The following is a 72,089-nucleotide window of genomic DNA, read 5'->3' as shown; positions in this document are numbered from 1 at the left end:
ATGATCATGAGTGATTGATGTATATGGGTAAGTGGAGGTGTATGGACGTTATATGTTTGATATGAGTGATTGATGTATCTGGGTAAGCGGAGGTGTATGGGCGTTATATGTTTGATATGAGTGATTGATGTATCTGGGTAAGCGGAGGTGTATGGGCGTTGTATGTTTGATATGAGTGATCGATGTATCTGGGTAAGTGGAGGTGTATGGACGTTGTGTCTTTGATATGAGTGATTGATGTATCTGGGTAAGCGGAGGTGTATGGGCGTTATATGTTTGATATGAGTGATTGATGTATCTGGGTAAGCGGAGGTGTATGGGCGTTGTATGTTTGATATGAGTGATCGATGTATCTGGGTAAGCGGAGGTGTATGGACGTTATATGTTTGATATGATCGTGAGTGATCGATGTATCTGGGTAAGTGGAGGTGTATGGACGTTGTGTCTTTGATATGAGTGATTGATGTATCTGGGTAAGCGGAGGTGTATGGGCGTTATATGTTTGATATGAGTGATTGATGTATCTGGGTAAGCGGAGGTGTATGGGCGTTGTATGTTTGATATGAGTGATCGATGTATCTGGGTAAGCGGAGGTGTATGGACGTTATATGTTTGATATGATCGTGAGTGATTGATGTATCTGGGTAAGTGGAGGTGTATGGACGTTATATGTTTGATATGAGTGATTGATGTATCTGGGTAAGCGGAGGTGTATGGGCGTTATATGTTTGATATGAGTGATTGATGTATCTGGGTAAGCGGAGGTGTATGGGCGTTGTATGTTTGATATGAGTGATTGATGTATCTGGGTAAGCGGAGGTGTATGGACGTTATATGTTTGATATGAGTGATTGATGTATCTAGGTAAGTGGAGGTGTATGGACGTTGTATGTTTGATATGAGTGATCGATGTATCTGGGTAAGTGGAGGTGTATGGACGTTGTATGTTTGATATGACTGATTGATGTATCTAGGTAAGTGGAGGTGTATGGACGTTGTATGTTTGATATGAGTGATTGATGTATCTAGGTAAGTGGAGGTGTTTGGACGTTGTATGTTTGATATGAGTGATCGATGTATCTGGGTAAGTGGAGGTGTATGGACGTTGTATGTTTGATATGACTGATTGATGTATCTAGGTAAGTGGAGGTGTATGGACGTTGTATGTTTGATATGAGTGATTGATGTATCTGGGTAAGCGGAGGTGTATGGACGTTATATGTTTGATATGAGTGATTGATGTATCTAGGTAAGTGGAGGTGTTTGGACGTTGTATGTTTGATATGAGTGATCGATGTATCTGGGTAAGTGGAGGTGTATGGAAGTTGTGTCTTTGATATGAGTGATTGATGTATCTGGGTAAGCGGAGGTGTATGGGCGTTATATGTTTGATATGAGTGATTGATGTATCTGGGTAAGCGGAGGTGTATGGACGTTGTATGTTTGATATGAGTGATCGATGTATCTGGGTAAGCGGAGGTGTATGGACGTTATATGTTTGATATGATCATGAGTGATTGATGGATATGGGTAAGTGGAGGTGTATGGACGTTATATGTTTGATATGAGTGATTGATGTATCTGGGTAAGCGGAGGTGTATGGGCGTTATATGTTTGATATGAGTGATTGATGTATCTGGGTAAGCGGAGGTGTATGGGCGTTGTATGTTTGATATGAGTGATCGATGTATCTGGGTAAGTGGAGGTGTATGGACGTTGTGTCTTTGATATGAGTGATTGATGTATCTGGGTAAGCGGAGGTGTATGGGCGTTATATGTTTGATATGAGTGATTGATGTATCTGGGTAAGCGGAGGTGTATGGGCGTTGTATGTTTGATATGAGTGATCGATGTATCTGGGTAAGCGGAGGTGTATGGACGTTATATGTTTGATATGATCGTGAGTGATCGATGTATCTGGGTAAGTGGAGGTGTATGGACGTTGTGTCTTTGATATGAGTGATTGATGTATCTGGGTAAGCGGAGGTGTATGGGCGTTGTATGTTTGATATGAGTGATCGATGTATCTGGGTAAGCGGAGGTGTATGGACGTTATATGTTTGATATGATCGTGAGTGATTGATGTATCTGGGTAAGTGGAGGTGTAAGGACGTTATATGTTTGATATGAGTGATTGATGTATCTGGGTAAGCGGAGGTGTATGGGCGTTATATGTTTGATATGAGTGATTGATGTATCTGGGTAAGCGGAGGTGTATGGGCGTTGTATGTTTGATATGAGTGATTGATGTATCTGGGTAAGCGGAGGTGTATGGACGTTATATGTTTGATATGAGTGATTGATGTATCTAGGTAAGTGGAGGTGTATGGACGTTGTATGTTTGATATGAGTGATCGATGTATCTGGGTAAGTGGAGGTGTATGGACGGTGTATGTTTGATATGACTGATTGATGTATCTAGGTAAGTGGAGGTGTATGGACGTTGTATGTTTGATATGAGTGATTGATGTATCTAGGTAAGTGGAGGTGTTTGGACGTTGTATGTTTGATATGAGTGATCGATGTATCTGGGTAAGTGGAGTTGTATGGACGTTGTATGTTTGATATGACTGATTGATGTATCTAGGTAAGTGGAGGTGTATGGACGTTGTATGTTTGATATGAGTGATTGATGTATCTGGGTAAGCGGAGGTGTATGGACGTTATATGTTTGATATGAGTGATTGATGTATCTAGGTAAGTGGAGGTGTTTGGACGTTGTATGTTTGATATGAGTGATCGATGTATCTGGGTAAGTGGAGGTGTATGGAAGTTGTGTCTTTGATATGAGTGATTGATGTATCTGGGTAAGCGGAGGTGTATGGGCGTTATATGTTTGATATGAGTGATTGATGTATCTGGGTAAGCGGAGGTGTATGGGCGTTGTATGTTTGATATGAGTGATCGATGTATCTGGGTAAGCGGAGGTGTATGGACGTTATATGTTTGATATGATCATGAGTGATTGATGTATATGGGTAAGTGGAGGTGTATGGACGTTATATGTTTGATATGAGTGATTGATGTATCTGGGTAAGCGGAGGTGTATGGGCGTTATATGTTTGATATGAGTGATTGATGTATCTGGGTAAGCGGAGGTGTATGGGCGTTGTATGTTTGATATGAGTGATCGATGTATCTGGGTAAGTGGAGGTGTATGGACGTTGTGTCTTTGATATGAGTGATTGATGTATCTGGGTAAGCGGAGGTGTATGGGCGTTATATGTTTGATATGAGTGATTGATGTATCTGGGTAAGCGGAGGTGTATGGGCGTTGTATGTTTGATATGAGTGATCGATGTATCTGGGTAAGCGGAGGTGTATGGACGTTATATGTTTGATATGATCGTGAGTGATCGATGTATCTGGGTAAGTGGAGGTGTATGGACGTTGTGTCTTTGATATGAGTGATTGATGTATCTGGGTAAGCGGAGGTGTATGGGCGTTATATGTTTGATATGAGTGATTGATGTATCTGGGTAAGCGGAGGTGTATGGGCGTTGTATGTTTGATATGAGTGATCGATGTATCTGGGTAAGTGGAGGTGTATGGACGTTATATGTTTGATATGATCGTGAGTGATTGATGTATCTGGGTAAGTGGAGGTGTATGGACGTTATATGTTTGATATGAGTGATTGATGTATCTGGGTAAGCGGAGGTGTATGGGCGTTATATGTTTGATATGAGTGATTGATGTATCTGCGTAAGCGGAGGTGTATGGGCGTTGTATGTTTGATATGAGTGATTGATGTATCTGGGTAAGCGGAGGTGTATGGACGTTATATGTTTGATATGAGTGATTGATGTATCTAGGTAAGTGGAGGTGTATGGACGTTGTATGTTTGATATGAGTGATCGATGTATCTGGGTAAGTGGAGGTGTATGGACGTTGTATGTTTGATATGACTGATTGATGTATCTAGGTAAGTGGAGGTGTATGGACGTTGTATGTTTGATATGAGTGATTGATGTATCTGGGTAAGCGGAGGTGTATGGACGTTATATGTTTGATATGAGTGATTGATGTATCTGGGTAAGTGGAGGTGTTTGGACGTTGTATGTTTGATATGAGTGATCGATGTATCTGGGTAAGCGGAGGTGTATGGGCGTTGTATGTTTGATATGAGTGATCGATGTATCTGGGTAAGCGGAGGTGTATGGACGTTATATGTTTGATATGATCGTGAGTGATCGATGTATCTGGGTAAGTGGAGGTGTATGGACGTTGTGTCTTTGATATGAGTGATTGATGTATCTGGGTAAGCGGAGGTGTATGGGCGTTATATGTTTGATATGAGTGATTGATGTATCTGGGTAAGCGGAGGTGTATGGGCGTTGTATGTTTGATATGAGTGATCGATGTATCTGGGTAAGCGGAGGTGTATGGACGTTATATGTTTGATATGATCGTGAGTGATTGATGTATCTGGGTAAGTGGAGGTGTATGGACGTTATATGTTTGATATGAGTGATTGATGTATCTGGGTAAGCGGAGGTGTATGGGCGTTATATGTTTGATATGAGTGATTGATGTATCTGCGTAAGCGGAGGTGTATGGGCGTTGTATGTTTGATATGAGTGATTGATGTATCTGGGTAAGCGGAGGTGTATGGACGTTATATGTTTGATATGAGTGATTGATGTATCTAGGTAAGTGGAGGTGTATGGACGTTGTATGTTTGATATGAGTGATCGATGTATCTGGGTAAGTGGAGGTGTATGGACGTTGTATGTTTGATATGACTGATTGATGTATCTAGGTAAGTGGAGGTGTATGGACGTTGTATGTTTGATATGAGTGATTGATGTATCTGGGTAAGCGGAGGTGTATGGACGTTATATGTTTGATATGAGTGATTGATGTATCTGGGTAAGTGGAGGTGTTTGGACGTTGTATGTTTGATATGAGTGATCGATGTATCTGGGTAAGTGGAGGTGTATGGACGTTGTGTCTTTGATATGAGTGATTGATGTATCTGGGTAAGCGGAGGTGTATGGGCGTTATATGTTTGATATGAGTGATTGATGTATGTGGGTAAGCGGAGGTGTATGGGCGTTGTATGTTTGATATGAGTGATCGATGTATCTGGGTAAGCGGAGGTGTATGGGCGTTATATGTTTGATATGAGTGATTGATGTATGTGGGTAAGCGGAGGTGTATGGGCGTTGTATGTTTGATATGAGTGATCGATGTATCTGGGTAAGCGGAGGTGTATGGACGTTATATGTTTGATATGATCGTGAGTGATTGATGTATCTGGGTAAGTGGAGGTGTATGGGCGTTATATGTTTGATATGAGTGATTGATGTATCTGGGTAAGCGGAGGTGTATGGGCGTTATATGTTTGATATGAGTGATTGATGTATCTGGGTAAGCGGAGGTGTATGGGCGTTGTATGTTTGATATGAGTGATCGATGTATCTGGGTAAGCGGAGGTGTATGGACGTTATATGTTTGATATGAGTGATCGATGTATGTTGGTAAGTGGAGGTGTATGGACGTTATATGTTTGATATGAGTGATTGATGTATCTGGGTAAGCGGAGGTGTATGGACGTTATATGTTTGATATGAGTGATCGATGTATCTTGGTAAGCGGAGGTGTATGGACGTTATATGTTTGATATGAGTGATCGATGTATCTGGGTAAGTGGAGGTGTATGGACGTTATATGTTTGATATGAGTGATTGATGTATCTGGGTAAGCGGAGGTGTATGGGCGTTGTATGTTTGATATGATCATGAGTGATTGATGTATCTGGGTAAGTGGAGGTGTATGGACGTTATATGTTTGATATGAGTGATTGATGTATCTGGGTAAGCGGAGGTGTATGGGCGTTATATGTTTGATATGAGTGATTGATGTATCTGGGTAAGCGGAGGTGTATGGGCGTTGTATGTTTGATATGAGTGATCGATGTATCTGGGTAAGCGGAGGTGTATGGACGTTTTATGTTTGTTATGAGTGATCGATGTATGATGGTAAGTGGAGGTGTATGGACGTTATATGTTTGATATGAGTGATTGATGTATCTGGGTAAGCGGAGGTGTATGGACGTTATATGTTTGATATGAGTGATCGATGTATCTTGGTAAGCGGAGGTGTATGGACGTTATATGTTTGATATGAGTGATCGATGTATCTGGGTAAGCGGAGGTGTATGGACGTTATATGTTTGATATGAGTGATTGATGTATCTGGGTAAGTGGAGGTGTATGGACGTTATATGTTTGATATGAGTGATCGATGTATCTGGGTAAGTGGAGGTGTATGGACGTTGTATGTTTGATATGAGTGATCGATGTATCTGGGTAAGTGGAGGTGTATGGACGTTATATGTTTGATATGAGTGATTGATGTATCTGGGTAAGCGGAGGTGTATGGGCGTTGTATGTTTGATATGATCATGAGTGATTGATGTATCTGGGTAAGTGGAGGTGTATGGACGTTATATGTTTGATATGAGTGATTGATGTATCTGGGTAAGCGGAGGTGTATGGACGTTGTATGTTTCATATGAGTGATTGATGTATCTGGGTAAGCGGAGGTGTATGGACGTTATATGTTTGATATGAGTGATTGATGTATCTAGGTAAGCGGAGGTGTATGGACGTTGTATGTTTGATATGAGTGATCGATGGATCTGGGTAAGTGGAGGTGTATGGACGTTAAATGTTTGATATGAGTGATCGATGTATCTTGGTAAGTGGAGGTGTATGGACGTTATATGTTTGATATGAGTGATTGATGTATCTGGGTAAGCGGAGGTGTATGGGCGTTGTATGTTTGATATGATCATGAGTGATTGATGTATCTGGGTAAGTGGAGGTGTATGGACGTTATATGTTTGATATGAGTGAGTGATGTATCTGGGTAAGCGGTGGTGTATGGGCGTTATATGTTTGATATGAGTGATTGATGTATCTGGGTAAGCGGAGGTGTATGGGCGTTGTATGTTTGATATGAGTGATCGATGTATCTGGGTAAGCGGAGGTGTATGGACGTTATATGTTTGATATGAGTGATCGATGTATCTTGGTAAGTGGAGGTGTATGGACGTTATATGTTTGATATGAGTGATTGATGTATCTGGGTAAGCGGAGGTGTATGGGCGTTGTATGTTTGATATGATCGTGAGTGATTGATGTATCTGGGTAAGTGGATGTGTATGGACGTTATATGTTTGATATGAGTGATTCATGTATCTTGGTAAGTGGAGGTGTATGGACGTTATATGTTTGATATGAGTGATCGATGTATCTGGGTAAGTGGAGGTGTATGGACGTTATATGTTTGATATGAGTGATTGATGTATCTTGGTAAGCTGAGGTGTATGGACGTTATATGTTTGATATGAGTGATTGATGTATCTGGGTAAGCGGAGGTGTATGGTCGTTATATGTTTGATATGAGTGATCGATGTATCTTGGTAAGCGGAGGTGTATGGACGTTATATGTTTGATATGAGTGATTGATGTGTCTGGGTAAGTGGAGGTGTATGGACGTTATATGTTTGATATGAGTGATTGATGTATCTGGGTAAGTGGAGGTGTATGGACGTTGTATGTTTGATATGAGTGATTGATGTATCTGGGTAAGCGGAGGTGTATGGGCGTTATATGTTTGATATGAGTGATTGATGTATCTGGGTAAGTGGAGGTGTATGGGCGTTGTATGTTTGATATGAGTGATCGATGTATCTGGGTAAGCGGAGGTGTATGGACGTTATATGTTTGATATGAGTGATCGATGTATGTTGGTAAGTGGAGGTGTATGGACGTTATATGTTTGATATGAGTGATTGATGTATCTGGGTAAGCGGAGGTGTATGGACGTTATATGTTTGATATGAGTGATCGATGTATCTTGGTAAGCGGAGGTGTATGGACGTTATATGTTTGATATGAGTGATCGATGTATCTGGGTAAGTGGAGGTGTATGGACGTTATATGTTTGATATGAGTGATTGATGTATCTGGGTAAGCGGAGGTGTATGGGCGTTGTATGTTTGATATGATCATGAGTGATTGATGTATCTGGGTAAGTGGAGGTGTATGGACGTTATATGTTTGATATGAGTGATTGATGTATCTGGGTAAGCGGAGGTGTATGGGCGTTATATGTTTGATATGAGTGATTGATGTATCTGGGTAAGCGGAGGTGTATGGGCGTTGTATGTTTGATATGAGTGATCGATGTATCTGGGTAAGCGGAGGTGTATGGACGTTTTATGTTTGATATGAGTGATCGATGTATGATGGTAAGTGGAGGTGTATGGACGTTATATGTTTGATATGAGTGATTGATGTATCTGGGTAAGCGGAGGTGTATGGACGTTATATGTTTGATATGAGTGATCGATGTATCTTGGTAAGCGGAGGTGTATGGACGTTATATGTTTGATATGAGTGATTGATGTATCTGGGTAAGCGGAGGTGTATGGACGTTATATGTTTGATATGAGTGATTGATGTATCTGGGTAAGTGGAGGTGTATGGACGTTATATGTTTGATATGAGTGATCGATGTATCTGGGTAAGTGGAGGTGTATGGACGTTGTATGTTTGATATGAGTGATCGATGTATCTGGGTAAGTGGAGGTGTATGGACGTTATATGTTTGATATGAGTGATTGATGTATCTGGGTAAGCGGAGGTGTATGGGCGTTGTATGTTTGATATGATCATGAGTGATTGATGTATCTGGGTAAGTGGAGGTGTATGGACGTTATATGTTTGATATGAGTGATTGATGTATCTGGGTAAGCGGAGGTGTATGGACGTTGTATGTTTCATATGAGTGATTGATGTATCTGGGTAAGCGGAGGTGTATGGACGTTATATGTTTGATATGAGTGATTGATGTATCTAGGTAAGCGGAGGTGTATGGACGTTGTATGTTTGATATGAGTGATCGATGGATCTGGGTAAGTGGAGGTGTATGGACGTTAAATGTTTGATATGAGTGATCGATGTATCTTGGTAAGTGGAGGTGTATGGACGTTATATGTTTGATATGAGTGATTGATGTATCTGGGTAAGCGGAGGTGTATGGGCGTTGTATGTTTGATATGATCATGAGTGATTGATGTATCTGGGTAAGTGGAGGTGTATGGACGTTATATGTTTGATATGAGTGAGTGATGTATCTGGGTAAGCGGTGGTGTATGGGCGTTATATGTTTGATATGAGTGATTGATGTATCTGGGTAAGCGGAGGTGTATGGGCGTTGTATGTTTGATATGAGTGATCGATGTATCTGGGTAAGCGGAGGTGTATGGACGTTATATGTTTGATATGAGTGATCGATGTATCTTGGTAAGTGGAGGTGTATGGACGTTATATGTTTGATATGAGTGATTGATGTATCTGGGTAAGCGGAGGTGTATGGGCGTTGTATGTTTGATATGATCGTGAGTGATTGATGTATCTGGGTAAGTGGATGTGTATGGACGTTATATGTTTGATATGAGTGATTCATGTATCTTGGTAAGTGGAGGTGTATGGACGTTATATGTTTGATATGAGTGATTGATGTATCTTGGTAAGCTGAGGTGTATGGACGTTATATGTTTGATATGAGTGATCGATGTATCTTGGTAAGCGGAGGTGTATGGACGTTATATGTTTGATATGAGTGATTGATGTGTCTGGGTAAGTGGAGGTGTATGGACGTTATATGTTTGATATGAGTGATTGATGTATCTGGGTAAGTGGAGGTGTATGGACGTTGTATGTTTGATATGAGTGATTGATGTATCTGGGTAAGCGGAGTTGTATGGACGTTATATGTTTGACATGAGTGATCGATGTATCTGGGTAAGCGGAGGTGTATGGGCGTTGTATGTTTGATATGATCATGAGTGATTGATGTATCTGGGTAAGCGGAGGTGTATGGACGTTATATGTTTGATATGAGTGATTGATGTATCTGGGTAAGCGGAGGTGTATGGGCGTTGTATGTTTGATATGATCATGAGTGATTGATGTATCTGGGTAAGCGGAGGTGTATGGGCGTTGTATGTTTGATATGAGTGATCGATGTATCTGGGTAAGCGGAGGTGTATGGACGTTATATGTTTGATATGAGTGATCGATGTATCTTGGTAAGTGGAGGTGTATGGACGTTATATGTTTGATATGAGTGATTGATGTATCTGGGTAAGCGGAGGTGTATGGGCGTTGTATGTTTGATATGAGTGATCGATGTATCTGGGTAAGCGGAGGTGTATGGACGTTATATGTTTGATATGATCGTGAGTGATTGATGTATCTGGGTAAGTGGAGGTGTATGGACGTTATATGTTTGATATGAGTGATTGATGTATCTGGGTAAGCGGAGGTGTATGGGCGTTATATGTTTGATATGAGTGATTGATGTATCTGGGTAAGCGGAGGTGTATGGGCGTTGTATGTTTGATATGAGTGATTGATGTATCTGGGTAAGCGGAGGTGTATGGACGTTATATGTTTGATATGAGTGATTGATGTATCTAGGTAAGTGGAGGTGTATGGACGTTGTATGTTTGATATGAGTGATCGATGTATCTGGGTAAGTGGAGGTGTATGGACGTTGTATGTTTGATATGACTGATTGATGTATCTAGGTAAGTGGAGGTGTATGGACGTTGTATGTTTGATATGAGTGATTGATGTATCTGGGTAAGCGGAGGTGTATGGACGTTATATGTTTGATATGAGTGATTGATGTATCTAGGTAAGTGGAGGTGTTTGGACGTTGTATGTTTGATATGAGTGATCGATGTATCTGGGTAAGTGGAGGTGTATGGACGTTGTGTCTTTGATATGAGTGATTGATGTATCTGGGTAAGCGGAGGTGTATGGGCGTTATATGTTTGATATGAGTGATTGATGTATCTGGGTAAGCGGAGGTGTATGGGCGTTGTATGTTTGATATGAGTGATCGATGTATCTGGGTAAGCGGAGGTGTATGGACGTTATATGTTTGATATGATCGTGAGTGATTGATGTATCTGGGTAAGTGGAGGTGTATGGACGTTATATGTTTGATATGAGTGATTGATGTATCTGGGTAAGCGGAGGTGTAAGGACGTTAGATGTTTGATATGAGTGATTGATGTATCTGGGTAAGTGGAGGTGTATGGACGTTGTATGTTTGATATGAGTGATTGATGTATCTGGGTAAGCGGAGGTGTATGGACGTTATATGTTTGATATGAGTGATCGATGTATCTTGGTAAGCGGAGGTGTATGGACGTTATATGTTTGATATGAGTGATTGATGTATCTGGGTAAGCGGAGGTGTATGGACGTTATATGTTTGATATGAGTGATTGATGTATCTGGGTAAGTGGAGGTGTATGGACGTTATATGTTTGATATGAGTGATCGATGTATCTTGGTAAGCGGAGGTGTATGGACGTTATATGTTTGATATGAGTGATTGATGTGTCTGGGTAAGTGGAGGTGTATGGACGTTATATGTTTGATATGAGTGATTGATGTATCTGGGTAAGTGGAGGTGTATGGACGTTGTATGTTTGATATGAGTGATTGATGTATCTGGGTAAGCGGAGTTGTATGGACGTTATATGTTTGACATGAGTGATCGATGTATCTGGGTAAGCGGAGGTGTATGGGCGTTGTATGTTTGATATGATCATGAGTGATTGATGTATCTGGGTAAGCGGAGGTGTATGGACGTTATATGTTTGATATGAGTGATTGATGTATCTGGGTAAGCGGAGGTGTATGGGCGTTGTATGTTTGATATGATCATGAGTGATTGATGTATCTGGGTAAGCGGAGGTGTATGGGCGTTGTATGTTTGATATGAGTGATCGATGTATCTGGGTAAGCGGAGGTGTATGGACGTTATATGTTTGATATGAGTGATCGATGTATCTTGGTAAGTGGAGGTGTATGGACGTTATATGTTTGATATGAGTGATTGATGTATCTGGGTAAGCGGAGGTGTATGGGCGTTGTATGTTTGATATGAGTGATCGATGTATCTGGGTAAGCGGAGGTGTATGGACGTTATATGTTTGATATGATCGTGAGTGATTGATGTATCTGGGTAAGTGGAGGTGTATGGACGTTATATGTTTGATATGAGTGATTGATGTATCTGGGTAAGCGGAGGTGTATGGGCGTTATATGTTTGATATGAGTGATTGATGTATCTGGGTAAGCGGAGGTGTATGGGCGTTGTATGTTTGATATGAGTGATTGATGTATCTGGGTAAGCGGAGGTGTATGGACGTTATATGTTTGATATGAGTGATTGATGTATCTAGGTAAGTGGAGGTGTATGGACGTTGTATGTTTGATATGAGTGATCGATGTATCTGGGTAAGTGGAGGTGTATGGACGTTGTATGTTTGATATGACTGATTGATGTATCTAGGTAAGTGGAGGTGTATGGACGTTGTATGTTTGATATGAGTGATTGATGTATCTGGGTAAGCGGAGGTGTATGGACGTTATATGTTTGATATGAGTGATTGATGTATCTAGGTAAGTGGAGGTGTTTGGACGTTGTATGTTTGATATGAGTGATCGATGTATCTGGGTAAGTGGAGGTGTATGGACGTTGTGTCTTTGATATGAGTGATTGATGTATCTGGGTAAGCGGAGGTGTATGGGCGTTATATGTTTGATATGAGTGATTGATGTATCTGGGTAAGCGGAGGTGTATGGGCGTTGTATGTTTGATATGAGTGATCGATGTATCTGGGTAAGCGGAGGTGTATGGACGTTATATGTTTGATATGATCGTGAGTGATTGATGTATCTGGGTAAGTGGAGGTGTATGGACGTTATATGTTTGATATGAGTGATTGATGTATCTGGGTAAGCGGAGGTGTAAGGACGTTAGATGTTTGATATGAGTGATTGATGTATCTGGGTAAGTGGAGGTGTATGGACGTTGTATGTTTGATATGAGTGATTGATGTATCTGGGTAAGCGGAGGTGTATGGACGTTATATGTTTGATATGAGTGATCGATGTATCTTGGTAAGCGGAGGTGTATGGACGTTATATGTTTGATATGAGTGATTGATGTATCTGGGTAAGCGGAGGTGTATGGACGTTATATGTTTGATATGAGTGATTGATGTATCTGGGTAAGTGGAGGTGTATGGACGTTATATGTTTGATATGAGTGATCGATGTATCTGGGTAAGTGGAGGTGTATGGACGTTGTATGTTTGATATGAGTGATCGATGTATCTGGGTAAGTGGAGGTGTATGGACGTTATATGTTTGATATGAGTGATTGATGTATCTGGGTAAGCGGAGGTTTATTGGCGTTGTATGTTTGATATGATCATGAGTGATTGATGTATCTGGGTAAGTGGAGGTGTATGGACGTTATATGTTTGATATGAGTGATTGATGTATCTGGGTAAGCGGAGGTGTATGGACGTTGTATGTTTGATATGAGTTATTGATGTATCTAGGTAAGCGGAGGTGTATGGACGTTGTATGTTTGATATGAGTGATCGATGGATCTGGGTAAGTGGAGGTGTATGGACGTTAAATGTTTGATATGAGTGATGGATGTATCTTGGTAAGTGGAGGTGTATGGACGTTATATGTTTGATATGAGTGATTGATGTATCTGGGTAAGCGGAGGTGTATGGGCGTTGTATGTTTGATATGATCATGAGTGATTGATGTATCTGGGTAAGTGGAGGTGTATGGACGTTATATGTTTGATATGAGTGAGTGATGTATCTGGGTAAGCGGAGGTGTATGGGCGTTATATGTTTGATATGAGTGATTGATGTATCTGGGTAAGCGGAGGTGTATGGGCGTTGTATGTTTGATATGAGTGATCGATGTATCTGGGTAAGCGGAGGTGTATGGACGTTATATGTTTGATATGAGTGATCGATGTATCTTGGTAAGTGGAGGTGTATGGACGTTATATGTTTGATATGAGTGATTGATGTATCTGGGTAAGCGGAGGTGTATGGGCGTTGTATGTTTGATATGATCGTGAGTGATTGATGTATCTGGGTAAGTGGAGGTGTATGGACGTTATATGTTTGATATGAGTGATTGATGTATCTTGGTAAGTGGAGGTGTATGGACGTTATATGTTTGATATGAGTGATCGATGTATCTGGGTAAGTGGAGGTGTATGGACGTTATATGTTTGATATGAGTGATTGATGTATCTAGGTAAGTGGAGGTGTATGGACGTTGTATGTTTGATATGAGTGATCGATGTATCTGGGTAAGTGGAGGTGTATGGACGTTGTATGTTTGATATGACTGATTGATGTATCTAGGTAAGTGGAGGTGTATGGACGTTGTATGTTTGATATGAGTGATTGATGTATCTGGGTAAGCGGAGGTGTATGGACGTTATATGTTTGATATGAGTGATTGATGTATCTGGGTAAGTGGAGGTGTTTGGACGTTGTATGTTTGATATGAGTGATCGATGTATCTGGGTAAGTGGAGGTGTATGGACGTTGTGTCTTTGATATGAGTGATTGATGTATCTGGGTAAGCGGAGGTGTATGGGCGTTATATGTTTGATATGAGTGATTGATGTATGTGGGTAAGCGGAGGTGTATGGGCGTTGTATGTTTGATATGAGTGATCGATGTATCTGGGTAAGCGGAGGTGTATGGACGTTATATGTTTGATATGATCGTGAGTGATTGATGTATCTGGGTAAGTGGAGGTGTATGGACGTTATATGTTTGATATGAGTGATTGATGTATCTGGGTAAGCGGAGGTGTATGGGCGTTATATGTTTGATATGAGTGATTGATGTATCTGGGTAAGCGGAGGTGTATGGGCGTTGTATGTTTGATATGAGTGATCGATGTATCTGGGTAAGCGGAGGTGTATGGACGTTATATGTTTGATATGAGTGATCGATGTATGTTGGTAAGTGGAGGTGTATGGACGTTATATGTTTGATATGAGTGATTGATGTATCTGGGTAAGCGGAGGTGTATGGACGTTGTATGTTTGATATGAGTGATTGATGTATCTGGGTAAGCGGAGGTGTATGGACGTTATATGTTTGATATGAGTGATTGATGTATCTAGGTAAGTGGAGGTGTTTGGACGTTGTATGTTTGATATGAGTGATCGATGTATCTGGGTAAGTGGAGGTGTATGGACGTTGTGTCTTTGATATGAGTGATTGATGTATCTGGGTAAGCGGAGGTGTATGGGCGTTATATGTTTGATATGAGTGATTGATGTATCTGGGTAAGCGGAGGTGTATGGGCGTTGTATGTTTGATATGAGTGATCGATGTATCTGGGTAAGCGGAGGTGTATGGACGTTATATGTTTGATATGATCGTGAGTGATTGATGTATCTGGGTAAGCGGAGGTGTATGGACGTTGTATGTTTGATATGAGTTATTGATGTATCTAGGTAAGCGGAGGTGTATGGACGTTGTATGTTTGATATGAGTGATCGATGGATCTGGGTAAGTGGAGGTGTATGGACGTTAAATGTTTGATATGAGTGATGGATGTATCTTGGTAAGTGGAGGTGTATGGACGTTATATGTTTGATATGAGTGATTGATGTATCTGGGTAAGCGGAGGTGTATGGGCGTTGTATGTTTGATATGATCATGAGTGATTGATGTATCTGGGTAAGTGGAGGTGTATGGACGTTATATGTTTGATATGAGTGAGTGATGTATCTGGGTAAGCGGTGGTGTATGGGCGTTATATGTTTGATATGAGTGATTGATGTATCTGGGTAAGCGGAGGTGTATGGACGTTATATGTTTGATATGAGTGATTGATGTATCTGGGTAAGCGGAGGTGTATGGGCGTTGTATGTTTGATATGATCGTGAGTGATTGATGTATCTGGGTAAGTGGATGTGTATGGACGTTATATGTTTGATATGAGTGATTGATGTATCTTGGTAAGTGGAGGTGTATGGACGTTATATGTTTGATATGAGTGATCGATGTATCTGGGTAAGTGGAGGTGTATGGACGTTATATGTTTGATATGAGTGATTGATGTATCTTGGTAAGCTGAGGTGTATGGACGTTATATGTTTGATATGAGTGATTGATGTATCTGGGTAAGCGGAGGTGTATGGTCGTTATATGTTTGATATGAGTGATCGATGTATCTTGGTAAGCGGAGGTGTATGGACGTTATATGTTTGATATGAGTGATTGATGTGTCTGGGTAAGTGGAGGTGTATGGACGTTATATGTTTGATATGAGTGATTGATGTATCTGGGTAAGTGGAGGTGTATGGACGTTATATGTCTGACATGAGTGATCGATGTATCTGGGTAAGCTGAGGTGTATGGGCGTTGTATGTTTGATATGATCATGAGTGATTGATGTATCTGGGTAAGCGGAGGTGTATGGACGTTATATGTTTGATATGAGTGATTGATGTATCTGGGTAAGCGGAGGTGTATGGGCGTTGTATGTTTGATATGATCATGAGTGATTGATGTATCTGGGTAAGCGGAGGTGTATGGGCGTTGTATGTTTGATATGAGTGATCGATGTATCTGGGTAAGCGGAGGTGTATGGACGTTATATGTTTGATATGAGTGATCGATGTATCTTGGTAAGTGGAGGTGTATGGACGTTATATGTTTGATATGAGTGATTGATGTATCTGGGTAAGCGGAGGTGTATGGGCGTTGTATGTTTGATATGAGTGATCGATGTATCTGGGTAAGCGGAGGTGTATGGACGTTATATGTTTGATATGAGTGATTGATGTATCTGGGTAAGCGGAGGTGTATGGGCGTTGTATGTTTGATATGATCATGAGTGATTGATGTATCTGGGTAAGCGGAGGTGTATGGGCGTTGTATGTTTGATATGAGTGATCGATGTATCTGGGTAAGCGGAGGTGTATGGACGTTATATGTTTGATATGAGTGATCGATGTATCTTGGTAAGTGGAGGTGTATGGACGTTATATGTTTGATATGAGTGATTGATGTATCTGGGTAAGCGGAGGTGTATGGGCGTTGTATGTTTGATATGAGTGATCGATGTATCTGGGTAAGCGGAGGTGTATGGACGTTATATGTTTGATATGATCGTGAGTGATTGATGTATCTGGGTAAGTGGAGGTGTATGGACGTAATATGTTTGATATGAGTGATTGATGTATCTGGGTAAGCGGAGGTGTATGGGCGTTATATGTTTGATATGAGTGATTGATGTATCTGGGTAAGCGGAGGTGTATGGGCGTTGTATGTTTGATATGAGTGATTGATGTATCTGGGTAAGCGGAGGTGTATGGACGTTATATGTTTGATATGAGTGATTGATGTATCTAGGTAAGTGGAGGTGTATGGACGTTGTATGTTTGATATGAGTGATCGATGTATCTGGGTAAGTGGAGGTGTATGGACGTTGTATGTTTGATATGACTGATTGATGTATCTAGGTAAGTGGAGGTGTATGGACGTTGTATGTTTGATATGAGTGATTGATGTATCTGGGTAAGCGGAGGTGTATGGACGTTATATGTTTGATATGAGTGATTGATGTATCTAGGTAAGTGGAGGTGTTTGGACGTTGTATGTTTGATATGAGTGATCGATGTATCTGGGTAAGTGGAGGTGTATGGACGTTGTGTCTTTGATATGAGTGATTGATGTATCTGGGTAAGCGGAGGTGTATGGGCGTTATATGTTTGATATGAGTGATTGATGTATCTGGGTAAGCGGAGGTGTATGGGCGTTGTATGTTTGATATGAGTGATCGATGTATCTGGGTAAGCGGAGGTGTATGGACGTTATATGTTTGATATGATCGTGAGTGATTGATGTATCTGGGTAAGTGGAGGTGTATGGACGTTATATGTTTGATATGAGTGATTGATGTATCTGGGTAAGCGGAGGTGTATGGACGTTATATGTTTGATATGAGTGATTGATGTATCTGGGTAAGCGGAGGTGTATGGGCGTTGTATGTTTGATATGATCATGAGTGATTGATGTATCTGGGTAAGTGGAGGTGTATGGACGTTATATGTTTGATATGAGTGATTGATGTATCTGGGTAAGCGGAGGTGTATGGACGTTATATGTTTGATATGAGTGATCGATGTATCTTGGTAAGCGGAGGTGTATGGACGTTATATGTTTGATATGAGTGATTGATGTATCTGGGTAAGCGGAGGTGTATGGACGTTATATGTTTGATATGAGTGATCGATGTATCTTGGTAAGCGGAGGTGTATGGACGTTATATGTTTGATATGAGTGATCGATGTATCTGGGTAAGTGGAGGTGTATGGACGTTATATGTTTGATATGAGTGATTGATGTATCTGGGTAAGCGGAGGTGTATGGGCGTTGTATGTTTGATATGATCATGAGTGATTGATGTATCTGGGTAAGTGGAGGTGTATGGACGTTATATGTTTGATATGAGTGATTGATGTATCTGGGTAAGCGGAGGTGTATGGGCGTTATATGTTTGATATGAGTGATTGATGTATCTGGGTAAGCGGAGGTGTTTGGGCGTTGTATGTTTGATATGAGTGATCGATGTATCTGGGTAAGCGGAGGTGTATGGACGTTTTATGTTTGATATGAGTGATCGATGTATGATGGTAAGTGGAGGTGTATGGACGTTATATGTTTGATATGAGTGATTGATGTATCTGGGTAAGCGGAGGTGTATGGACGTTATATGTTTGATATGAGTGATCGATGTATCTTGGTAAGTGGAGGTGTATGGACGTTATATGTTTGATATGAGTGATTGATGTATCTGGGTAAGCGGAGGTGTATGGACGTTATATGTTTGATATGAGTGATTGATGTATCTGGGTAAGTGGAGGTGTATGGACGTTATATGTTTGATATGAGTGATCGATGTATCTGGGTAAGTGGAGGTGTATGGACGTTGTATGTTTGATATGAGTGATCGATGTATCTGGGTAAGTGGAGGTGTATGGACGTTATATGTTTGATATGAGTGATTGATGTATCTGGGTAAGCGGAGGTGTATGGGCGTTGTATGTTTGATATGATCATGAGTGATTGATGTATCTGGGTAAGTGGAGGTGTATGGACGTTATATGTTTGATATGAGTGATTGATGTATCTGGGTAAGCGGAGGTGTATGGACGTTGTATGTTTGATATGAGTGATTGATGTATCTGGGTAAGCGGAGGTGTATGGGCGTTATATGTTTGATATGAGTGATCGATGTATCTGGGTAAGCGGAGGTGTATGGACGTTATATGTTTGATATGAGTGATCGATGTATGTTGGTAAGTGGAGGTGTATGGACGTTATATGTTTGATATGAGTGATTGATGTATCTGGGTAAGCGGAGGTGTATGGACGTTATATGTTTGATATGAGTGATCGATGTATCTTGGTAAGCGGAGGTGTATGGACGTTATATGTTTGATATGAGTGATCGATGTATCTGGGTAAGTGGAGGTGTATGGACGTTATATGTTTGATATGAGTGATTGATGTATCTGGGTAAGCGGAGGTGTATGGGCGTTGTATGTTTGATATGATCATGAGTGATTGATGTATCTGGGTAAGTGGAGGTGTATGGACGTTATATGTTTGATATAAGTGATTGATGTATCTGGGTAAGCGGAGGTGTATGGGCGTTATATGTTTGATATGAGTGATTGATGTATCTGGGTAAGCGGAGGTGTATGGGCGTTGTATGTTTGATATGAGTGATCGATGTATCTGGGTAAGCGGAGGTGTATGGACGTTTTATGTTTGATATGAGTGATCGATGTATGATGGTAAGTGGAGGTGTATGGACGTTATATGTTTGATATGAGTGATTGATGTATCTGGGTAAGCGGAGGTGTATGGACGTTATATGTTTGATATGAGTGATTGATGTATCTGGGTAAGCGGAGGTGTATGGACGTTATATGTTTGATATGAGTGATTGATGTATCTGGGTAAGCGGAGGTGTATGGACGTTATATGTTTGATATGAGTGATTGATGTATCTGGGTAAGTGGAGGTGTATGGACGTTATATGTTTGATATGAGTGATCGATGTATCTGGGTAAGTGGAGGTGTATGGACGTTAAATGTTTGATATGAGTGATCGATGTATCTTGGTAAGTGGAGGTGTATGGACGTTATATGTTTGATATGAGTGATTGATGTATCTGGGTAAGTGGAGGTGTATGGGCGTTGTATGTTTGATATGATCATGAGTGATTGATGTATCTGGGTAAGTGGAGGTGTATGGACGTTATATGTTTGATATGAGTGAGTGATGTATCTGGGTAAGCGGTGGTGTATGGGCGTTATATGTTTGATATGAGTGATTGATGTATCTGGGTAAGCGGAGGTGTATGGGCGTTGTATGTTTGATATGAGTGATCGATGTATCTGGGTAAGCGGAGGTGTATGGACGTTATATGTTTGATATGAGTGATCGATGTATCTTGGTAAGTGGAGGTGTATGGACGTTATATGTTTGATATGAGTGATTGATGTATCTGGGTAAGCGGAGGTGTATGGGCGTTGTATGTTTGATATGATCGTGAGTGATTGATGTATCTGGGTAAGTGGAGGTGTATGGACGTTATATGTTTGATATGAGTGATTGATGTATCTTGGTAAGTGGAGGTGTATGGACGTTATATGTTTGATATGAGTGATCGATGTATCTGGGTAAGTGGAGGTGTATGGACGTTATATGTTTGATATGAGTGATTGATGTATCTTGGTAAGCGGAGGTGTATGGACGTTATATGTTTGATATGAGTGATTGATGTATCTGGGTAAGCGGAGGTGTATGGTCGTTATATGTTTGATATGAGTGATCGATGTATCTTGGTAAGCGGAGGTGTATGGACGTTATATGTTTGATATGAGTGATTGATGTGTCTGGGTAAGTGGAGGTGTATGGACGTTATATGTTTGATATGAGTGATCGATGTATCTTGGTAAGCGGAGGTGTATGGACGTTATATGTTTGATATGAGTGATTGATGTATCTTGGTAAGCGGAGGTGTATGGACGTTATATGTTTGATATGAGTGATTGATGTATCTGGGTAAGCGGAGGTGTATGGACGTTATATGTTTGATATGAGTGATTGATGTATCTGGGTAAGTGGAGGTGTATGGACGTTATATGTTTGATATGAGTGATCGATGTATCTGGGTAAGTGGAGGTGTATGGACGTTAAATGTTTGATATGAGTGATCGATGTATCTTGGTAAGTGGAGGTGTATGGACGTTATATGTTTGATATGAGTGATTGATGTATCTGGGTAAGCGGAGGTGTATGGGCGTTGTATGTTTGATATGATCATGAGTGATTGATGTATCTGGGTAAGTGGAGGTGTATGGACGTTATATGTTTGATATGAGTGAGTGATGTATCTGGGTAAGCGGTGGTGTATGGGCGTTATATGTTTGATATGAGTGATTGATGTATCTGGGTAAGCGGAGGTGTATGGGCGTTGTATGTTTGATATGAGTGATCGATGTATCTGGGTAAGCGGAGGTGTATGGACGTTATATGTTTGATATGAGTGATCGATGTATCTTGGTAAGTGGAGGTGTATGGACGTTATATGTTTGATATGAGTGATTGATGTATCTGGGTAAGCGGAGGTGTATGGGCGTTGTATGTTTGATATGATCGTGAGTGATTGATGTATCTGGGTAAGTGGAGGTGTATGGACGTTATATGTTTGATATGAGTGATTGATGTATCTTGGTAAGTGGAGGTGTATGGACGTTATATGTTTGATATGAGTGATCGATGTATCTGGGTAAGTGGAGGTGTATGGACGTTATATGTTTGATATGAGTGATTGATGTATCTTGGTAAGCGGAGGTGTATGGACGTTATATGTTTGATATGAGTGATTGATGTATGTTGGTAAGTGGAGGTGTATGGTCGTTATATGTTTGATATGAGTGATCGATGTATCTTGGTAAGCGGAGGTGTATGGACGTTATATGTTTGATATGAGTGATTGATGTGTCTGGGTAAGTGGAGGTGTATGGACGTTATATGTTTGATATGAGTGATCGATGTATCTGGGTAAGTGGAGGTGTATGGACGTTGTATGTTTGATATGAGTGATTGATGTATCTTGGTAAGCGGAGGTGTATGGGCGTTATATGTTTGATATGAGTGATTGATGTATCTGGGTAAGCGGAGGTGTATGGGCGTTGTATGTTTGATATGAGTGATCGATGTATCTGGGTAAGCGGAGGTGTATGGACGTTATATGTTTGATATGAGTGATCGATGTATCTTGGTAAGTGGAGGTGTATGGACGTTATATGTTTGATATGAGTGATTGATGTATCTGGGTAAGTGGTGGTGTATGGGCGTTATATGTTTGATATGAGTGATTGATGTATCTGGGTAAGCGGAGGTGTATGGGCGTTGTATGTTTGATATGAGTGATCGATGTATCTGGGTAAGCGGAGGTGTATGGACGTTATATGTTTGATATGAGTGATCGATGTATCTTGGTAAGTGGAGGTGTATGGACGTTATATGTTTGATATGAGAGATTGATGTATGTGGGTAAACGGAGGTGTATGGGCGTTGTATGTTTGATATGATCATGAGTGATTGATGTATCTGGGTAAGCGGAGGTGTATGGACGTTGTATGTTTGATATGATCATGAGTGATTGATGTATCTGGGTAAGTGGAGGTGTATGGACGTTATATGTTTGATATGAGTGATTGATGTATCTTGGTAAGTGGAGGTGTATGGACGTTATATGTTTGATATGAGTGATCGATGTATCTTGGTAAGTGGAGGTGTATGGACGTTATATGTTTGATATGAGTGATTGATGTATCTGGGTAAGCGGAGGTGTATGGACGTTATATGTTTGATATGAGTGATTGATGTATCTGGGTAAGCGGAGGTGTATGGTCGTTATATGTTTGATATGAGTGATCGATGTATCTTGGTAAGCGGAGGTGTATGGACGTTATATGTTTGATATGAGTGATTGATGTGTCTGGGTAAGTGGAGGTGTATGGACGTTATATGTTTGATATGAGTGATAGATGTATCTGGGTAAGTGGAGGTGTATGGACGTTGTATGTTTGTTATGAGTGATTGATGTATCTGGGTAAGCGGAGTTGTATGGACGTTATATGTTTGATATGAGTGATCGATGTATCTGGGTAAGCGGAGGTGTATGGGCGTTGTATGTTTGATATGATCATGAGTGATTGATGTATCTGGGTAAGTGGAGGTGTATGGACGTTATATGTTTGATATGAGTGATTGATGTATCTGGGTAAGCGGAGGTGTATGGGCGTTGTATGTTTGATATGATCATGAGGGATGGATGTATCTGGGTAAGCGGAGGTGTATGGACGTTGTATGTTTGATATGAGTGATTTATGTATCTGGGTAAGTGGAGGTGTAAGGACGTTGTATGTTTGATATGAACGGTAATGTATTTATAGTTTTATACAATGTCATTATTTCACTATATCGTATCACTTGTATATTTATATATTGTTTTCCGCATACATATTTATTCCTTATGCAGATGAGTCAATGCTTGCCCAGTGTGTGTGTGCACCGTACAACATCAGTGTTAATGTTACCAGCATGGGTTTAACCAATCCTGTATGTTATGTTCAAGGTAAACAACACCTCAACTTTTAAAGTATTGAAATATGGATCGGCTTTTTCTTCGCGGATTCAAACTTTGCTTGTAATGGGCTATAATCTCCACTGGTTTGACTTGTGTTCGGCGCTATTCTCGCTGCGCTGCGCGAAATGACATCTATCGGAGGATCGAAGAATGTGAAGCGTCCGTATTATCATAATGAAACAGTCAGTTCTACAGACAATTATACCTACAATTGTTGAGGGGAATTAACTCAGATGATCTCTGACAAAAAGCGGGAATCTTTATGATATATGATACGAAGAGGCAACAAACAAACTTTCAAAAAGCATCTGGGTATTCCGTTTCATAGTTAGTAATTAAGACATAATAATGAGCAATTAACTAGTAAAGCATTTAGATATTGAAATAATTAGTTAAGAAATAATGAGTTATATAAGAGTGGACTCATTATGATACCAAATTATAAGCGCCATGGTCGCCTACAACAGTGTTCACCTATAACGTAGCAGTGAAGGACAATCATATTCATAACTTACATCATTCATAAATTCAATTAAAATATGGACATAAACGATCATTTTAAAATACTCTCTTGTTCAATGAATTCAATATTACCGTATAGTATAATAGTTTCACTTAATGATTCCTTCAGAACATTCTTAACTTAATTACATCATGATTTGAATTTAAAAGTACATGTAAAAGATAAGTGAAATACCTCACTTGTGACATGTAATAAACATTGAACTGACGACTGAGCGTGCGCCGTACCGTAACAGTTTAAGTAAAACAAGGTAACTGAAGAAACTTAATTCAAGATAATGATGATGAAACATTTTAAACAGTACTAAAACTTGCTATCGTTTACAATTTACACCCAAGTGAATAACATACAATATAAGAAAGAGTTTATAAAATAAATGCTTGTTATTTACAGCATTGTAATTCTTTTACATGAGACTGCAACTAAAATGCCCTAATCTTTATTGACTATTCTACCATATAAATTACAAAAGTGACCGGCGCTTCACGATAGTGCGGATGCAATTATAGAAAAATATATTTAAACGACATTACCAAGTTTGTGCGCATTTAGTTACATAAAGAGTTTTAGACATATACGGTCACAGACTAACTTTAAATAGTTATCTTTAAATAATTTCATACTTTGAAGTTTACACTGTTTCTTTCATGCTGATTGGCTGAAGGGGTAGTCACGTGATCTGATATTTTGAGTTCACACACCTGTGAACGGACAGAAAAAGTTCACACGATGTGAACAATTTTTTGTGAAATTATCGTGTGAACTTTTGCCGGAACTACTTTCCGGGGTTTCCCCGAATTCTCGATCGGTGTTTACGATCAACTCGTTGTTCTATTTTCTTTTTAATACCTGCATTTATCAGCAAAATAATTAATTTAGTATTTTTGCCTGGTCTTGTACTGTTTCATCTGACTTATAAATAAATAAATGCTTTGGTTCTGGTGATTTATGTCGTCTAGCTGCTACATGAAACAAAATGGATTGTCCTTGCGATGATTTGGATATGGAATGGTTATCTTTCAATACTAATAACGCAAGTGAAGAAAATTAATTCTGTAAAATTACTGAGGTGAACGATATTGACTTTGATGCCTTGTTTTCGGAAATAACAGGAATTTTGCACCAATGAAAACAATGTCGTACCCTGCTCAGATGTGGCCGCCGCTGACAGAGCAAACGCGACTGCTCCTGATCAATCCCAAACTAAAATCCAATTTACTATCGTATCGGGGGGAAAATCTAAGATTTTGAGAAACCATAAAACGTACAAAGGTAAGGAAAGAAACTTACATTAAAAAAAACCCAAAACTTGCCTACCTGTTTTATCGATTGGTCATCGGAGTCGAGAAAATATCCGTAGACGGAATTAGAAATCTACTATTCCGGTTTCTGAGTTGGCCGACCTTCTCCGTGCATTCTAGGCCGAGAAGCGGCGTCACAGGAGGAGTGACGGGGCACAGAAATGAAACTGGTATCAGGTAGTTCTATCTCAGGTGACAAGAAACACCAGCTAAGTCAAGTATTACAGCACACGCGACAAATCCCAAACTCCAAATATAACACACCCTGACGTTGACCGAAAATTATCACAAAACACACAAGTATCAGAGCACTCGGTTCAACCCCCACCAGTCCATTCCGCATCGTCCGAATAGGTTTGCGATTATCCAAACACAAGCAACACATTCATAAATCGGGGATATTCCCAATTTGCTAGTGCCATGAGAGTGTTCACGCGTCGAGGTGTTTTCCAACTGCTCCATGAACCGTTACGTCATTTTCAACAGCAGTGAGTATCATGCTCCCGTTTATCCCAAATATTGTTTATAAATTTGTTCCGAGAATGAAACTATGTTGACATATTTCTAGATTATGCTGCATATATTGAAAGAACTATTTTTCTTTGCGTAACTGAGTATGAGTGGGGAAACGTATGTGACCAAGAGCCGGCAAATACTGATAAAGTAACATTGTTGTAATGTTCTTCGGCGAAACCAGAGGACTTCAAATTTAAGAAAACATTGTTACAATATTAGTCGGTGAGACCAGTAAACTACAAAGTATGAAATTATAAGAATTGAACGTCAGTTTGGATGGGTTCATGGAAGTGTGAACGATTTCAAAGCGCTGGTTAAACTTTCGTGTGAACCTCCTTGCAAGCTCGGAGGTTCACACAGTTTAACCAGCGCTTTGAAATCGTTCACACTTCCATGAACCCATCAAAACTGACGTTCAATTCTTAAATAAATACATTTAGCTGCCGACGCTAAGCTACTCGTTATATTGATACATAGAATAACATAAATATACAAAAATACAAAAGACAAAAATATAAATGCAGATAAAAGAACTCGTTGATAACCAAGTCACTTGATACAGTAAAGACATCCACGACTCACTTAACTAAAAGGACGTAATATGTTTGATTGATATTAAACGACTGGAATATTAATGTTGGTTTATGAAACACTGATATTTTATTCGGGACACTCTACCATTCAGTATTTTATTTGAATTAACATAGAGCAGCCAAACCAAAGATTCGAACCGTAAATCTTTTATCAAAAGTAACGTAAGTTCATTGTTCAGGCAGAGTAGCAAAGTTAGAATGATTTTAAGCAAGTTTAACAAAAAGGCAAAGTAGTAAGTAAAAGTGACGTTACCTTCCAAAACAGAGGTTCTCAGGCAAAAAGCAGGAATAACTCAGTGGTTGTTGTTGTTGCTTTAACCGTTTAAGAGGTCGCCTTCTGCCGTAGAAATCTCGGCTGACCTGTCCCTCTTCTGGACTCTTTGTGTGTGAGTAGGGTACACATATCTATTGTGAGTTATTATTAATTTTCTGTTTTTTATTGATACAATTTCTATTTTCGTATATTGATACGATTTCATTATTACTCTTTGGCTTCTCTTATATACGTTGGAGTAGCTGTCCATCTCTCAGGAATAGAGTTAGTTATTGCATCTAGGAGATCTACGACAGATAACGGGTCTGACTGCAATTCTTCTTTAAACCAAACCCGGGCTGGAGCATGGTCTTGACATTCCAGTAACAAGTGAAGAATGAACTCAGGTCTATTGCAAGATGAACATACCTTGTCATAGTGCTTTGGGGGACCGAGTTTGAGGCGTGAGATGGCTATTTCAACTTTCCTTGCATGTGAGTATGAATGTGGCTTTTGGTGAATCTTGGGTTGATTTATTAATAACTATCTGCCGATCTTACTTGCGTCCCACTGGGCTTGCCATTTTTGGGCTACGGAGGCTTTGATTTTGCTTTTTATCTCTAGTTTACTGAAGGGAATGGACTGTATCTCCGCTTTGTCTAGAGACAGCTTCGCCAGTGTGTCTGCTGTTTCATTTCCATGAATATCTATGTGAGATGGGACCCAACACAGCTCCACCTGTTGCCCTTGGTCCGATAGTTTTGTATATTCGTATAGAACATTATTGACAGTGTTGGGTCTCGAGTTTCTGCCGCTGATGGCTTGAAATGCACTTAGCGAGTCTGATAGGATGGCTGCCTTTGCTTCCGTTAGTTCCAGTTTGAGTTTGAGTGCATGATTAATTGCCTCCAATTCAGCAGTGAATACTGACTGACCACCATGGCAGGCGAACAGAATGTGCTTTGGTTTGGGAGCTATGGATATGGATCCCGTAACCTGCAGTGTCGTTGAGAGAACTCTTGGATCCATCAGTGTACATATGGCCCAACTGCCTCAGGTTGTTTGGGTCTTAGTGATAGCTACTGATCGTAATAGGGTCGGGTTTTCTTGTTCAGTGATTTCTGATGTAAAAGCAGTGTCGACTTTGGGAGTCCAGGGAGGGTGTAACCCTTTGTAGTGACTTTCTGGTGGCTGAATGTCATCACAATTGTGACTTCGGATGAGTTCACGTACTAATATCCCAGATGGCCTCAGTGAGGGACTTTTCTAAGCTAGGGCTTCATCTCGGGTGTTTTTGTTTTGCCATATGTTGTTCACCAAATGGCTTGATCATCGTCCCCAGAGCGATAATATTGCCTGCTCTCTTCTTTGTTTCAATGGGATTTGTCTTGTTTCTACTTGCAGTGCTTTTTGAGAAGATGACGAACTCATTGAACTCAATGGCGTGCTACTGCTGTATTTATACCCGAGACGTCCTGTCCACGTTTGAAAGCAAGTCAATACCCGAATGTCCAGTTTGGAACTTCTAACAATACCTTACCACATGTTGGTCATATTATGCAAGTTTTGATGTGCTGGTTTGCTTTGTTAATTGCTCTTGGCTGGTCAGCCGGGTCTACAATGTCAATAACCCTACACTGATAAAGTGTCCATCAGCTCGTTTGACTGGTTGCGACAGCTTACATCTAAAAGAGTTAAGTATCAGTATACGAGTTCTGAAAACTATGTACCGTTTACTGGCTTGGGGATGTTAAATCTAAAGTTGTAGAATATATTTGAATTTGATAAAAACTTAGAAAAAATAGTCATTTTGACACTGTCATAATAACAATTTTAAGGATAAACAATAAATGTTGATTAATTCAAACACGACACGACTTGAAAGGGTGAACCTATCGGTCCACATAATATTATGCACAATACAAAACTACATAGCATCCCGTCTGAAAATTCAGGTTAACGAACAGGTAATAACAAACCTGGTGAGTAAAAATGGGAAATTTTAGATAAATTACCACAAGACATGATGCTTTACCATTTACAATGTATCTTATGTTCTGCTGGGCATTGTGTTATACACAGACATGAAGACTACCGTGTGTATTTTCTCGTTTACTTAGCCAGAAATAGCAATCAGCTGTACGCACATTTTCTACCAATCTACCGGTAATTCGGTTAAGAAAATACCCATTAATATAACTTTGATGCACTGATCGGATGAATTGTATCTGCAACTATTATTTTATGAGATTATATATTTCAATAATGAGTAATTTTAGTTGCATCTTTACTATATATATTTAAAATAATAACCGTAAGCGTGGCACTGTGGAACAACTGGTTGCCAAAATGATTGCTGGATGTGTTGCGTACGGAACAGTTCATCGGTCACCGTTGAGGCCTCCCGCGTTCATGCTACAGCAAATGAATGAAAACAAAATGTGAATATCAAAATTACAACCGACAAAAGTATTATTTATATTAGGTAGATACCTTGTTCGAGGAATGTATCAGTCAACTTCAGACCTGGATTTTTAACCCTATCTTAGATTAAATAATTAACCCAGACACCAGAAATGCCAAATGCGAACCACTGAGTGCTGAATATCCTTGACACTTTCAGCGGCAGGGGTGAACGCTATTGAGTTATTTTGCACAGTGTTTGTCAGGTTATCTAATTGGTTCTAGCACTAATTATACGGGTTAGATCCGGGTTAGAAGATGTCTTCAGCAACCCATGCTTACCGTAAAAAGGCGACAAGGCTTGTCGTAAAAGGCGATTAACGGGATCGGGTGGTTAAGCTCACTGACTTGGTTGATGCATTTCATTGTATCCCAATTGCGTAGATCGATGCTCATGATGTTAATCAATGGATTGTCTGGTCCAGACTCGATTATTTACAGACCGCCGTCATATAGCTGGAATATTACTGAGTGCGGTGTTAAACAACAAACAAAACAAAACAAAATTGTACATACACATTTACACACGCGGACGAATTTGTAAGGCGAAATTTTTTGTAAGTATTATCAAAGCAAGGATTCAAGGGGATTCTCCCTCGCCGTCAACGAGATCGAGGTACTCTCCCGATTGTTGGTCAGAAGCATAGCTTGTTACTTTATAAGTATATAATTGTATTGAAATATTTGGTATCCGTGTATCATGATTATGTTTGGTATCCGTGAACCATGATATATTTGGTATCCGTGTATCTTGATATGTTTGGTATCCGTACGTGTATCTTGATATGTGTGGTAACGTGTATCATGATATGTTTGGTATCCGTGTATTTTGATATGTTTGGCATCCGTGTATCTTGATGTGTTTGGTATCCTTGTATCATCATATGTTTAGTATCCGTGTATTTTGATATGTTTGGTGTCCGTGTATCTTGATATGTTTGGCATCTGTGTATGTTTGGCATCCGAGTATCTTGATATGTTTGGCATCCGAGTAGCTTGATATGTTTGGTATCCGTGTATCATTATATGTTTGCTATCCGTGTATCATCATATATTTAGTATCCGTGTATTTTGATCTGTTTGGTATCCGTGTATCATGATATGTTTGGTATCCGTGTATCTTGATATGTTTGGTATTCGTGTATCATGATATGTTTGGTATACGTTTATTTTGATATGTTTGGTATCCCTGTATCATGATATGTTTGGTATCCCTGTATCATGATATGTTTGGTATCCGTGTATCTTGATATATTTGGCATCCGTGTATGTTTGGCATCCGTGTATCTTGATATGTTTGGCATCCGTGTATCATCATATGTTTAGTATCCGTGTATCTTGATATGTTTGATATCCGTGTATCTTGATATGTTTGGTATCAGTGTATCTTGATATGTTTGGCATCCGTGTATGTTTGGCATCCTGTATCTTTATATGTTTGATATCCGTGTATCTTGATATGTTTGGCATCCGTGTATCTTGATATGTTTGGTATCCCTGTATCTTGATATGTTTGGTATCAGTGTATCTTGATATGTTTGATATCCGTGTATGTTTAGTATCCGTGTATCTTGATATGTTTGATATCCGTGTATCTTGATATGTTTGGCATCCGTGTATCTTGATATGTTTGGTATCACTGTATCATGATATGTTTGGTATCCCTGTATCATGATATGTTCTGTATCCGTGTATCTTGATATGTTTGGCATCCGTGTATGTTTGGTATCCGTGTATCTTGATATGTTTGGCATACGTGTATCATCGTATGTTTAGTATCCGTGTATCTTGATATGTTTGGCATCCGTGTATGTTTGGCATCCGTGTATCTTGATATGTTTGATATCCGTGTATCATCATATGTTTAGTATCCGTGTATCTTGTTATGTTTGATATCCGTGTATCATGATATGTTTGGTATCAGTGTATCGTGATATGTTTGGTATTTGTGTATCATGATATGTTTGGTATACGTGTATTGTGATGTGTTTGGTATCCCTGTATCATGATATGTTTGGTATCCGTGTATTTTAATATGTGTGGTAACGTGTATCATGATATGTTTGATATCCGTGTATCTTAAAATGTTTGGTATCCGTGTATATTCAGTATCCGTGTTTCTTGACCTGTTTGGTATCCGTGTATCATCATATGTTTAGTATTCGTGTATCATGATCTGTTTGGTATCCGTGTATCATGATAGCTTGGGATCCGTGTATCTTGAAATGTTTGGTATCCGTGTAACATGATAGCTTGGTATCCGTGTATCTTGAAATGTTTGGTATTCGTGTATGTGTGGTATCCATGTATCTTGATATGTTTGCTATCCGTTTATCGTGATATGTTTAGTATCCGTGTATTTTGATATGTTTGGTATCCGTGTATCATGATATGTTTGGTATCCATGTATCTTGATATGTTTTATGTTTTATATATATGTTTATTTATAAATGCTAAGAGTATTAGTAACAGTTTGAACATATTAATTGGTATCAAATTTTAGATTTAGATTTATTTGCTAATGTTATTTCATTGTTTCAGGCTGAGGTACATACGTACGTAACCTGCCTGCCTCACCCCGAAGCAGTGTGTGGTTATTTGGAGAGATCTTCCCCAGCTTCTACATTTATATATTTCTTTAAATGTCTGAGTACTCAGAATTCAAGGTGAAGACTGGAGCACTTCTTCTGAAACTGATCTGGAGTGATTGGGGAATGTTATCTTTATCAGCTGTTTATGTTTATGGTCAATAGAATGTCGAGATACATGATCATGAATAACCTCACAATATCTCATTCAATAAATGTGGCTGACATCACAGCCTCCAAAGGTTTTAATCCTTCCTCGCAGAAGACGTTAGGCACTAACAACTTCACATTATTAGCGTGATTTAGTTTGGTTTTACACCACTGTAGGCAATATTGCTGCACTATCACAAAAGGGGACACCAGAAGTAGTCTTCATGCGTTATGCCATGTGGGGATCACTTTTTTAGAACCATGACTGGATGTGAGACGGTGCTGATTCTACGTACCATCTTCAGTTAGGAATAGTCTAACGCGTCCAGTGCAGGGCCCCCAGGCCATGGTTCGGGTATGATGCTACACCAGGGCAGCCATGCAATGGTTCGGGTATGATGCAACACCAGAATAGCCAAGCGAGGGTTAATTACACACCAGGGCAACCAGGCCATGGTTTGAGTAGGATGCTACAACAGGACAGCCAGGCTATGGTTCGGGTTCGATGCTACACCAGCGCATCCAGGCCAGGGTTCGCGTATGATTCTACACAAGGGCAGCCAGGCCATGGTTCAGATAAGATCCTACATCTGGTCAGCCAGGTCATGCTTCGGGTATGATGATACACTGACGGAATCAGGTCATGGTTGGCACATGATAAAGACGGTGAATTTCGTTGTGACATCGATTTTTTATTTCCTTGTTCCTTCCTCATATGTGTTCATTGTCATTGACACGTAAAACTGCGCGTGATACCATATTATGACAAACTGAGTGTTATTCTATAACCATTAACAGTTGGTTGACTATTTGGGGTGTTTTAACGACTGCAGTAGTGGAACATAGACAGTGGGATCGTATTCTGAAGACATACACCTAGAAATTAATTAAGCCCCCTAACTAAATAAAGAACACTGGTATACCCGTTTATAAAATTCAAGTTTCATGATACGCATTCATAGAATGTCTGTAAGATCTCGGGTACAATCATGCCAGAACTGACTGTGTCTCCCAAACACACAGACATGTGAAAGTGAAGCATGATACTATCGAGTTTTTAGAAAAAGCACTTTGATACTGATGCAAGGAAGGGTAGATAAAGTGGCAATTATTCGATTGTTTAGTCAGCACATATAATCCATCGTTCGCTGGAGGCCGTCAGAGCCTCTCAATTTGCAAATTATTGGTATTCATGATACATGTATGTCATACAGATCCATTGGATGTCATCGTGGCTATGGACATACTGTCATAAGCTGACTTGTAAGAACACTCCGAAAGAAACTTGAAGTAAAGGACCATCCAAGACCAGGTTCACCCATAAGACACCTGTATGGGAAGACAAGGCTCTAGCACGTCTTGTGAAGGGACCCTTTGCAACGAGGAAAGCTCTGAAAGAACAATGGCTTGGGTTGAAGTCACGAATTGGTCATCAGACGTGCCTTGTTCACTGCTCATCAGAGACTTGGATTGGCTTGGTGTATGGCTCGACGTCATTGGAATCTGAGGACATGGCGACGGATCCATTGATGGAAGCAGATTCTTGCTGCACGTCACAGATGGGCACAGAAACACTGCGTATACATCAAGGAACACTGTACCAGCAGTCCCGTATGGTGGAGGCTCCGCCATAGTGTGGGGAGCAATATGTCAAAACTCTTAACTGGACAAGGTAACAGTACGAGGGAATCTCAATGGCGATCGGTACATCCTCAATCCTGTTGTACAACATTTTTTGACAATCGTGCACTTACCATTCGTTTATGGATGAGAATGCTAGACCCCCTCGTTCTCGTGCTGTGACTGTATTTATCAAGGACACGCTACTCACACTTTATCTTGGTCCGCTATGAGTCCAGATTTGAATCCATTGGAACATGTTTGGGACATTCTTGGACGTCGGCTGCAGGCAGTTGATCAACCACTACAGAATGAGGCAGCTTTAGAGGCTGCATTGCATCGGGAGTGGCATCAGTAAAATTGTTACCTCCTGGTCGTATCAGAAGACTCACTGGAGGTATGAGGAGAAGGGTAGAATGTCATCCAGGCACAGGTTACACTCGCTACTAATTTTCAGGATTGTAAAAGTCGGTCATACCTGATCATGGAACATCCTCCCAGATCCATAATTTTCATGGATATCCATTTTTCTCAATTACAGTATGATGGCAAGTGCAATTAAAATGCAATTAAAATGCAATTAAAATGCAATTAAACTATTAACCATTTGCATCATTCTGTGTTTTCATTAGTCACACAATTATTTTAATTCCCCGCCGTAGTTCAGGCCTGACCCGAATGATGAATTGTTGTTGGACAGATATGTTCGCAAAACCCTTGGATGTGCTTAATTAATTTCTAAGTGTATATTTACTTACCAAACTTCGAAGTTTTCGCTCTTCGACAAGCCTAACATGCTCACAAGTTCTGAGATTCAGCAAACTATATTCTTAAGGAAAGTAGCTTTAGTCTTAGGTAATTACAACTGGTGAACATGTTCTGAATGTGAGTGTACACTGCCATTGGTGGAATTGTACCGTCTGCAATAGCTACAGATAAAAAACGCTTTCACGAAAACAATGCAGATTGTCTGGTAGGTGTCCTAGTTTCAGTTGGGTGCCAGAAAGATGTGTAGTTAACTGTGATTGTAGTTTAAAATTACGTTCTCCACATATTTAGAAATGCTGATAAATGTAACTGCTAATTTGTGCATAAGATGTCAAATCAGAACGAACTATTATTATAATTATATGCCACAAACTGCTATTATTGATTGTAGATTGATTATAGCACTTGTTATGACCATATGTACTGTTAATTTTATCTTTGAGGAAAAGTACAGGGATTCTGTTACCAGACGCCATACAAGCACAAGTGAATGAAAGAACTGGACAAATTAATCAGACGGGAAACTTAAGTTATAGATAACACATTAATGTGATTCAGTGTCAAATTGTGTAGACAGATGAACACAAATTACATATTTGCATAAATTTGGATTTAACGTTTAAAGTAGGCAATTGATAGTTGACACTGGCAAAAACAAGAAGTCAGATTCACGTTGTTATGAAGTGGCATAATCACGAGTGAAAAATCTCGATGTTGACAAATTATTGTAAATGTATTATCAGTATTATCATGTTAAACATGTTTGGAACACAGAAAAGGAATCGAAACAGTCCCTGCATGTTGGACTGCAGTGTTCTCTTCATCAGGAGGTAAATAACGATCAACCTTCATAACAGAGCTCGTCTGAATCAGTAGAAATGGTAAAGTGAATTGTATAAAGTTATATATTATACGAACAGTAACTGTCACCTAACTATATAGTTTCATGTATACGAACAATGTTCGGCACTGTGAATACTTATTTATCTTCCTGTGAACTTTCTGTCAGGGAAGCCAAACCCTAAACATTTTAGTTTGCTCATTTGTTTAGACCAGCTGGCGGGACATGCCGAGAACATGAACCCATGAACAACCCACACTTCAACATGAGATCGAGTTGGTAACCTAGAAACGCCAAACAAAATATATTTCAAAGAAATGTGGATAGTAAACGGCACTTTCAGCACTTTACTTGTGTGCATACACATTTTGACGTTATTCTTCGGAAGCGAAACCAGCCTGCCTCAGTCTAATAAACCAAGGATCAATGGATCTTCCGAAATAAGTACAAGCACGGCACCTATTCGATGATTTATGATGAACCTCGTTGATCCAGCAACAAACACAATATACCACAAGGAATCATAAGGCTCTCTGTGTGGCATCAGGACCCGAATAGTAGGTCAGTTACGGAGCGACAGGATGAGAGAATAAATAAATATAAAAGTATCGCACATTATACAATTAAAACCAAAACATAATTCATGTATATTCAAACTGTTCAATGTGAGGTCCAGCCTTATACGACTGCGGTACACAACAATAAATGTCAATATTAAAATAATATAATAAAATCAAGAGATGACACCACCACACATTGTAGAACTATATATCCTGTCAGGCATGTACCACCGCTTCCGTTATATATATGTATGAGGGACGGGAAGCAGCTACACAAGATTTCAGGAAAATTAACTTCCAATTATTTTTTGATAGCTACTAATGCTTACGTATACAAAGTTGCTGAAAGAAATTAAAAACAAATGTCTTCTCTTATTATTGTGGCGAAATGTTTTATATAAATGCGTGAATTCAAGAAAATATTCTTCATAAACAGATGTACAACACTGTTCGCGTAAAAGCACATATTGAACATATGGACAATGCATGTAGTTCCCAATGCATGTAAGTCCAAAATTATCATAACCAAAGTATGATCTACTTATAATTATCCGACATTACCCCAAATCTTAACGTCATAATGGTATTTGACCTGCAGATTATGTATGACGCTAGCTTCATGTAAATTTTCGTCTTCAAGATTGCGATGATTACGTCTTTAAATAAACACAAAGTTTAACAATGTTTTCGTTTATTCTTACTGTGATTAAATCTTAACATGTTGGAACTACCTGAATAAAGTATCCCTTTGGTTAAGGTTATTATTATAATTAGTTTTTGCTCCCGTGTAAACATTGGAATATTTCTAACTGAGACGTAAAACCCACCTCACTTGTGTACTTAGACTTAATGTTTAAAGGTCATTTGTCATGACGTCATTTCCATGCAGACATATGTGTAACAACAGGAAGTTTTCAAGCAACAGGTTTCTGTGTCAGGGAATACATCCTCCGTAGATCCATGTAGGACACGACAACCAAGCATGAATGGCAATGAACTGTACGTTTTTTTCTTTCACAAACGCACGACAGTCAATTTACTAGTGAGTAGTCATTTCTTTGATCAAGAAGAATTCGATATGATAATATATACGTTCTCCTAAGCTTGTATCCGGAAGTTTTAGAAGTGATCATGACGCAAAATTACAGTTGTTACTGGGGTGTAATATTTTGATGCTTTAATTATATGAGGATGTCCGTTATTCAGTTATGGCCTGATGAGATTCATACGTGGTATGAGTTGAAAGCGCTAGCCAATTAAGACTGTGTCCAATCTTACTCCACTTATTTAATTATTACCATATATATAAACATACATATATATATATATATGCATTTATATTTATGCAAAATGTATGAAAACACATTAATATTCATTGTGTTTTAGATAAACATGGTGATATCTGTCCTGATTGTCTTTTTTCTGAGATTCCCGTCTTCAGAGGGTGAAAACGGTAAGATTTTTAAGAAAAGTCTATTACCATATTCTCAGTGTATATCATAAGGCGTATCGTTTGGTATGCATGAATATCTGTGCTGGTTTTTATAGTTTATATCTCTAAAATGCTATGAGTCATCTGAGGGAATTGAACCCGAGTAGGTAAACAAGGAAGATATAACCAAATAACAATCACATACACAGATTTCTAGCGGTGATGATTATAAACAGAAATCAACCGTTAAAACAAAATAGTGAGTGAGTGAGTGAGTATGATTTTCGACGCTTTTATCAATATTTCAGCAATATCACGGCGGGGGGACACCAGACATGGGCTTCACACATTGTACCTATGTCGGGAATCGAACCCGGTTCTTCAGCGGGACGAGCGAACGCTTTAACCACTAGGCTACTCGACCGCCCCTTAAAGAGAAAAACAAACAGCATCACATATGATTTACGATAAAATAAATTTCATATTTCTTACTTCCGAATATGAATATTTGCATGTAATATTAAGAATTGTTTTCCTGTAGAGGCGTTCAAGACGGGGAAGTGGGATAGCCTGGTGTGTGTGGCTAACGCAGTTGCTCGTCACTCCGATGCCCTGGTTTGATTCTCAACATAATACAATGTGTGAAGCATGTTTCTAGTATATATTCCCCTCTGAAATATTGCTGGAAATACAACTCACTCACTCACTTACTAACATGTTTGGTGTTTTCTAAAACCTGAAATACCTAGAGTAACTTCATTAACATATGTTCTCATTGAGGAGCATCGTTTAGAATTCAAGACACAAACAGTGTTTCTGCTTGCTGGTGAATGTGTCTGCAGTGTGATATACATGTATAGATGATTGCTGGTGAATGTGTCTTCAGTGTGATATACAGGTATATATGATTGTTGATGAATGTATCTTTAGTGTGACATACAGGTATATATGATTACTGATGAATGTGACTGCAGTGTGATATACAGGTATATATGATTGCTGATGAATGTGTCTGCAGTGTGATATACAGGTATGTATGATTGCTGATGAACGTGTCTGCAGTGTGATATACAGGTATATATGATTGCTGATGAATGTGTCTGCAGTGTGATATACAGGTATATATGATTGCTGGTGAATGTGTCTGCACTGTCATATACAGGTATATATGATTGCTGGTGAATGTGTCTGCAGTGTGATATACATGTATATATGATCGCTGATGAATGTGTCAGCAGTGTGAAAATCAGTCTGCCAAGTAATTGTGTGTGACTAATCAACAGGTTCGAATGACTGTCCAGCCGGATTAACAGGACCTGGTTGTAAGACGACCTGCAGCCAGTACTGTGTAGACCGTAAATGCCATTTACTTACCAGCGGGGGTACCAACTGTACACTTGGTTGTATTGCGGGTCGTCATGGAACGCCATGTACACTGGAATGTTCACGCAACTGCCAACATTGCGAGAGATATAATGGAGATATATGTAGACATCCAAAGTCAACTGACGATGCCAAAGGTAAGACCCACTGACACCAACCTTTTTACAAGCTGATACAATTAATTATGAATACCATTAGGTTAGAATCTGTATATTATTTTCTCCATTATTTGTGCATGCATATGTCACAGTACTTAGCGTTTCCATGATTAAAGCAATCAAATATTAATGAGCATAAAATGTTTCGTATTCCAATATGGTCGTTTAAATTTTGCTTCCTTATATTATACACAACTGTGTTTTTACCTGCTTACTATCTTAAATACTCAGTGAGGTCGCTGTTACTGAAATGAGTACTGAACCAATTTCATTGCACGAGCCGGAGTCTTTCATCAATCATCTATGTGGCATATAACATGGATCAGACATAAGATTAGATTTCGAAAGCAAATTGTCAATTTGTTTATGTCGAGCCCACCTTCAACATAGGGACCTGAATCAATGTACACTGAGTCAGTCACTTGAGTTCAGGCTTTGCTAAATGACCTCATCATTAATAATTGTTTTATTTGTTGCATTCATATTGTTTTTACAAAACAGGAAAAAGTGACTTCCATGGTACAAAAAAGTGTATGGCATGATGACCAATATTTATAGAATCTGTCTAAACTCCCACTCATAAGTGCTGTACATTTGGAGATGAGGTAATACTGCTTCGTTCTGACCTCATCGTTCACTGTTTCAGACACTGGCCAGGGTGATGCCGTCAACTTGAGGACGCTGGTCATTATCATAATATCTTTGGTTGTGTTTGCTGGGATGTGTATAGTTGTGATCTCTTTGCTTGTATACCGGTACGTGTCTTATGAAGTCACGCGCACTTACACGTAAGGTGTTCATGCACTACTTTCGTTACTTAACACAACCACCAACCTGGTTTAGTTAACGTCTATGAGAACAGTTTTAAATTATTAACATAATGGCCATGTCAATATGCATATCGGAAGGGATTAAACATATAATATGAACTCTATTGCCGTTTTGGCCAATCATAGCAATACACCTTATTGGTTTAATATACAGAATAAATTAAAATAAATTTCATTTCACATACACGTATATGTAACAAATACTTTCTATGTTACTTTAGTGCTGCACACTATATTACCCTTCTTTGTAAACAACTCTTCCCTCATTACATTGAGCTTAATAAACAGAAATTAAAGACTAGTGGTACATGCATAACAAGGAAAAACAATAAACTCTTTTGTATTTTGTAAAACTCTACAAGGGTAAATGTCCAAATATCATTATAATATTGCTATTTCATTTCACACAAGACACTGTAGAGCAAGAGCATCCCTTCCTACAGACGGTGGAAAGGAAGAACGGAGAAAACGGTTTCGAAGAAAACTTCCTCCGCTACCACCCTCTCGATGTGGAAAAGGTGACATTTCATCTACCCATACTGCTCCACACGACTACTGCGAGGTGAAGGAAGCACACGGAGACACGTCGAGCACAGATAATCAAAGGGACCATGTTTATGATCTGGATTTCCCAGAACAACCCTCCGAGGGCAGCCCTGTTTCCTTGACTCACATAGAAATGAAGGTTCTTGTTTCTCCACAGAGGAACACAGATACACAAAGCAAAACGGACTGTGACAATTTACATAAAAGGAGCATGGCTGGTGTAATGGATGACCACTTATCAGTCGGGGAATGTCCCAGATCAGGAGAAATATGAAACTGAACATTGAAATGTAAACATTTGCTCTTGTTTAAAACCAGCTCTACACTTTCTGGGATATTCATTGATTTAATAACATTGTAAGGTGTTTGTTTCTATTCCATTGAAATCACCGAAATGAAAAATAGGAATAAGTGCTATTCAAGTACACATGTAATATCATTACTCAATTAGTGCAGTTGAAAATGTTTGATCTTGATGAATATGATAAAAAATCAGCATTGCACTTATATAGGTGAATGTAGGTGAACCAGTGATTGCCGAGAGGGGACATCGCCTTCTCGCCTTCAACTTTTTCTTTTACGATATTTCGCAAAAACTACACAGAAAATTCGCAAATAATTTGCGAATTTTGCGAAAATTCAATGCCGAGGTGCTTGTAAAATAGAATTCAAGCATACATACCGCCAAACATACCTCCAAACATACATACATACATACATGTTAACAAACCTGGATACATAATCGGGGCGAACAGTGATTCGAAACCACGATCATGGGTTTCTAGCGTGCCCAAGGGGCGCAACTCTGCACAGCCAATCTGTCTTCACATGTTATCAGGCTGAACTTCTAGTGGTGAACGCGTCATGTGTAGAGAACGTCGTGATTCAACCAGCAGCAAGTGCAACGAAAGGACTAACACTACGCACTTCCTAGTGTAGCTATTTACACATTGTATATTTATTTTAATAACTACATTTACCTTGTGACCGGATGTCCAAACCAGCTGAGATACTCATGTTGTAGGTACGGTAGTACACAGATGTCAATATGATGGGGAGACATGATATCGTGGTATATTTTACATTTTTAATGCTGTTTGTGATATGACCATTATAAATACATTGAGTACGATGTTATGAGATGGAACTGTCGATTAACAGAAGATTACCGTTAATACACTTCCTAATGACATGTTCTGGCTTCGTATACCTAGTTACAGCAACAAATCTAAAACACATGCTGCTTAGATAATGCCGATTTTCTGCAGCCCTCTAGATATCTTTCTATTTGCACTCAAACAGTCGTAAACCAATTACAACGCCACTGTGCACGTAAGCTTGGTTCGGTCTCGTCATATCATCAAGTTAACGGAGCGTTATAAGTGTAATAACGCCATCGAACAATGAGTGATGTCATTTGCTTCCATGACGATGACACTATAAAACTGAACTTAAAATGAAAGTTTTATTAATGTCGCCATGTCCAACACCTCGATTGTCACCTTTCAGGAAATGAAGGAATGAAGGTAGTTAATGCGTACAGATGAACATATATATAAACAGCTTATGTAAATAGCACTCTTACGTATGCAAAGCTTGAATTTGTTTTTATATATAGCATTCTATTCATTGGTGGTTAGAATATTTTAGAAAGTTAAATACTATGCTTTTATGCTAAACTGTTAAGACGGTGAGTGATTTCCCTGTATGACCCTGTATCTAGAGTGTGAATTTGGCGCGGGAGCGAATATGATTGCCCTTATAATAGGATGAACACCAACTGCCGTCATTTTCATTGGAAAGTAAGTAAGATTTTTATTTTGATTAAAAAATTTAAATTATCCGACTACAAACCAGAGACACCCTTCAGAGCTCTAGTTGCAGACACACCAGTTTGGGGAAACTGTACAAGTCCTTAGTGTATGTGTGCTCATCCGCTAATGTCAAGGTGTTCTTGCGTCGGGTGTACGGGTGTACTTTCTTATCAGCAATGTTAGCAAGCAAGTCACGTTTGACCTACATATTGTTCAATAAACCCCGACTGCAAGCCCTGGTTTAACACAGCACAAATATTTCCTTGTGAATACACGAGCAGTTTGTTTCGGTTTTTCCATGTGTCTGTATACAGTTACATTGACCTAGTGTTGCATAGCAACATACAAACACCTATGACAATTTTAATGAAGGTTACTATTTGCAAAGTATTTAAAGTATGATAAATGGCATTATATTTAACTCACCTGAGTGCAAGTTAATGAAAATGTTTACATAATGAATCTTAACTTAACTATTTCAAATCCAACTGTAGTAATGATCAAAATGAGTGAGTTAGATTTAACGCCGTTTTGAAGCGCATTTGACTGCGGTATGTCAGCGTAATGTCATCTTCCCAAGGCTGGCGGGCACTTGTGCTTCGGGATGATGGCGAAAAGTAAGCGTTGTCATTTTCCTAAAATTGAAAACATCGACGATGGATAAGGAAGTGACGGTCGGAGGTCGCATTCTGGTTGGATCTGGGCCTGGGCCTAGCACCCTCTAGCACTGTGTCCCGGCATGTCTAGGAACGAACCTCTGCGCAGTATTCGAGCAGTTGGCCACCCGCGTCCCTCTTTAGCATGCAGGTATCAGGCATAACATGCACTACAGCCACGGAGGTATTACCTCACCCCGGCAACTGTATATTGTGTAGTTGTTTGTTTGGATCATAAGGGGATTACTAGTTACTGTACTACCTGCTTGCTATCGCGAATCTGGTCGTAAGGATTGAATTGTTCTTTTCGAAATGACTTTATGCTGGGACATTTGCCAAGAAACTTTCTTTAATTTATGTCATTTCAAAAATCTAGTTTTAATTTCATTTCAAAGGAGAGTGACGAATTAAAAAATAAAAAATAAATTAATAAAGTGTAAACGGTTGTATCTATTAGAACATCCATCCATGCTTGACTGTCGAATGCTGTTATATTTCTACTTAGAGGCTCACTGTGAATACAAGTAAATGGTGAGATTGAATAATAAAATCTGATATTTATTATTGTCATTTGTCAATAAAACAAACAGGCGGATTAATATCGTGTGTATAGCACAGCATCGGCCTGCATAGTTAAAACATGTCACGTTCAAATGAAGTATAGTAACGTCCGTAAATACTAGTTTTAATTATTGACCATGCTGCAATCACTTCCAAAGCTTTTAAAAAGATGATCAACTATATTTTAATACAAATGCTAATGTTTTGTTTATTTGAACGAAAAACATAAATTATAAATCATAATGGTTATACGAGAAGTTAAAACAGTACATCTGGTGTTGAGTAGAGACACAGTGCAAACAAGAACACAGTGGACGCCTGTCCAGTATAAAGACATTACAGGCAAAACGACAAAGGTCAAGGTAGTGTGAACTCAGTATTTCGTGTGTGCCCACTCCTTGTACCTTCTACCAATGGACGAAATGAGAATACGGATCGCTACTGCGTTTCGTTGATTCCGACAATGACATGCTTAATCTGGTACCAAATAACACGATGTTATACACATGTATGGATATCAATATCACCGGTACGGTTCATTCTTGATCGGTAATATAAACCGCCTCCGTGGTCATGTAGGATAATACGTCCGCCCTGGGACCAGAGGGTCGGCGGTTCGATCCCCGGCCGCGGCTTACAAAAGTTGTTCAAATATGGAACTTGTTAATACCCGGCCTGACGCACGGGATAAAGAGGATGAAACAAGGCCTTGTCAGCACGGAGTCAGTATACTCTGTCTGAGTGGGGTGTTCATATGGTATATATATACACGCACGCACGCACGCACGCACGCACGCACACACACGCACAAAAAAACACACGCTATATCAACATTGTCGCTAAATCATTTTTCACCTCCCCTTTTTTAATTGTTTTTACCAATTTGTTAGTGACTAGAGAGTGTCGTGTTTGACCTCCATACAACAGTTCGTGATTGTACAATAAATATGTCGCACATACACCTGTAAATAGTTATGACCTGGCGTTGGTGGGTAAATACATTGGCGCTTATCACAGGTCAGTGTAAAGATCTGATTCAACGTCTGGCCCGTTGCCAAAATGTGTGAAACATGCAGTAGCATGTATACATGAGTGACATGTAGATAGTGGGATTATTGATATTTTATTGAGCATTCATTTCTTGTATGACATGTAACGTCGGAACCTCGTCTTTCCCTACCCTGTACATGCACCAGCATCGCACAAAAACCCTCACACTGACCGCTAACATGCATCACCAAACATTGACGCTGACAGTGCAATTAGGATACTGTGGTGTATGATCTATCTAATAATTCCTAATTTAATCCATGAATTAATTACTAAAAATAACTAGTTTTCCAATCAGATTACAGCTATGTTGTGTTTGCCACAACAACCTTTATCTTTTGTGTCCTACAATTCCTTAAATTGAACGTTTTCAGTTTGATTTTGTATGTTTGGTTGTTTGTTGTTTTACGCCGCACTCAGAAATATTCCAGCTATATGACGGCGGTCTGTAAATAATCGAGTCAGGACCAGACAATCCAGTGATTGATATCATGAGCATCGGTCCATGCAATGCAAGTTCCAGAAGGTTTTTATATGCACTGCGTTTTTGAAATAATGAGACGTGAATTAAATATCCCCTTGTACATTCCCTTCATGCTTTTCAGATTCAGTCATTTCTACTTCAAAGATACGATAAAGATCTGAACGTAAATGTACACGTGTGCACTTTGTGTGCATGTGACTTTCAGTCCTTTTTCCAATTGCCAGTTGTAGTGTCTTTGGATGAATAGAACTATCCCCCGAAGAATATACGTAATCAGTGGATGCAATTAAGTCTGTTTGCTTGTTGCTTAACGCCGCCCTCAGCAATATTCCGTCTATATGACGGCGATTTGTAAATAATCTAATATGGACCAGACTATTCAATGACTGACAATGAACATCGAGCCTCGCAACTGGGATACGATGACATGCATCAACCAAGTCAGCGATTCTGACCACCGGATCCTGTTAGTCGCCTCTTACGACAAGCATGGATTACTGAATAACAATTCTAACCCAGGATCTTCACGGTATTTTTAGTTTAAGATATTTTCTTGTTATAACAGAAATCAGCACGATAATTGTCCGTCTGGATTAAGCGCTTTCCTGTATGTTTTGTTTCATTAATGACACAACATGATATATACACAGTTAGAACTTTATTGATATACAAGTTTTAACATGAACATTCGTCTGTTACAAGAACTGTTCTCAACTACCGACACAAAAATAGTAGGTTCGAGCTGCGACAGTCTCTCCTGGGACTCTTGTAGAAACACACATGAAGAAACCACTCGCCACACCTGCTTTAAGTGCAGCTGTGGTGTTCTACTGTGTGTTGTAGAGTGATGCCAGGACACCAGAAAACAATACCATCGCATCTACTTGTAAAATATTGCCTGTAACAAAAACGTTATATTAGTGTTGTAAACAAGGACATGGTGCATTCGTAAAATAGCAGTGAAATAAGAATATAACAAGTACCCCATAGATGAGTATGTTTGTTTTGAATTATGATATCATTGTGTACCCTATGATGATTTGCCATTCCTTAATTCACGGGCCTTTTTTGTTGACGTAGAAATGGGATGTTCTTGACGACGACACGACCAATCATTCCCATTTGCATTTTATATGTATGAAGTACGTCGATATCTACCTGGACTATGTGACAGAGCTGATGAAGCAGCCCCCGGTGATGACATGGTCTGATGAACAGTGTCTATGCATTGTGTTCCCATCAACCTGTACCCTGGGAGACATGCTGTGCATTTCCCACTCTGGGTACAGGAAGAACACGGCCACCGACATGTGGTCTGGCACCGGGTACCGGACATCCCGTCTATACACCCATGTGCGCAGGCGCCATCCATATCACATGTCAGGTTGGTACAGGATAGGCTGCATTCATAGGCACATGCGGCACCAAAATATCCTGGTGAACACTGGAGGCATTGCCCCGTCTCTGCATCACAAGTCTCGCAATAGAAAGGACACTTGACGTGACATGTTCGTCCTGACCAACCCTGTAAACAACCCAGGAGGCATTCTCCGTCTCTATCACGCATGCCTCGAAGACAATTTGTTTCCTGATCACAGTGTATTCCGCTCCAACCTTCTTCACAGCCATCAACGCAGGAACCATCATCACTGAAGCATCTGGAGTCTTTACAGTTGCTGCTGCAGCGTTTGTTACAGAAGCCCCCATGCCACCCTTCCCTACAACCCTCCAGACATCGACCCGTTCCCCGGTGACAACGACGGACGTGGTCCAGCCCTGTGTAACAGTTTCTATTACACCGCAGATTACACCGACTCCCATAGAACCCCGGAGAACATGTGTTACATCTGCCCGAATTCTTGTCACATCCAGTTGTGTGACAGTTTAAGCATTTCCAGTCACAATATTGCCCATACAAGCCTGGTATACACCCCGTGCTGCACTTCCCGTCCAGTCCACATCGTCCATGTACACAGTTGGGGCAATCGGGAGTAGAGTCGGTGCAGGATGTGCCTCTCCATCCTTCTCTGCAGCCGTATGAACAACTGCCTGTTTCTTTTCGACAGGTTGAATGCTTACAATGTTTTGGACACTGTCGGTCACATCTCCTGCCGTGATACCCAACTCTGCAGCCTTGTAAACAAACTCCTGTCTCGCGGTCACAGTCTTCATACCCATTGGACGTGCATCCTCGGGGACAGTGGTTATCACAGCTTCCACCATAATAGCCTGGTTTGCACCTGTAGCAGATTCCTGTCATTCTGTCGCACCCGCTAATGTCACACCGTCTGCAGTGGTGTGTACAGTTGTCCCCATAGCAACCATATTTGCACTGTTGACAGGGGGGTCCGTTCAGCAAACTCCGACACCCAGACTTGCAGTACTTTCTATGATAGCCATCCCTCGATTCTGCCTCTGAAGCAAAAACAACTAATGATAACTATTTGTCATTAGCATCAGAAATGAATGAATGAATAAATGAATGGGGTATTACGTCGCTGTTAGCTGTATCCTGGCGTAGGACACCAGAAATGGGGTTCACAAATTGTATTTTACATAAACCATTACTTGAGCGTTGAATAGTACATATACCATTACTTGAGCGTTGTATAATACATATACCATTACTTGAGCGTTGTATAGTACATATACCATAACTTGAGCGTTGTATAGTACATATACCATTACTTGAGCGTTGTATGGTACATATACCATTACTTGAGCGTTGTATAGTACATATACCATTACTTGAGCGTTGTATAGTACATATACCATTACTTGAGCGTTGTATATATCCTATACCATTACTTGAGCGTTGTATGGTACATATACCATTACTTGAGCGTTGCATAGTACATACACCATTACTTGAGCGTTGTATAATACATATACCATTACTTGAGCGTTGTATAATACATATACCATTACTTGAGCGTTGTATAGTACATATACCATTACTTGACCGTTGTATAATACATATACCATTACTTGAGCGTTGTATGGTACATATACCATTACTTGAGGGTTGTATAATACATATACCATTACTTTAGCGTTGTATAGTACATACACCATAACTTGAGCGTTGTATAATACATATACCATTTCTTGAGCGTTGTATAGTACATAAACCATTACTTGAGCGTTGTATAGTACATATACCATTACTTGAGCGTTGTATATATCCTATACCATTACTTGAGCGTTGTATGGTACATATACCATTACTTGAGCGTTGTATGGTACATACACCATTACTTGAGCGTTGTATAATACATATACCATTACTTGAGCGTTGTATAATACATATACCATTACTTGAGCGTTGTATAGTACATATACCATTACTTGAGCGTTGTATAGTCCATACACCATTACTTGAGCGTTGTATAATACATATACCATTACTTGAGCGTTGTATGGTACATATACCATTACTTGAGGGTTGTATAATACATATACCATTACTTGAGCGTTGTATAGTACATACACCATAACTTGAGCGTTGTATAATACATATACCATTTCTTGAGCGTTGTATAGTACATATACCCGTACTTGAGCGTTGTATAGTACATATACCATTACTTGAGCATTGTATATATCCTTTACCATTACTTGAGCGTTGTATAGTACATACACCATTACTTGAGGGTTGTATAATACATATACCATAACTTGAGCGTTGTTTAGTGCATACACCATTACTTGAGCGTTGTATAATACATATACCATTACTAGAGAGTTGTATGGTACATATACCATTACTTGAGCGTTGTATAATACATATACCATTACTTGAGCGTTGTATGGTACATACACCATTACCAAACGTATATAAGATAGATTTACGTGCAGCCTCTGATGCTAACCAGACACATGCCCTCCTGACTACAATATGTAAAAAACTTACCTGTAGCAAAGACAATAACGAGGATAATGACAGCACGAATCATTTTTCTCCGTCTGAACGGCTATCAGCCAACTTTGGCTTTAATATTTATCCACAGACTTCATACACCGTCGTCCATTGCAAACAAGTTGGTCACTTGTTTACACAAAACAGTCGTTTGTGTCCCCTGTGATATACGCCTTCTAGTCATGCGCATGTGAGGACAGGCCTGGTGTGCATATCTCTTGTTCAGTTAACGCAGCTGCGGGACTCCACTGACATCAGCGACAAAAGAAATACATGCTATGTTTAGCCATGAACATAAGACTCAGATAAACATGTTATCTGAAGGGTTCATCTTGACACATCCCATATCAGGGTCAGTTCTGTGTATTTCTGTATGTTTGCGATGACATGTTTTCAAATTCAACTTACAATCCACAGTTATCCCGAAATCATATTTTTTCCGTATCCTACTTTACAGAAATGTACGTTCGTCTTGTACTGTTCACGCTACTTGTATTATCACCGAAATCGCTTATCTGAACACAAATGGAAAAATTCAAGTCTAATAATGTCATATGAATTAAATCTGCGAACTTTTTGACAACACTGTGACAATTTCAGCCCAAACTGAATAGTCCTAACAACCAAAAACCCATGTGTAAGTGTACACTTGCATGGACAGGTGAAAACCTGGACACAGATGCTCCTTTTTATTTCCACTGTATGGACGCCAGTATTTCAGGAAACACTTTGTACAACAACAACAACACGTACGTCAAATAGCAAAAGTATATTTCTTATAAAATATGTGTTTCTTATCGGCCTGTGGGACCTTATAATGTTCGTATCGCGTGATCAGTACAAACGCAATAATGGTTGACCCCGGAGGCCGTGTCGCCTGACTAGTGGAGGGGGACTTGAGATATGTTTTCCCGGGGAGCAGCTTAGTCACAGCAGGTAGCCTACAACTCCGCCCACTGTCGTCAAAGTAGAACACAATAACACCGCATGCACGTCCTTGTACTTTGTCACTACTAAAGTTGCCTTATCAATAGCATGGCAGTTCAGAAAGTGTGTGCGTGTGTGTGTGTGTGTGTGTGTGTGTGTGTGTGGGGGGGGGGGGGGGGGGGGGGGGTTATCAGGTCTCAGTTGCCTTATACGCTGCTTAGTCGCATACTGTCGACCCAGACGTATAGATAGCTATATAGGCACACGTCCAAACAGTGAGCAGTCCTGTAACTCAGGGTCATTGTTCAGCTTGGCAACAAGAAGATCTAGTCACAGTTACCTCACCGAGCTCGCTTTGTTTGTTACTACTACCATGCAAAACAGGGGAGACAGGGGACCATCATTTGGGTAGCCTAGTGGTTACAGCGTTTGCTCGTCACGCCGAAGACCCGGGTTCGATTCCCGACATGGGTACAATGTGTGAAGCCCAGTTCTGGTGTCCCCCGCCGTGATATTGGTGGAGTATTGCTAAAAGTGGCGTAAAACCATACTCACTCACTCACTCATCATTTGACAAAGACGAAATGCCTTATCGGTATTGTGTATACATTATTTGGTGTTGTGTTAATTCAGTTAACTTGAATCATCAAAATATGGAAATAGATCTTTTAAAAAATATCACACTCACTATGTGTCAACTCGTTATACTTAAGTAATCGTCGGAAAACTAAATAATATGTAGATGACTGCCAATCAATTGTCCACAGTCTGACACCCCCTGTTTCAAATAGCGAATATTGAACTTCCATATCAGTATTGTTTTAAGCAACATAACGATTGTTTACTTACATGTAACTAGTGACATCGGAAGTTATAAACGTAAAGGAATAGGACACAGACACCCAAAAATATCGTTTTCATTAAAGAGATACCAATGATACATAACGTATATCATTTTAGTCCCCATCCTGTTGTCAGATGTAATTCTACGGAAACAATAACATATTCTTCACATAATGTTTTTTTTCAGTGTAATGGAAGCACAATGGAATAACAGTAACATTGCCTGCAGTTTACATATACACTCTTCACAAAACGTAGTGGATATTCGACAATAACGGATGATTACTGAAATACAAAAAGGTATGGATGGATTGATAAGAACAAGGAAGGACTAGGTTTAACATGACAATCAACTGATCATGAAGGTGGTGTATTCTAAGGGTGAAAGCAATCATGAAAGACAACAGGGGTGTGGCCTTTGACGTCGGTGTACACGTCGGCCGATCATGTCCCAGGCCTGCCCTATGAAGGAAAGGTAGGAACTCATGGCTGGCCTATGCATTCTAGGGACGTATGGCTGCTGGATGTAGCCAGCTACGATACATGCATGGTGGGGATGTCATCGCCCCGACAGACAAAACGTGGACCAATATAGCGCGCAAACGGGACAACCAATGTCGCCAGTTCGTTGCCGAGGTAGTACAGTCCAGTGTCCGTGGACAATATGTAGTCGCGTTCTAGCAGTCATAGTGATCCCGCCCCATTACATACCCACGCCCAAATCTTTGATGTTCGCTGTGCTCTAAGCTCCTTTTGCGTCTGGCAAGAGCGAGCCACTTTGTTGACGTTGGTACAACACGTGGTCGCCAAGCAAGCAGGCGTTTTCTAATTTTCTGGTCAGTAACTTGAACCCAGTGGCCTGGCGAAGTGAACAACCATTTTACTGTCTGTTTGGGATCAATTTTGGAAAACAGGTTTCTGTTTTCTCGATTCTGGACTTGTGTTGTTGACCTCGGGCGCCCTGTGACATTTTGTGCCAGCAGACACCTGTTCCAAAATCACAGACTAAGACACATGCAAAATATCGGTTACCCTTGCCGGGACATCCCATGTCCCTTACATTGTGATTATTCGATTTTGTCTCTTGAATTTTTTTTGATTCAATTGTAGGATCAGCCCATTGAGTAACACAGGGAAAGCAACCGGCTGCCGTTACTACTGGCTCAAGACTTAACATTTAGGCTCGAACACGTTCCTCTTCAGGAATGCTCATATAAAATGAAAATGCTAAGCAAACCTCAGTCATGTGCAGCGTATTGGATACGTTGATGCCGCCTTTACTAGACGATTAATGAAACAATATTGCCCGTTTTGTTCTGGCTGTAAAGTGATTACAAAACTATGCAAAAAGAACGAAACGATAAAACGGTTAAGAATAGTGACACAAATATTTATTTTATGTAACATATAACAGAATTAACAAAAACAATTATGTAACATTAACACTATATACATGTATAATATCATCATTAACTTACATCACGCAACGAATACAAAATACAAACTAAGGCATATTTTGTAACAAAATCTAATGCAGAACATTTTTGCAATATACCAAATGCTTAATGACATATAGAAGAAGTCAATATAGAATGCACATTACATAAACTGTATCGTTTGAAAATCTTTTCTGAAATCATATATAATAATCTGCTTTAAGTCGTACATGTTGTGCGAAGTCAAAAAGGAAAATGCCAGAGTTTACAGCGTTCTATGGATTCATGAAGACATACTGGGCCCAAAACGTACTCAAATGTGACCCACACTGAATACTAGGAACTAAGATAGCAACTTATCTTCTAGATACGCCATGTCATAGCGCAAACACAGATAAGAAATTCTAAAGAAAAAGGAAACACATGTTTCATTTTATGTAGCGTTTGCTTCACAGAATCTGCCCCAGATGTTGAGGGGACCGTGGAGGTACATTTGCTGTCTTCAAGGGAATGTCCTTCTCTACACCTTGTACACCCCGTTGTCTGGTCGCATGTCTCACAGTTCTCGCTGCATGGGTATTGGCATTGAGTCCCGTATTTCCTATCTTTACACCCAATACAGTTGCCGTCCCTGGCACATGCATTTTTTAAACAGGTTTCACTACAACGTTCAGCACAGCCAGGGCCATGGTAACCATCGGAACATCGTGAACATTGTCCAGTGTCTCGAAGACAAGACTCACACAGTGCTGGGCAAAGCTGCTCACAGTCTTCTCCAAACCAGCCATCTTCACATTCCGTGCAATGACCATTGTGGTCACACGTGTTGTTTTTACAGTTTTCATGAATGCATCTCCTGTGACACTGTTTCCCATGGTAACCTGCTACACAGCCATCTACACAGGAGCCATCGTGGCTGTAACACCGTGAGGACATGCAGGAGGCACTGCACGGTATACGGCAATGAGAACCGTGCCATCCAGTTCCACAGCCCTCCAGGCACGCCTTGGTGTAGCGGTCACAGTTTCTATGACCCTCCCGACCTTTATAACATGTCTCAGCACACCTTTCGTTACAACGGTGTCCATGGTAACCAGGCTGACACTGTTCACATACCCCAGTCTCTCTGTCACAGCCAGTAGTCCAGCAGTGTGGACATTCCTTCTCACAACCCTGTCCAAAGACGCCCGCTTTACACCCCAGCAGACAATAGCCGTTGTCGTTGCATCTCTCCATCAGACAGTTGTCACATGTTGAATTACAGTAGCCTCCTGTCCAGCCTGTCTCACAACCAAGGATACACTGTTTTGTTTGCTTGTTACAGGTTTGACCCTTGCAGTTGGGCGGACATCGTTCACTGCAGTATGTACCAGTCCATCCTGGTGTACATGCTTCAGAACACGCGCCTGTGTGTCGGTTACAGTAGACAGTCCCGCCTATCATACTGTTGGCGCATTGCTGTGGACATGTTTTGGCGCAGTCTTCTCCGTAGATCCCAGGTCGACATCTAAAACACTGACCAGTGTCTCTGTCACAGCCGTCTGTGTGGCAGCTTCCATGGCATGAGGAACTGCAATTGGAGCCGTAACACCCAGGCCAACATGACTGGCACCGGAGACCACCGTTACCATGGAGACAGCCATTAGTATGGCATGGAAGTTGACCTGCATGTACGGAACATGTCACATAATGATAATGTATCAGGTTTAAAAGCCAGTTTAGTGTATTGTCATATGGAAATCGCTCAGTGTTTAAAAGTGAAGAATAATGTTATGCTCACAAGTGACCACTATTCATCACAATATTAATCTACTCGTACATATCTATCGTACATATATATCTGAGTAGAAGCATTCGGTTTACAAGACATATTCTGTGACTTATATCACATGATTCATACTGAACATCTTTTCAAGTAAATGAAGTGTCAGAAATCAATTTTCTATTACAGAATTAGTAAAGAATTTACAGTTCTGTTATTCATCTACACTGAATTCGAGTTCGATGTATGTATACATACCGTTGACGTGTGTACTAACGACTGCCAGGGTGGCCACAGTCCAAAGAGCCGCCCACTCTCCTGTAGTCATGATTGTGAACCTTCTGCAAACGAACAGATGGAACTATAACATTTCAATAAAATGAAAAAAACTACACGATGTTGACTTTCAAATTTACGAAAAAAGATTGAGAACAAACGTCAATAAACGATCAATGTCTGGTACATCTCTGGCTGCCTCCGTGGTCTAGTGGGGGAGCGTCCGCCCGGAGTGCGGGAGGTCAGGGGTTCAATTCCACTTCATACCCAAAGAATTTAACAGATGGTAATTTTTGTTACCCTGCCTGGCCCTCGGCTTTAAGAGGCCAAAACAAAGGACTTGTCAGCCCGGAGTCAGTATACTGTGTCTGAGTGTAGTATTCATGTTAACAGCGGCATGGTATCTCAGTAGGCTATAAAATCGGCATAACTCCCGACTAATGCAAAAAAACACAGCCACACACATCGCTATATAAGTGCAATAGTCCTGAACGCGACGTTAAACCCCATTTCACCTCTGGTACAGCTGTAAACTGATGATTGGAAATTAAACACCACAGAAAGTGTGCTCGACACCATTCGAAATGGTATACATATTAATTTTCGACAATAAAAAAACACATTGTTTAGTTATAATTAGAAGCACACAACTTCAATTATCTCTTTTCTTTGAAGATTAAACGTGTTATTATGTTTTACTTGGCTGATGTTGTATCAAAATACTTTTGACTAATTGCTAAGTTAATGAAGCAATGGTTGTGTTCAGTCTGATTGACCACAGGGCATGCATCACGTTACGTTGGTCCGCCATTGCAGCCTGATTGCAGTACCGACATACAGTTTTCTGGTTGTTATTAATGGTCAGATGTCAATACATCAACATGCCCAGTTAGCCTACATTTGAGCATACCATTTCTCTTACATAAACTTACTAATATGTATTCAATAAATCTAGAAACCTACCTTAAAGATGATCGCAGATATTACACGGCTGTATACTAGAAAGTTCGACCCATTCTGTGTGACAGTTTGACGTGCGCACGGACCTGCATCTATTCATGTAACTTACGTGATGAGCTAAGTATATTGACTGTCGTAATATCTAACTGCAATTATTTACATTATCACGTGGTGTATACCTGGCTAATTTCCAGTTCCGTCCACCCCTCATGTATACAGCAGACTCTGTGGCTGTTCTGTGGCCACTGCTTAATCAGGCAGTCACACTATGTCACATGTCGGATGTTTGTGTAAGATGTGAAGTCCCTGTACACATCTCTGTGAATCTTCTAATGTTTTCTGTCCGTATACCATTATCTTTTATATATTACCCGCTCAACAGTGATAATTGTATGTCGGTATGTATCAGAATTGTAATAAATATTTGGGTTTAACTTTAAAATAAGAGGGATATAAAAAAGAAACATTGTTCCAGAAAATGGGGAAGGCATTATTTTGCACAGCGAAGGTCGGAACCTTAGACGCGTCGGCCAGCTGTACCCCCCAAAAGCGACAGTAGGGTGTATTACCTGTGTTACATGTACGAAGTGTTGCACACGTCACCCTCCTTGAAATTGTCATGGAAAAACCCAGCCAGGTCCTTCGTCAGTTATACAATCTCTCCCGGGAGCTGTCCTGTCAGTAACATGCTCCTGCAAACAACAAAAAGTAGGTGATATATTTATATATATGTTTCAATCCTTGGCAACATGCCAGTTTTATTTATATAGGTACCCCTTTCTAAGAAACCTAGCGTAGCATGTCTTTTGCATTATGCATATCCTTGTGTGCAGTGGGTTTAATTCACGTGAGAAGTGAATGTATGCACAATGTACTGATATATTATTATGTTAAAATCTTTGGCAACATGCCCGACTTCCGTTATAAAGGTACCCCTTTCTAAGGAACATATCATGATTAGGTCCATTTGACATCGTATGTCCAGGGTATATAAAGTTATTGGTTTATCAAAAATGCACCTGCTCCAAAATTCCTTTCTATATATAATTAATTTAACAGTATCATAAACTGATTTTATTATTTGAATCATTAAAATTAATGCGTACACATTGCACATGTAGTATTCGTTCAACTAACCGTGCATTACAAACTGGGATGAGGGAATCGTTCATTTTGTTTTTTGGTAATACCAAGGAGCTATTCAATGTGTTTTTGTCCGTCAACGTACCACATGGGTCAAAACATCCATTGCATAAAAGCGTGTACAAATGTAGATACATGTATCTAGCGTTAGTAGCTGTGTATATCTTAAACCTGAAGAGGGTTATGATGTGCTTAACGCTCTGGATGCCACAGGGACATATATGTCCCCCCTTTACAACTCTCACTTTGTAGTCGAACAAAATTCAAAATACACCACCCAGAAAAATACACTTAACAGCTATCAATAAGGTGGGAAATTGCCTGTTCTGTGATATCATCCACTGGCATTTTAGGCCAAGCAAACGTACTGAAAATGACCTCTGAAAATAAGGTACATCGTAAATGTCGCCATTTTTTACACATTACTAAATCACCACTCACGGAGTTATTTACAGCATGTTTTGAAATCTAAATTTCGGATATTTACTCGGAGAAATGAATTTCAAAATTAGCATATTAGTGATCACGGGTATCTGTCTTTTATCAAATCACCAATGATCATTCCAAAATGTCTCCGATAACCTTAGAATCGTTTCGAATGTTTTGGAAAATATGCAAACATGAACTTACAAGATCACGTTTCAGGTACAGCGGTTATGAGACTCCTGTAATATCACGTATATTTCAAACTTAGCTGCGATACATACACCCTTGAATTCCTCATACATTTTAGAATCAAATGATCAATGGTCTTTGTCACCAAGACAAAGTGGCTAGATGAAATCAAGCAAAATAAGTTAGGTGTGAAAACGAACGCTGTGCTCGAAAAACTGCACTTGTTTGAAATGTTAACAAACCTTTGATCATCTCCTGTTTGTTTGAACATTGTTTACATGACAATTGATAGGTTTATAGTGCCGAATACGATATTTCTGTTCCTTGGACAAGTGTTACAAGATGAACTGTAAATGTAACTGCAGCATGTACGTATTTCTTGGGATGTGTAATAGATTTATTCGACTTCAAAGTGAGGGTTGTAGAGGAGGGACATATATGTTCCTGTGGCATCCAGGGGGATAAATTTGGTTTCTAGCTATCTAAAACACCAGTTTAATATTGAATCGGTTTGCATTTCGGATGGTCAGATTCTATGGCTGATAGCGTGTCATCGTACCCAGATTGTGTGTCATCTTACCAAGGTAGCGCTTCGTCGTACCTAGATAGGGTGTCATCGTACCAAGATTGTGTGTCATCTTACCAAGGTAGCGCCTCAACTTTAACTAAATAGGGTGTCATCGTACCCAGGCAGTGTGTCATCGCACTCAGATAGCGTGCCATCGTACTTAGATAGCATGTCATCGTACACAGATATCGTGTCATCGCACCCAAATAGCGTTTCATCGTATCCAGATAGCGTGTATTCGTACCAAGACAGTGTGTCATCGTACCCAGATATCCTGTCATCGTACCCAGATAGTATGTCATGGGACCCAGATAGCATGTCATCGTACACAGATAGCTATAGCGTGTCATCGTAACCAGAGAGCGTGTCATCGTACCATGATGGCGTGTTATCGTACCCAGATAGCCTGTCATCGTACCCAGATAGTATGTCATGGGACCCAGATAGCATGTCATCGTACCCAGATAGCTATAGCGTGTCATCGTACCCAGAGAGCGTGTCATCGTACCATGATGGCGTGTTATCGTACCCAGATAGTGTGTCATCGTCCCCAGATAGCGTTTCATCGTACCCAGATAGCGTTTCATCATACCCAGAGAGTGTGTCATCGTACCCAGAGAGCGTGTCATCGTACCCAGATAGCGTATCATCGTACCCAGATAGCGTGTAATCGTACCCAGAGAATGTGTCATCGTACCCAGAGAGTGTGTCATCCTACCCAGATAGCGTGTCATCGTACCCAGATAGCGTGTCATCGTACCCAGAGAGTGTGTAATTGTACCCAGAGAGTGTGTAATTGTACCCAGAGAGTGTGTCATCGTACCCAGATAGTGTGTCATCGTACCCAGAGAGCGTGTCATCGTACCCAGATAGCGTGTAATCATACCCAGATAGCGTGTCACCGTACCCAGAGAGCGTATTATCATACCCAGATAACGTGTTATCGTACCCAGATTGTGTGTCTTTAACTAGATAGGGTGTCATCGTACCCAGGCAGTGTGTCATCGCACTCAGATAGCGTGCCATCGTACTTAGATAGCATGTCATCGTACACAGATATCGTGTCCTCGCACCCAAATAGCGTTTCATCGTACCCAGATAGCATGTATTCGTATCAAGATAGTGTGTCATCGTACCCGGATAGCCTGTCATCGTACCCAGATAGCTATAGCGTGTCATCGTACCCAGAGACCGTGTCATCGTACCCAGATGGCGTGTTATCGTACCCAGATAGCATGTCATGGGACCCAGATAGCGTTTCATCGTACCCAGATCGCCTTCATCGTACCCAGATAGCGTGTATTCGTACCAAGATAGTGTGTCATCGTACCCAGATAGCCTGTCATCGTACCCAGATAGTGTGTCATGGGACCCAGATAGCATGTCATCGTACCCAGATAGCTATAGCGTGTCATCGTACCCAGATAGCGTGTCATCGTACGCACATAGCGTGTAATCGTACCCAGATAGTGTGCAGCCGTACGCAGAGAGTGTGTGATCGTACCCAGATAGAGTGTCATCGTACCCAAATAGCGTGTAATTGTACCCAGAGAATGTGCCATCGTACCCAAATAGCGTGTAATCGTACCCAGATAGTGTGTCATCGTACCCAGAGAGCGTGTCATCGTACCCAGATGGCGTGTTATCGTACCCAGATAGCATGTCATCGTCCCCAGATAGCGTTTCATCGTACCCAGATAGCGTTTCATCGTACCCAGATAGCGTGTATTCGTACCATGATAGTGTGTCATCGTACCCAGATAGCCTGTCATCGTACCCAGATAGTATGTCATGGGACCCAGATAGCATGTCATCGTACCCAGATAGCTATAGCGTGTCATCGTACCCAGAGAGCGTGTCATCGTACCCAGATGGCGTGTTATCGTACCCAGATAGTGTGTCATCGTCCCCAGATAGCGTTTCATCGTACCCAGATAGCGTTTCATCGTACCCAGATAGCGTTTCATCATACCCAGAGAGTGTGTCATCGTACCCTGAGAGCGTGTCATCGTACCCAGATAGCGTATCATCGTACCCAGATAGCGTGTAATCGTACCCAGAGAATGTGTCATCGTACCCAGAGAGTGTGTCATCCTACCCAGATAGCGTGTCATCGTACCCAGATAGCGTGTCATCGTACCCAGAGAGTGTGTAATTGTACCCAGAGAGTGTGTAATTGTACCAAGAGAGTGTGTCATCGTACCCAGATAGCATGTCATCGTACCCAGAGAGTGTGTCGTGTACCCAGGGAGTTTGTCATCGTACCCAGATAGTGTGTCATCGTACCCAGATAGAGTGTCATCGTACCCAGATAAGGTGTAATCGTACCCAGAAAGCGTGTCATCGTACCCAGATAACGTGTAATCATACCCAGATAGCGTGTCACCGTACCCAGAGAGCGTATCATCGTACCCAGATAGCGTGTTATCGTACCCAGATAGCGTGTCATCGTACCCAGCTGGTGTGTAATCGTACCCAGAGAGCGTGTCATCGTACCCAGAAAGCGTGTCATCGTACCCAGAGAATGTGTCATCGTACCCAGACAGCGTGTCATCGTACCCAGATAGCGTGTCATCGTACCCAGATAGCCTGTAATCGTACCCAGATAGCCCGTAATCGTCCCCAGAGAGCGTGTCATCGTACCCAGAGTGTGTCATCGTACCCAGATAGCGTGTCATCGTACGCACATAGCGTGTAATCGTACCCAGATAGTGTGCAGCCGTACGCAGAGAGTGTGTGATCGTACCCAGATAGAGTGTCATCGTACCCAGATAGCGTGTAATTGTACCCAGAGAATGTGCCATCGTACCCAGATGGCGGATAATCGTACCCAGATAGTGCGTCATCGTACCCAGAGAGCGTGTCATCGTACCGAGATGGCGTGTTATCGTACCCAGATAGCATGTCATCGTCCCCAGATAGCGTTTCATCGTACCCAGATAGCGTTTCATCGTACCCAGATAGCGTGTATTCGTACCATGATAGTGTGTCATCGTACCCAGATAGCCTGTCATCGTACCCAGATAGTATGTCATGGGACCCAGATAGCATGTCATCGTACCCAGATAGCTATAGCGTGTCATCGTACGCAGAGAGCGTGTCATCGTACCCAGATGGCGTGTTATCGTACCCAGATAGTGTGTCATCGTCCCCAGATAGCGTTTCATCGTACCCAGATAGCGTTTCATCGTACCCAGAGAGCGTGTCATCGTACCCTGAGAGCGTGTCATCGTACCCAGATAGCGTATCATCGTACCCAGATAGCGTGTAATCGTACCCAGAGAATGTGTCATCGTACCCAGAGAGTGTGTCATCCTACCCAGATAGCGTGTCATCGTACCCAGATAGCGTGTCATCATACCCAGAGAGTGTGTAATTGTACCCAGAGAGTGTGTAATTGTACCAAGAGAGTGTGTCATCGTACCCAGATAGCATGTCATCGTACCCAGAGAGTGTGTCATCGTACCAAGGGAGTTTGTCATCGTACCCAGATAGTGTGTCATTGTACCCAGATAGCGTGTCATCGTACCCAGATAAGGTGTAATCGTACCCAGAGAGCGTGTCATCGTACCCAGATAGCGTGTTATCATACCCAGATAGCGTGTCACCGTACCCAGAGAGCGTATCATCGTACCCAGTTAGCGTGTTATCGTACCCAGATAGCGTGTCATCGTACCCAGCTGGTGTGTAATCGTACCCAGAGAGCGTGTCATCGTACCCAGAAAGCGTTTCATCGTACCCAGAAAATGTGTCATCGTACCCAGACAGCGTGTCATCGTACCCAGATAGCGTGTTATCGTACCCAGATAGCCTGTAATCGTACCCAGATAGCCCGTAATCGTCCCCAGAGAGCGTGTCATCGTACCCAGAGTTTGTCATCGTACCCAGATAGCGTGTCATCGTACGCACATAGCTTGTAATCGTACCCAGATAGCCCGTAATCGTCCCCAGAGAGCGTGTCATCGTACCCAGAGTGTGTGATCGTACCCAGATAGCGTGTCATCGTACGCACATAGCGTGTAATCGTACCCAGATAGTGTGCAGCCGTACCCAGAGAGTGTGTCATCGTACCCAGATAGAGTGTCATCGTACCCAGATAGCGTGTAATTGTACCCAGAGAATGTGCCATCGTACCCAGATAGCGTGTCATCGTACGCACATAGCGTGTAATCGTACCCAGATAGCCCGTAATCGTCCCCAGAGAGCGTGTCATCGTACCCAGAGTGTGTTATCGTACCCAGATAGCGTGTCATCGTACGCACATAGCGTGTAATCGTACCCAGATAGTGTGCAGCCGTACCCAGAGAGTGTGTCATCGTACCCAGATAGAGTGTCATCGTACCCAGATAGCGTGTAATTGTACCCAGAGAATGTGCCATCGTACCCAGATGGCGTGTAATCGTACCCAGATAGTGTGTCATCGTACCCAGAGAGCGTGTCATCGTACCCAGATGGCGTGTTATCGTACCCAGATAGCATGTCATCGTCCCCAGATAGCGTTTCATCGTACCCAGATAGCGTTTCATCGTACCCAGATAGCGTGTATTCGTACCAAGATAGTGTGTCATCGTACCAAGATAGCCTGTCATCGTACCCAGATAGTATGTCATGGGACCCAGATAGCATGTCATCGTACCCAGAGAGCGTGTCATCGTACCCAGATGGCGTGTTATCGTACCCAGATAGCGTGTCATCGTCCCCAGATAGCGTTTCATCGTACCCAGATAGCGTTTCATCAGACCCAGAGAGTGTGTCATCGTACCCAGAGAGCGTGTCATCGTGCCCAGATAGCGTATCATCGTACCCAGATAGCGTGTAATCGTACCCAGAGAATGTGTCATCGTACCCAGAGAGTGTGTCATCCTACCCAGATAGCGTGTCATCGTACCCAGTTAGCGTGTCATCATACCCAGAGAGTGTGTAATTGTACCCAGAGAGTGTGTAATTGTACCCAGATAGTGTGTCATCGTACCCAGATAGCATGTCATCGTACCCAGAGAGTGTGTCATCGTACCCAGGGAATTTGTCATCGTACCCAGACAGTGTGTCATCGTACCCAGATAGCGTGTCATCGTACGCACATAGCGTGTAATCGTACCCAGATAGTGTGCAGCCGTACCCAGAGAGTGTGTCATCGTACCCAGATAGAGTGTCATCGTACCCAGATAGCGTGTAATTGTACCCAGAGAATGTGCCATCGTACCCAGATGGCGTGTAATCGTACCCAGATAGTGTGTCATCGTACCCAGATAGCGTGTCATCGTACCCAGATAGCGTGTATTCGTACCAAGATAGTGTGTCATCGTACCCCGATAGCCTGTCATCGTACCCAGATAGTATGTCATGGGACCCAGATAGCATGTCATCGTACCCAGAGAGCGTGTCATCGTACCCAGATGGCGTGTTATCGTACCCAGATAGCGTGTCATCGTCCCTAGATAGCGTTTCATCATACCCAGAGAGTGTGTCATCGTACCCAGAGAGCGTGTCATCGTGCCCAGATAGCGTATCATCGTACCCAGATAGCGTGTAATCGTACCCAGAGAATGTGTCATCGTACCGAGAGAGTGTGTCATCGTACCCAGAGAGTGTGTCATCGCACCCAGAGAGTGTGTAGTTGTACCCAGAGAGTGTGTAATTGTACCCAGAGAGTGTGTCATCGTACCCAGATAGCATGTCATCGTACCAAGAGAGTGTGTCATCGTACCCAGGGAGTTTGTCATCGTACCCAGATAGTGTGTCATCGTACCCAGATAGCGTGTCATCGTACCCACATAAGGTGTCATCGTACCCAGAGAGCGTGTAATCATACCCAGATAGCGTGTTACCGTACCCAGAGAGCGTATCATCGTACCCAGATAGCGTGTTATCGTACCCAGCTGGTGTGTAATCGTACCCAGAGAGCGTGTCATCGTACCCAGAAAGCGTGTCATCGTACCCAGATAGCGTGTCATCGTACCCAGATAGCTTGTAATCGTACCCAGATAGCGCGTAATCGTCCCGAGAGAGCGTGTCATCGTACCCAGAGTGTGTCATCGTACCCAGAGTGTGTCATCGTACCCAGAGAGCGTATCATCGTACCCAGATAGCGTGTTATCGTACCCAGCTGGTGTGTAATCGTACCCAGAGAGCGTGTCATTGTACCCAGAAAGCGTGTCATCGTACCCAGAGAATGTGTCATCGTACCCAGACAGCGTGTCATCGTACCCAGATAGCGTGTCATCGTACCCAGATAGCTTGTAATCGTACCCAGATAGCGCGTAATCGTCCCCAGAGAGCGTGTCATCGTACCCAGAGTGTGTCATCGTACCCAGATAGCGTGCCATCGTACGCACATAGCGTGTAATCGTACCCAGATAGTGTGCAGCCGTACCCAGAGAGTGTGTCATCGTACCCAGATAGAGTGTCATCGTACCCAGATAGCGTGTAATTGTACCCAGAGAATGTGCCATCGTACCCAGATGGCGTGTAATCGTACCCAGATAGTGTGTCATCGTACCCAGATAGCGTGTCATCGTACCCAGATAGCGTGTCATCGTACCCAGAGAGTGTGTAATTGTACCCAGAGAGTGTGTAATTGTACCCAGAGAGTGTGTCATCGTACCCAGATAGCATGTCATCGTACCAAGAGAGTGTGTCATCGTACCCAGGGAGTTTGTCATCGTACCCAGATAGTGTGTCATCGTACCCAGATAGCGTGTCATCGTACCCAGATAAGGTGTAATCGTACCATGAGAGCGTGTCATCGTACCCAGATAGCGTGTAATCATACCCAGATAGCGTGTTACCGTACCCAGAGAGCGTATCATCGTACACAGATAGCGTGTTATCGTACCCAGCTGGTGTGTAATCGTACCCAGAGAGCGTGTCATCGTACCCAGAAAGCGACATCATCGTACCCAGAGAATGTGTCATCGTACCCAGACAGCGTGTCATCGTACCCAGATAGCGTGTCATCGTACCCAGATAGCTTGTAATCGTACCCAGATAGCGCGTAATCGTCCCGAGAGAGCGTGTCATCGTACCCAGAGTGTGTCATCGTACCCAGAGTGTGTCATCGTACCCAGAGAGCGTATCACCGTATCGTCGTACCCAGATAGCGTGTTATCGTACCCAGCTGGTGTGTAATCGTACCCAGAGAGCGTGTCATTGTACCCAGAAAGCGTGTCATCGTACCCAGAGAATGTGTCATCGTACCCAGACAGTGTGTCATCGTACCCAGATAGCGTGTCATGGTACCCAGATAGCTTGTAATCGTACCCAGATAGCGCGTAATCGTCCCCAGAGAGCGTGTCATCGTACCCAGAGTGTGTCATCGTACCCAGATAGCGTGTCATCGTACGCACATAGCGTGTAATCGTACCCAGATAGTGTGCAGCCGTACCCAGAGAGTGTGTCATCGTACCCAGATAGAGTGTCATCGTACCCAGATAGCGTGTAATTGTACCCAGAGAATGTGCCATCGTACCCAGATGGCGTGTAATCGTACCCAGATAGTGTGTCATCGTACCCAGATAGCGTGTTATCGTACCCAGATAGCGTGTATTCGTACCAAGATAGTGTGTCATCGTACCCCGATAGCCTGTCATCGTACCCAGATAGTATGTCATGGGACCCAGATAGCATGTCATCGTACCCAGAGAGCGTGTCATCGTACCCAGATGGCGTGTTATTGTACCCAGATAGCGTGTCATCGTCCCCAGATAGCGTTTCATCATACCCAGAGAGTGTGTCATCGTACCCAGAGAGCGTGTCATCGTGCCCAGATAGAGTATCATCGTACCCAGATAGTATGTCATGGGACCCAGATAGCATGTCATCGTACCCAGATAGCTATAGCGTGTCATCGTACCCAGAGAGCGTGTCATCGTACCCAGATGGCGTGTTATCGTACCCAGATAGTGTGTCATCGTCGCCAGATAGCGTTTCATCGTACCCAGATAGCGTTTCATCGTACCCAGATAGCGTTTCATCGTACCCAGAGAGTGTGTCATCGTACCCTGAGAGCGTGTCATCGTACCCAGATAGCGTATCATCGTACCCAGATAGCGTGTAATCGTACCCAGAGAATGTATCATCGTACCCAGAGAGTGTGTCATCCTACCCAGATAGCGTGTCATCGTACCCAGATAGCGTGTCATCGTACCCAGAGAGCGTGTAATTGTACCCAGAGAGTGTGTAATTGTACCCAGAGAGTGTGTCATCGTACCCAGATAGCATGTCATCGTACCCAGAGAGTGTGTCATCGTACCCAGGGAGTTTGTCATCGTACCCAGATAGTGTGTCATCGTACCCAGATAGCGTGTCATCGTACCCAGATAAGGTGTAATCGTACTCAGAGAGCGTGTCATCGTACCCAGATAACGTGTAATCATACCCAGATAGCGTGTCACCGTACCCAGAGAGCGTATCATCGTACCCAGATAGCGTGTTATCGTACCCAGATAGCGTGTCATCGTACCCAGCTGGTGTGTAATCGTACCCAGAGAGCGTGTCATCGTACCCAGAAAGCGTGTCATCGTACCCAGAGAATGTGTCATCGTACCCAGACAGCGTGTCATCGTACCCAGATAGCGTGTCATCGTACCCAGATAGCCTGTAATCGTACCCAGATAGCCCGTAATCGTCCCCAGAGAGCGTGTCATCGTACCCAGAGTGTATCATCGTACCCAGATAGCATGTCATCGTACGCACATAGCGTGTAATCGTACCCAGATAGTGTGCAGCCGTACGCAGAGAGTGTGTGATCGTACCCAGATAGAGTGTCATCGTACCCAGATAGCGTGTAATTGTACCCAGAGAATGTGCCATCGTACCCAGATGGCGTGTAATCGTACCCAGATAGTGCGTCATCGCACCCAGAGAGCGTGTCATCGTACCCAGATGGCGTGTTATCGTACCCAGATAGCATGTCATCGTCCCCAGATAGCGTTTCATCGTACCCAGATAGCGTTTCATCGTACCCAGATAGCGTGTATTCGTACCATGATAGTGTGTCATCGTACCCAGATAGCCTGTCATCGTACCCAGATAGTATGTCATGGGACCCAGATAGCATGTCATCGTACCCAGATAGCTATAGCGTGTCATCGTACCCAGAGAGCGTGTCATCGTACCCAGATTGCGTGTTATCGTACCCAGATAGTGTGTCATCGTCCCCAGATAGCGTTTCATCGTACCCAGATAGCGTTTCATCGTACCCAGAGAGTGTGTCATCGTACCCTGAGAGCGTGTCATCGTACCCAGATAGCGTATCATCGTACCCAGATAGCGTGTAATCGTACCCAGAGAATGTGTCATCGTACCCAGAGAGTGTGTCATCCTACCCAGATAGCGTGTCATCGTACCCAGATAGCGTGTCATCATACCCAGAGAGCGTGTAATTGTACCCAGAGAGTGTGTAATTGTACCAAGAGAGTGTGTCATCGTACCCAGATAGCATGTCATCGTACCCAGAGAGTGTGTCATCGTACCAAGGGAGTTTGTCATCGTACCCAGATAGTGTGTCATCGTACCCAGATAGAGTGTCATCGTACCCAGATAAGGTGTAATCGTACCCAGAGAGCGTGTCATCGTACCCAGATAGCGTGTAATCATACCCAGATAGCGTGTCACCGTACCCAGAGAGCGTATCATCGTACCCAGATAGCGTGTTATCGTACCCAGATAGCGTGTCATCGTACCCAGCTGGTGTGTAATCGTACCCAGAGAGCGTGTCATCGTACCCAGAAAGCGTGTCATCGTACCCAGAAAATGTGTCATCGTACCCAGACAGCGTGTCATCGTACCCAGATAGCGTGTCATCGTACCCAGATAGCCTGTAATCGTACCCAGATAGCCCGTAATCGTCCCCAGAGAGCGTGTCATCGTACCCAGAGTTTGTCATCGTACCCAGATAGCGTGTCATCGTACGCACATAGCGTGTAATCGTACCCAGATAGCCCGTAATCGTCCCCAGAGAGCGTGTGATCGTACCCAGAGTGTGTTATCGTACCCAGATAGCGTGTCATCGTACGCACATAGCGTGTAATCGTACCCAGATAGTGTGCAGCCGTACCCAGAGAGTGTGTCATCGTACCCAGATAGAGTGTCATCGTACCCAGATAGCGTGTAATTGTACCCAGAGAATGTGCCATCGTACCCAGATGGCGTGTAATCGTACCCAGATAGTGTGTCATCGTACCCAGAGAGCGTGTCATCGTACCCAGATGGCGTGTTATCGTACCCAGATAGCATGTCATCGTCCCCAGATAGCGTTTCATCGTACCCAGATAGCGTTTCATCGTACCCAGATAGCGTGTATTCGTACCAAGATAGTGTGTCATCGTACCCAGATAGCCTGTCATCGTACCCAGATAGTATGTCATGGGACCCAGATAGCATGTCATCGTACCCAGAGAGTGTGTCATCGTACCCAGATGGCGTGTTATCGTACCCAGACAGCGTGTCATCGTCCCCAGATAGCGTTTCATCGTACCCAGATAGCGTTTCATCATACCCAGAGAGTGTGTCATCGTACCCAGAGAGCGTGTCATCGTGCCCAGATAGCGTATCATCGTACCCAGATAGCGTGTAATCGTACCCAGAGAATGTGTCATCGTACCCAGAGAGTGTGTCATCCTACCCAGATAGCGTGTCATCGTACCCAGATAGCTTGTCATCGTACCCAGAGAGTGTGTAATTGTACCCAGAGAGTGTGTAATTGTACCCAGATAGTGTGTCATCGTACCCAGATAGCGTGTCATCGTACGCACATAGCGTGCAATCGTACCCAAATAGTGTGCAGTGGTACCCAGAGAGTGTGTCATCGTACCCAGAGAGCGTGTCATCGTACCCAGATAGTGTGTCATCGTAACCAGACAGCGTGTCATCGTACCCAGAAAGCGTATCATCGTACCCAGATAGCGTGTCATCGTACCCAGATAGCCTGTAATCGTACCCAGATAGCCTGTAATCGTACCCAGATAGCATGTCATCGTACCCAGATAGCTATAGCGTTTCATCGTACCCAGATGGCGTGTAATCGTACCCAGATGGCGTTTCATCATACCCAGAGAAGGTGTCATCGTACCCAGAGAGCGTGTCATCGTACCCAGATAGCGTATCATCGTACCCAGATAGCGTGTAATCGTACCCAGAGAATGTGTCATCGTACCCAGAGAGCGTGTAATTGTACCTAGAGGGTGTGTCATCGTACCCAGATTGTGTGTCATCGTACCCAGAGAATGTGTCATCGTACCCAGGGAGTGTGTCATCGTACCCAGATAGCGTGTCATCGTACCCAGATAAGGTGTAATCGTACCCAGAGAGCGTGTCATCGTACCAAGATAGCTTGTAATCATACCCAGATAGCGTGTCACCGTACCCAGAGAGAGTATCATCGTACCCAGATAGCGTGTTATCGTACCCAGATAGCGTGTCATCGTACCCAGCTGGTGTGTAATCGTACCCAGAGAGCGTGTCATCGTACCCAGAAACATGTCATCGTACCCAGAGAATGTGTCATCGTACCCAGACAGCGTGTCATCGTACCCAGATAGCGTGTCATCGTACCCAGATAGCCTGTAATCGTACCCAGATAGCCCGTAATCGTCCCCAGAGAGCGTGTCATCGTACCCAGAGTTTTTCATCGTACCCAGATAGCGTGTCATCGTACGCACATAGCGTGTAATCGTACCCAGATAGTGTGCAGCCGTACCCAGAGAGTGTGTCATCGTACCCAGATAGAGTGTCATCGTACCCAGATAGCGTGTAATTGTACCCAGAGAATGTGCCATCGTACCCAGATGGCGTGTCATCGTACCCAGATAGTGTGTCATCGTACCCAGAGAGCGTGTCACCGTACCCAGATGGCGTGTTATCGTACCCAGATAGCATGTCATCGTCCCCAGATAGCGTTTCATCGTACCCAGATAGCGTTTCATCGTACCCAGATAGCGTGTATTCGTACCAAGATAGTGTGTCATCGTACCCAGATAGCCTGTCATCGTACCCAGATAGTATGTCATGGGACCCAGATAGCATGTCATCGTACCCAGAGAGCGTGTCATCGTACCCAGATGGCGTGTTATCGTACCCAGATAGCGTGTCATCGTCCCCAGATAGCGTTTCATCGTACCCAGATAGCGTTTCATCATACCCAGAGAGTGTGTCATCGTACCCAGAGAGCGTGTCATCGTGCCCAGATAGCGTATCATCGTACCCAGATAGCGTGTAATCGTACCCAGAGAATGTGTCATCGTACCCAGAGAGTGTGTCATCCTACCCAGATAGCGTGTCATCGTACCCAGATAGCGTGTCATCGTACCCAGTGAGTGTGTAATTGTACCCAGAGAGTGTGTAATTGCACCCAGATAGTGTGTCATCGTACCCAGATAGCATGTCATCGTACCCAGAGAGTGTGTCATCGTACCGAGGGAATTTGTCATCGTACCCAGATAGCGTGTCATCGTACCCAGATAATGTGTAATCGTACCATGAGAGCGTGTCATCGTACCCAGATAGCGTGTAATCATACCCAGATAGCGTGTTACCGTACCCAGAGAGCGTATCATCGTACCCAGATAGCGTGTTATCGTACCCAGCTGGTGTGTAATCGTACCCAGAGAGCGTGTCATTGTACCCAGAGAGTGTGTCATCGTACCCAGAGAATGTGTCATCGTACCCAGACAGTGTGTCATCGTACCCAGATAGCGTGTCATCGTACGCACATAGCGTGTAATCGTACCCAGATAGTGTGCAGCCGTACCCAGAGAGTGTGTCATCGTACCCAGATAGAGTGTCATCGTACCCAGATAGCGTGTAATTGTACCCAGAGAATGTGCCATCGTACCCAGATGGCGTGTAATCGTACCCAGATAGTGTGTCATCGTACCCAGATAGCGTGTCATCGTACCCAGATAGCGTGTATTCGTACCAAGATAGTGTGTCATCGTACCCCGATAGCCTGTCATCGTACCCAGATAGTATGTCATGGGACCCAGATAGCATGTCATCGTACCCAGAGAGCGTGTCATCGTACCCAGATGGCGTGTTATCGTACCCAGATAGCGTGTCATCGTCCCCAGATACCGTTTCATCATACCCAGAGAGTGTGTCATCGTACCCCGAGAGCGTGTCATCGTGCCCAGATAGCGTATCATCGTACCCAGATAGCGTGTAATCGTACCCAGAGAATGTGTCATCGTACCCAGAGAGTGTGTCATCCTACCCAGATAGCGTGTCATCGTACCCAGATAGCGTGTCATCGTACCCAGAGAGTGTGTAATTGTACCCAGAGAGTGTGTAATTGTACCCAGAGAGTGTGTCATCGTACCCAGATAGCATGTCATCGTACCAAGAGAGTGTGTCATCGTACCCAGGGAGTTTGTCATCGTACCCAGATAGTGTGTCATCGTACCCAGATAGCGTGTCATCGTACCCAGATAAGGTGTAATCGTACCCAGAGAGCGTGTCATCGTACCCAGATAACGTGTAATCATACCCAGATAGCGTGTTACCGTACCCAGAGAGCGTATCATCGTACCCAGATGGCGTGTTATCGTACCCAGCTGGTGTGTAATCGTACCAAGAGAGCGTGTCATCGTACCCAGAAAGCGTGTCATCGTACCCAGAGAATGTGTCATCGTACCCAGACAGCGTGTCATCGTACCCAGATAGCGTGTCATCGTACCCAGATAGCTTGTAATCGTACCCAGATAGCGCGTAATCGTCCCGAGAGAGCGTGTCATCGTACCCAGAGTGTGTCATCGTACCCAGAGTGTGTCATCGTACCCAGAGAGCGTATCATCGTACCCAGATAGCGTGTTATCGTACCCAGCTGGTGTGTAATCGTACCCAGAGAGCGTGTCATTGTACCCAGAAAGCGTGTCATCGTACCCAGAGAATGTGTCATCGTACCCAGACAGCGTGTCATCGTACCCAGATAGCGTGTCATCGTACCCAGATAGCTTGTAATCGTACCCAGATAGCGCGTAATCGTCCCCAGAGAGCGTGTCATCGTACCCAGAGTGTGTCATCGTACCCAGATAGCGTGTCATCGTACGCACATAGCGTGTAATCGTACCCAGATAGTGTGCAGCCGTACCCATAGAGTGTGTCATCGTACCCAGATAGAGTGTCATCGTACCCAGATAGCGTGTAATTGTACCCAGAGAATGTGCCATCGTACCCAGATGGCGTGTAATCGTACCCAGATAGTGTGTCATCGTACCCAGATAGCGTGTTATCGTACCCAGATAGCGTGTATTCGTACCAAGATAGTGTGTCATCGTACCCCGATAGCCTGTCATCGTACCCAGATAGTATGTCATGGGACCCAGATAGCATGTCATCGTACCCAGAGAGCGTGTCATCGTACCCAGATGGCGTGTTATCGTACCAAGAGAGTGTGTCATCGTACCCAGGGAGTTTGTCATCGTACCCAGATAGTGTGTCATCGTACCCAGATAGCGTGTCATCGTACCCAGATAAGGTGTAATCGTACCCAGAGAGCGTGTCATCGTACCCAGATAGCGTGTAATCATACCCAGATAGCGTGTTACCGTACCCAGAGAGCGTATCATCGTACCCAGATGGCGTGTTATCGTACCCAGCTGGTGTGTAATCGTACCCAGAGAGCGTGTCATCGTACCCAGAAAGCGTGTCATCGTACCCAGAGAATGTGTCATCGTACCCAGACAGCGTGTCATCGTACCCAGATAGCGTGTCATCGTACCCAGATAGCTTGTAATCGTACCCAGATAGCGCGTAATCGTCCCGAGAGAGCGTGTCATCGTACCCAGAGTGTGTCATCGTACCCAGAGTGTGTCATCGTACCCAGAGAGCGTATCATCGTACCCAGATAGCGTGTTATCGTACCCAGCTGGTGTGTAATCGTACCCAGAGAGCGTGTCATTGTTCCCAGAAAGCGTGTCATCGTAC

At 42.0% G+C, this 72,089-nt stretch overlaps 3 protein-coding genes across 5 annotated transcripts; 1 reads left to right on the top strand and 2 right to left on the bottom strand.

Moving 5' to 3' along the window:
- Positions 1–36,705: 36,705 nt before the first annotated feature.
- Positions 36,706–43,135, top strand: LOC124114999. Of its 2 annotated transcripts, none has more exons than XM_046475773.2 (5): positions 36,706–36,803; positions 37,191–37,257; positions 38,520–38,756; positions 39,424–39,532; positions 40,019–43,135. In XM_046475773.2, exons 2-5 carry the CDS (start codon positions 37,197–37,199, stop codon positions 40,425–40,427), a joined length of 816 nt encoding a protein of 271 aa, XP_046331729.1. In that variant the 5' UTR covers positions 36,706–36,803; positions 37,191–37,196; the 3' UTR covers positions 40,428–43,135. The 2 variants fall into 2 exon arrangements, with proteins under 2 accessions (XP_046331729.1, XP_048243766.1); XM_048387809.1 differs by having other exon boundaries at positions 36,717–36,846.
- A 2,226-nt stretch (positions 43,136–45,361) lies between these two features.
- LOC124114995 (cell death abnormality protein 1-like) lies at positions 45,362–48,887 on the bottom strand. Its single transcript, XM_046475767.2, has 3 exons — positions 48,632–48,887; positions 45,877–47,133; positions 45,362–45,616 (listed from the first exon to the last, which is right to left on the bottom strand). Exons 1-3 carry the CDS (start codon positions 48,672–48,674, stop codon positions 45,546–45,548), a joined length of 1,371 nt encoding a protein of 456 aa, XP_046331723.2. The 5' UTR covers positions 48,675–48,887; the 3' UTR covers positions 45,362–45,545.
- Positions 48,888–51,804: 2,917 nt separating this feature from the next.
- Positions 51,805–55,530, bottom strand: LOC124114994 (multiple epidermal growth factor-like domains protein 11). 2 transcript variants are annotated; one of them, XM_046475766.2, is made up of 3 exons: positions 55,411–55,530; positions 53,864–53,946; positions 51,805–53,507 (listed from the first exon to the last, which is right to left on the bottom strand). In XM_046475766.2, the coding sequence occupies exons 2-3, from the start codon at positions 53,931–53,933 to the stop codon at positions 52,207–52,209; spliced, it is 1,371 nt and encodes a 456-aa protein (XP_046331722.1). In that variant the 5' UTR covers positions 53,934–53,946; positions 55,411–55,530; the 3' UTR covers positions 51,805–52,206. The 2 variants fall into 2 exon arrangements, with proteins under 2 accessions (XP_046331722.1, XP_046331721.1); XM_046475765.2 differs by lacking the exon at positions 55,411–55,530 and adding an exon at positions 54,845–54,993 and having other exon boundaries at positions 51,806–53,507.
- Positions 55,531–72,089: the final 16,559 nt, after the last annotated feature.

This window comes from Haliotis rufescens, unplaced genomic scaffold, assembly GCF_023055435.1.
Source record: "Haliotis rufescens isolate VD_foot unplaced genomic scaffold, xgHalRufe1.0.p SCAF_7, whole genome shotgun sequence".
Classification (NCBI taxonomy): domain Eukaryota; kingdom Metazoa; phylum Mollusca; class Gastropoda; order Lepetellida; family Haliotidae; genus Haliotis; species Haliotis rufescens.
Note: the sequence above shows the minus strand (reverse complement) of the source record. Positions and strands in the feature narration are given on the sequence as shown.

Bases quoted from the DNA above. Each gene is read 5' to 3' on its own strand.
- LOC124114999 (XM_048387809.1), top strand. From the start codon at position 36,787: ATGAATGGCAATGAACTGTACGTTTTTTTCTTTCACAAACGCACGACA. The intron at 38,757-39,423 runs GTAAGACCCACT...TCACTGTTTCAG, and splicing joins GTCAACTGACGATGCCAAAG to ACACTGGCCAGGGTGATGCC. The intron at 39,533-40,018 runs GTACGTGTCTTA...ATTTCACACAAG, and splicing joins ATCTCTTTGCTTGTATACCG to ACACTGTAGAGCAAGAGCAT.
- LOC124114995 (XM_046475767.2), bottom strand. From the start codon at position 48,674: ATGATTCGTGCTGTCATTATCCTCGTTATTGTCTTTGCTACAG. The intron at 47,134-48,631 runs GTAAGTTTTTTA...TTTTTGCTTCAG, and splicing joins CGTTATTGTCTTTGCTACAG to AGGCAGAATCGAGGGATGGC. The intron at 45,617-45,876 runs GTAGATATCGAC...TTTTTGTTACAG, and splicing joins AGCTCTGTCACATAGTCCAG to GCAATATTTTACAAGTAGAT.
- LOC124114994 (XM_046475766.2), bottom strand. From the start codon at position 53,933: ATGACTACAGGAGAGTGGGCGGCTCTTTGGACTGTGGCCACCCTGGCA. The intron at 53,508-53,863 runs GTATGTATACAT...CCGTACATGCAG, and splicing joins CGTTAGTACACACGTCAACG to GTCAACTTCCATGCCATACT.